Consider the following 60,003-nt stretch of genomic DNA (forward strand, 5'->3'; position numbering starts at 1 on the left):
TGCAATTTGGGTGTAAGCATTGCCCGGAGTCCCATTGAGGCTCTTAGGGAACTTTGATACACTCAAATTGGAGAAAGACTTTGAATCATTGGTCCTGCAGTTGGGTTTATCATGTAACTCAGAGAGGAAGTCGGAATCAGGCTTCCTCTAGTTGTATTTTTACTTTTTCTGATGTAGTTTCATTTATTCTGGTTCATAATAAGTTGTAATAAATACTTGGGGCTGGCTAGTGAAAAAGGGTGGGTGACTATGCATGCAAAAAGTAGAAATCATGCCTATAGGACTGTTCTAATTCTGCATATTCAACTACATATAGAAACCATGCCTATAGGCTTGTTCTAATTCAACCACATTTAGATACTATGTCTATAAGGCTTCTGCATATAGAAACCATGTCTATAGGTATTCTGGATTATGCATATAGAAATCATGTCTATAGGTCCATTCTGAATTCTGCATATTCAAACTCGTATAGAAACTATGCCTATAGGATTATTCTATCCTGCATCTAGATACCATGTTTATAGGTTTAAAACCAGTCTTCTGCATCTAGATACTATGTCTGTAAGGCTTCTGCATTTTTACACACCATCTGTAAGGTTTTTAAAAGCAGCAACGTATAGAAAGCATGCCTATGATTTGATTCACCTCACACGGTGTTAGACATTAAAACCAGTAGTATTGAATACTGTCAGTTGCGGAATCTGTAACCAACTAGTCTAGTTCCTGTCTCTTTTTTAATAATCTGATTCTATTGCTTAGCAGTTCAATAAGTATGCATGCAAACAGTTTGCTTCAAACCTTCTTGTTTCGTCTTCTAAATCCAGTAGACACCATGCCTATAGGATCTTTGTCCAACACTTAGGAAATCCTTAGAGCAATAATTGAAAACTGAATCTGCTTCTATTAATTATTACAACCAGCAGGCAGGCCTGATTCAGACTTCTTATCTGAGTTATGTAATAAAATAAAACTGCCTCAACAACCTCATATCCCTCGTCTTTAATTCTTTTAAATCAGACCTAAACAGTACGTGCAAGACATGCTATTTTACGTGTTTTGTTTTGAGGAGGTATACATGAGCCTCTGTTTGTTTATATGTTTCCCCAAACATGCATATGTGTTTTGTATGTCGCTTTAGAATTTTTACCTTTGAAACTCCAAATAAGCCCAGCATCCCTCCCTTTTAGGATTAGTAGTCCTAAGTGCCTCCGGGACTGATAGGAATGGGGCGAGTAATAGCATGCAATAAGTAATCGAGACCAATCCGTGCTTTAATACCTTAACAGGGTGGAAAGGGTAGATATGGATATGATGACCACGCGATAATGTCACGTGTAGCCCCTCTTTGAGGAGTGATTACCGGACATTGTGTGGGGTGATCCATATTTTTCATAAACTTAGGACCCCTTTTTCCTTTATTCTTTAGCATTTTTACTCCTTATTTTTTTTTTAAAATCAGCTTTTCTAATTGTTCTTTCAAAACTGGTTTACTTTCAAATCCATTCTATGTTGAAATCCCCTCTTATTTGAGACTTATTTGCTTATATGTTAATTGTACCCAAATTCACAATAATTGTCTGACCGGAAACCACACTAGTAGATTCTGAGGGGTGCCTAACACCTTCCCCTTGGAATAATTTCAAGCCCTTACCGAATCTCTGATTACTCAAATCAAATCCTCTTGGTGTCCTAATGCACCCTAATCATTAGGTGGCGACTCTTCAAATCAAACCCAATTTCCAAAAGGAATGAGTTGTCCCTCCAAAATGTCACAAACCCGATTCTGCAAGGAAAAAGGGGGCACGACAACATGGCGACTCCGCTGGGGAATTTTAGGCTTTTACCATTTCAGACTATTATTGTGAATTTATGCTTCTTTATGCGCAATTATTTGTTTATTTATTTTAAGCATTCAATTTTCTTTTCGATTGCAAAACTGACTTGTCTTTTTGTTTCTTTTCCTTTAATGCTTTCCTTAATTACCGCTTTAAATTATGGAACTGTTGTATTTATTGCTTTCTTAACGTGCAAATACGTGACGACCTTGTTTAATTGTTGCATAATGTTGCTTAATATCATATTCCACTTGTGCCAAGCAAAATACCATAGCAACTCTTATAATGAGTGGCTGCGCTCTTCCTATATTATTACCCCCTAAATCCGGAAAAGGCGTATTTGTGGTAAAACCAGTCGATCAATGGTGTAGTCGACGGTTCTGTGCCTTTCCCCCTTGAGTTGTCCGCTCAAGGGTACCAGTCTAAAACCCTATAGAAACCTTACTCTGTTTAACTGTGCATGCATCGTGGTCAAACCTAGCCGAGTCAGTTATGTTTTCCGCATAATGACTCTTTAAGATAGCCTTGTCCAAAGTCCACTGGGTTTCCCTAAAACCCAAACAGACACTATCATGTTCTGTGCATTTATTTCGAGAACTAAATACTTTAATGCCAATTATTGATATTTAAATAGTCAGGTCCGTTGAGGGGTAAGGGCCTAACCCTTTTGTCTTGCAGAAATATGAGGCACAAAGTCCCCAGATTTGGCATGGTCACCAACATCCATCCAAAATTGCTAAGCTGATGGGAAGATCTTCACTCCAGTGATCAGACTCTTGTCCGAAAATATCTGGGAAACCTACCTTCCCTCCTAGAAATCCAACCCAACAACAAGATCATAGAAGCTGCTACTCTGTTCTGGGATTGTGATAGGTCTGTGTTCCGCCTCGGGAACATTGAAATGACACCCTTGCTAGAAGAAATAGGAGGATTGGCTGGTATACCATGGGAAACTCCGGGTCTGTTAATGCATGAGAACCGCAAGGGCAGGGGTTTCCTCAAAATGATGGATCTGAAGAAGAATCCAGAACTGACATGTCTGAAGGAATCTTATATCCCCTTCGACTATTTGTATGAGAGGTATGGTCACAACAAGTCCTACCGTACCTATCCTGACGAATTTGCCATCACATCATTAGGGCATATTCACCGAAGGGCCTTTGTATTTATGTTTTGTTTCCTGGGTTTGATAGTGTTTCCAATGAAGAAAGCAAAGATCCATACCAGGCTGGCTATGGTAAATAAAACTCTGATGGAGAGCATTGGTGGGCAACCTTACAGCATTGTGCCCATGATTATTGCGGAGATATACCGAGCGTTGGAGAAGTGTCAACGAGGAGCTAAACACTTCGAGGGCTGCAATTTGCTACTCCAGCTCTGGCTCATAGGACATCTCCAAAGGGGTGAATACCGGCAAAAGATTCAGCGAAGGGACTGGGATGATCATATAACTTTCCATCATCCAAGGCGGATGAATTATATGCCCAACATGTTCTCCCAGCCAGAAGACGCCAAGGGATGATTAGAGCTGTTTGAAAACCTAATTGAGGATCAAATACAATGGATGTTCGAATGGTTCCCTACCAAGGAGTTTATCGCCCGATCTAATGCACCATTTCTGATATTGATCCGTTTGAGAGGAACCTACCCTTATGTCCCTCTCCGAGTTATGAGACAAGCTGGTAGGAAGCAGGTTATACCAAGGGTCAACAAGATGAGTCACTTTCGGGCTGACTTCCAAGCTGATGATAGTCCTTATAAGTGCCAAACTCAGCATATGTGCATTGCAAGATCATCATGGGAAGAGATACTATCGAGCCAGACAGATACCATATTGGTTGCGCTCCCTACTATTCAGGCTGGTTAGAATCTAATCACGATGGTCTGGGTCAGCCAGGACCTGCTAGGGGCCACAGGATCATAGATGAGAGGGCCAAGGCACAGGTTAAATACAATCAACAGCGCAAGAGGATCCGGGAATGTGAGAGTGAGCACTATGAGATACAAGAAGCCAACCAAAAGCTGATCTAGGAGTGGAAAGACATGGCTATCAGTGCCAGCAAACGATTGGGGTACTTGGAGCGGGGCATAGTAGAGATGGAAAGGAAATTTCTCAAAGAATCGAGGATTGCCAGAATGCTAAGGGAAATAAGGACGGACATCTAGGAAGAGCCTACCTATTGCTGGGACTTCGAGAGTTGGGAAAGCTGTTCGACGGAGCCAAAGATGCCGAGTCTGGGGAAGGTCCTCCTGGGACCAAATAGATAGGAGTTTTCTTTTGCTTTATGAAATATAATGAGGCCAACGACCACTAGTGATATCTTATTTCCTGTTATTTAGTGTCGATTTGAGATTCGTCTATTTTTAATCAATGAAATGAGGCATTTAGTATTCTAAGTTCTCCAAATCAACTTGTCGTTAGGCCTAGCTCGGGCATAAAGAGGTTCCCAAATATGACACGATTTACATTCTTGCACTATGTGTTTAAATATCGCAATATTTTCTTATAATCCTCACTAACTTGTTACCTTTTTGTTTTTACTTTTGGTTTATTTATTCCCCGCCCTAAAGGTTAGTTCGTGCACTCTGGCAACATCATCTTATTCCACGAGATCCAGGGGCCCTCCACCCACTCCTCCTCTTAGTCCAATAAAAACAAGATTAAAGGGAAGATGGAAGATTTGAACTACGCCTAACCTGATTCCCGTTTAAGAAGGGATATGTAGGCAGCCCTATGGGTTCAGTCACAATTCAACAAAATTTTCATTTCCCCCTGCGATTGGAAACTGGGGCAGAATTTTGAGGAGGACCCTCAAAATTCCGAAGTTGATTTCAGCCAATTATCGCTAGCAGTAGTCAGGAGCAACAACCCAATAAACTGGGGCAGAATTTTGAGGAGGACCCTCAAAATTCTGTAACAAGAAGGGTTACAATGTTTTGAACCACGTCGCAGTCGTTGGTTCATCTAAATAAAACTATTCTTAATTATGTATTTATTGTTATATTTTCTTGACTAAATCATGCATGTTTATTGCCAAAATTGCCTTGTTTAGCAATGCTACCCCCAATGATACGTACAGTATCACCAGATCACAGCCAAACAGGTCAAGCAGAGCCAGCGGGGATACAAACTAACATCTCCCTTTTACAAAACTCATGATTATTCTTTGGATGCAGGCACTTGAGTTGCAAAATCATCAAATGTACTATACACTCACGAGACTCACATTGCTCAAAAATACAACTCTCAAAACCGTTACACTTGCATACAGCTGCTATCCGCATGCAGTGTCCCCAGTGGACACAGTATCCCCAACAGTCGTAATATCGCAATCCGCTATCAGCTAAGAAAATTCTATTATCATTTTACCCTTTTACTTCTTGCATAAGGCTACCATTCTGCCTTCCGAGATTAAGCTTTGTCTCCTTCTGCATTCTTGCATTGCGTAAGGCTACCATTCTGCCTTCCGAGGTTAAGCTTTACCTCCACCTGTATTTTTCTGCATTGCATAAGGCTACTATTCTGTCTTTCGAGGTTAAGCTCTCCCTCCATCTGCATGGCTAAAAGACCGCCACCTCATTTACACTTGCATGGCTGAAAGATCGCCGTTTTATTGACACTGGCATGGCTGAAAGATCGCCGCTTTGTTTCCACTTGCATGGCTAAAAGATCGCCACTTTATTGACATTTGTATGGCTGAAAGATCGCCACCTCATTTACACTTGCATGGATGAAAGATCACCACCTCATTTACACTTTCATGGATGAAAGATAGCCGCTTTATTGACACTGGCATAGCTGAAAGAACGTCGCTTTGTTTCCACTTGCATGGCTGAAAGATCGCCACTTTATTGAAACTTGCATGGCTGAAAGATCGCCGCTTTATTTCCACTTGCATGGCTGAAAGACCGCCGCTTTATTTACATTTGCACGGCTGAAAGATTGCCACCTTACATTAGCATGGCTGAAAGATCGCCACCTCTTGCATTTGCATAGGCTGAAAGATCGCCAAAATACTGCATCTCATGCGCTGAAATATCACCAAATTATCCAATGCGTCATTGTTCGGAGGCACCATTTTCATAGCCCGAGTACGCCATGCCATGGACTGAGGACCACTTTTATCTTTTGCATATCATTATTCAAAGGCATCATAGTTCGGAGGCATCATTCTCATAGCCCGAGAGCATCATTTCATGGCCTGCGAATCCTTTATTATGCACTTCATAGCCCAAGACGTCATGGTCTAATGACGTCATCCTAACCGTCCAAAGACAACATTCTTGGTCCGACGGGAACTTGCATCATGTTTAATTTTTACGCACAATATATGCTTGTATTGCTTATTTGCAGGTAGACCGGTGAGCAACGACCATCTCAACAGGAGCGATCCCGCTCTAGTTCCCGCAGCCCTATCAGATTTCAACCATCCATCCCAACCTGAAAATTGCGTCCGTTCTTGAGAAATCTCCATCGGCATATTCCGCCGACGGATCCCGAACTACATACGACTTGATTCCTGTAGAACTAGGGATATGTAGGCAGCTCAAAAGCCAGATTACGGCCTAAGTCTCCTCGAACCATTTCGTTCGGTCAAAATTGGTCATCATATCTTTACCCGACAACTCTTTCATCCTTCCCGGATAAAGAGGGGCAGCTGTTGACACCCAATTTTTTTCTGTATATTTTTTATATGCAAAATACCTTCAAAATAGCATGTATATGCATATGTAAGTATGCCACAAGGTTTTAATATTTTTCTCTTAATTTTTAAGGATTTTTAAATCAATTTATTTTCCTATTTTAGCAAGAAAAAACGCAATAATTATTCCCAAAATTATCATTTGGTGATTCATTTATTGAAAATCAAAAATCAAACCTGTTCGGTGACTGCCTTTCTCCACGGAGGGTTTCTCCGAAACAAACGAGATTTCCTGCCCCTGTTTTAAATCAAAGAAAAATCTTATCAGTTTAAAAATGTGGTGGTTGGTTTGTGGCCTTGACTTTGAGGGCGGTTGCTCCTTCACTTCTCATGATAACTGATTTCCACTCGAGGACCTTGCTGGTTTATGGACTAACCACTTTCTCTGTCGTCCTTATCATAAAAATACCCCTTCTCCATTCAGACCCAATTCCCTTTATCTATTGCATTGCTCATGAACTGACATTTACCAACCTTTGTGTTTCATCGAAAATACCTTTGATCCATTCACCTAACACCCTCCATCTTGTTGCATTGTTCCTGAATTGATATGTACCAAACCTTTGTATTTCACATGAATCCCAAAGCACGTCAATTACCGTCCACTCAATGTGTATGTTGTTCTTTCCTGACTTAACCCACTGACGTTGGCCTTGAGGTCTATTGCTCCTTCACTTACCACGACAACTTTGATTTCTGCTTGGAAGACCTCGTTTGTCACTCGTTAAACACTTTTTTTGTTGATCTCATCACAAAGAATACCTTTGACCCGTTCACCCAACATCCTCTATCTGTTGTACTGTTCACGAGTTGAAATATACCAAACCTTTGTATTTCTCATGGATCCCAAAGCATGTTGATTGCTACCAACTCAGTGCGTTTGTTGTTCTTTCCTAACTTATGTCACTTTGATGTGCTGGCCAGATCCCATTTTGTGCAATTGGAAAGCTGCCGGCAAATTTTGAAGTCATTTCTCACTTGTTCTGACCAAACCGACTCAGAAAGAGGAAGTAAACAAGACAAAAGGAACAGAGTAAAGGACAAAGGAAAGAAATGATTCCTAATAAGAAAACTACAAAGTAGAAACCAATTAGATGTGGATACCAACTCTAATGACCATGACATGCACCTGTGGCCTATTCTGTTGAGCAAGTCTGATGTTCAACTCCTGTTACACCCCTAAACCGTGAAACTGGGCTTTAATGCTCCAATTATCCAATCTGATTCACAATCCTTATTCGACCTGTGGTGCCCGAAGGGTTTTCACCATCAAGCCTCTCACATTTTTTATTCTTTCTCTCCACTTACCATCGCCTTACGGTGCCCGCGAGGGTTTTCACCAATAAGACCCTCTCATTTTCATTGTTTTTCTGTTTGGACCAGAGTGTTGCCCCTGATATGAATTACCTCTCCTTGCTTGACTTGGCATCTCTCGAAAACTGATCGGAAGGTCTTTCTTTGGACCATAACGTGGGCTTTTGGATGGGGTTAGAAAGAAAGGGTATCAAAAGGCTCAAAACAACTCATCATGGGTTCAAAATTATAATTTTCAGAACCAGATTCCTTACAACAACCACAATTTCTACCCTAGTTTCTTGCTTGGGGACTTTTGGATTTTTATTTTGATGAGAGTGAACCGTGAGGCTGCCTACGTATCCTTAAAAGGAATCAGATCGAACGTAGTTCATGACATAGGAATTGCTCTATCGTTGTGATTTTCTTTTCTCTTTCTCTTTTCTTTTCTTTTCTTTCTTCCTTTTCTCTTTTTGTTGTTTTGTTGTTTTTTCTTTCTTCTTTTTCCTTTTTTTTTCTTCCCTTTTTTCTCTTCTTTTCTTTTTTTTCTTCATTTTTTCTCTCCCCTTTTGTTCTTTTCTTTTCTCCTTTTCCTTTACTTATCTTTCATGTTTGTGTTTCTGATCTTTGCTACTGATTCCGAAAGAGGGGTATGAAATAAAATAAATGAGGCTCAAAGGGGTAACGAAGGATAAAGTGTTTAGATAGCAGAACAAAATGTCTTCGTCATTCCAATCTCCAAAACATGGCAAGTACAAACAACACAATTAAACAAACCAAGAAAAACATTCGTAATATCTTTTGATTATGCCAGACTTGATGACCATATCCACACATTCGCCTTCTACATCTGTTACATACAAAGCCCCATTGGACAACACTTTCACTCTCATTACCATGAACGACCCCCTACAAATTTGGGGCAAACTTGACATTATTTTCACCTGATGCAGCATGATGCATTTCAATAGTGCATTTTTATGTTCTATCTGCCCCAGTTTCACGCAATTCGGGCTTGAAATGATCTCAAAATGCCTTCACTTATTTCCCTCTAATGTCCCTACACCTTCAATATTGTTTCGTTGCTTCGTGATTAAACTGACTTTTAAAACCAAGCTGAGAATTATGCGTGCATGTCATGTCACTAGAGTCAACAGGAAAAGAACTATAAAAAGAAAAGAGAACTAAACGAAAATGGCTAGAAATTACAAAAATGGAAAATTGCATTAGACAGATGGTGAAAGGGTTTGGACAACAAAACAAACAAACTAAACTAGGGTTACAACCTAGAACAAACCTAGACAACACTAGATGGGCTACTATGACTAAACAAACTAGGCAAAATAAAAAGATAGGAGGGTTTGAGTCACAAGACAACATCTGGATTACAACCCTGAAATAACCCGGACAACAGAAATGACAACAAAATAAACCACCAAAACTCTTCCCTGGCTAACCAAGAAAGGAGCGTCTTTCCAATTGCCAAGCTCGACATCTTAGCCACTGAATTCCGCATCAACATTACTAGGACCTTCACAAATTTCCATCACATTGTTCTTAACAAATTACTTTTGGGTTCCCTTTGCTGGCTCGTTCTTAAGATTAACCTCTGATAGCATTGAAAACTTTGCAGCACGTGGACCTTCGAGGATCTCAGAAGAATTTTCATATTCCTTTTCAAAACAAGTCATACTCACCATATGCGTCTTATTAAGAACAGGCGATGGACTTTGGCTAGTGTCTGCTGCATCTGGATTTTGCACGACAATGTCACCTGCATCAATAATCTTCTGAATTGCTTTCTTCAAATTCCAACACTTCTCTATGTCATGCCCCGGGGCATCTGAGCAATAGGCGCACCTTTGAGAAAAATCAAACTTCTTTGGAAGAGGGTTTGACATTTTTATATGAATCGGCTTCAACATGTCCAATTGCTTCAACTTTTGGAACAAACTGGCGTATGACACTCCGAATGGGGTGAAAGCCTATTATTTTTTCAGCAACCTCTCATTCTTAAATGCTTGATTGGTCCGGAAACCTGATCCAGGGGGTTTTCTGTAGGCTCGTGAGGGTAGATAGGCATTTTGTGGAGCTGGGTACTGGGAAAGTGATGTGCGACTTTGGGAGTTCTGTGGAGAGAAGTAGCATTGGGGAAGGTTATCTGGTGCACAAGGATATCCATGGGGATGATGTCGAGACTGGAAGTATTGATCGGTAAAGCCCATCGGATCATCTTTTCTATTTCTCTTTCTTCCACCCAAGCTTATTGGGATGTTCTGAATGTCTTTCGAATAACTCATGATTTTGCCTGACTTGATTCCCTCGTCTACTAGCTCCCCCATTTTTAACACATCATTGAAAGTCTTTCCCACGGCCGGGATCAAATGACTGAAGTAGGTGGGCCCTTGAGCTCGTAGGAAAAGCTCAACTATTTATTCTTCACCAATCGGGGTATTGACTCGAGCAGCCTGTTCCCTCTATCTGAGCCCAAACTCTCTAAAGCTTTCCTCTGGCTTCTTTTCCATTCTAGATAGGGAGGAACGGTCTAGGGTAACACCTGATTTGTATTGAAAGTATCGAACAAAATCTTGAGCCATGTCACCCAATGTAGACCACTTACCAACATCTTGACGATTATGCCATTCCAAAGCTGCCCCAGTCAGGCTCTCACTGAAATACGCTATCAACAAATCATCTTTCTTGCCAGCACTTCTCATTTCACTGCAATAATCCCTCAAATGGGCTACCGGATCTCCACACCCATCATACAAGTTAAACTTTGGCACTTTAAACCCCACAGGCAGACGAACGTCGGGGGACACAGACAGATCTTTGTAAGCCATGCTACCCTGATCTCCCATTCCTTGCTTGTTCTTTAAGGACTGTTTTATGCCTTTCAGCCTCCTAGGTATCCCATCTCGCCCTTTTCTTCCTGTGAACTTTTCATTTTCAACATGAGGCTCATCCCGCGGGCCCTGCTTGTATGAGTTGGGAACCTTGTGGCCAACCTCTAAGGGGTAATATTGGGCATCGTGAGCTTTGAGTGGGTGTTCATTGTTGGGGATGGTGGATAAGACAGGAGGGCAATTTTTGGGAAAGGTAATTGGAAGATGAGTGATGGAGCTACTAGAGTGGATGGGAAAGCCATGATAAGTGGGTGGATCTGGAGAGTATGGAGGATTATCTGGCACTGTGACCGGTGTTCGGGTAAGGGTAGCATTTAGGAAGTTAGGTGGTGCCTTCCCAGTCATTCAGGACTGATACATGTCCGTCATGTGTTGTCTTAGCATCTTTACCTCTTCAACCAACCCATTGTCCTGTTCGACCAATTGCTTTTGGGCACCTGTATCAACCAACTCAGTTTTGTTGTTGTCTGCCATTACCTTTTTGACTTTATGTTGTGGAGAGGAGTTACTACTTCGAGAACCACAAACCAACCACTTTTCTGCTATGAAGATATCAAAAGAACGAAATGGGGTCATCCCGTTAGCGTTAGGACATTTAACAACAAAAAATATCACATTGCGTGCAATGCACCTAGCAACAATTAATGGTTCTAGAATGACTTCGAGGGTCATAAGGTCATTTGGCATCATCCCAATTTCTCCATTTGAATCTTCTATTTTTTTTTTCTAACACTTCTTGGCTTGCTCATTTTCCTTCCTCTTCTCTTTTATTTTTTAACCATCACTCTTTTCCTTCTCTCATATCTCACATCCCACAATTTCACCTCTTTTTTTCCTTTTTTTTCTTCCTTTTTTTCTTTTACTAAAATGGTTCGATCGAACCCTATGTAGGTTGCTTACGTATCATGACGCCGCATGAATCAAATCTTTGCATAGTTCGGGAAGATCAGGAAAAAGGAAACAAACTGACGTTCTCTGTTTCTACCTTAATAACTCTGACGAGAAAAGGGAAAGAAACAAATCTCTTTTTTTGTTTTTTAAATTTTCTAGACTTAATGTTCTATAACCTATTCTAAACTCAAGCTTAACGTTCATATATATTTTTACGAAACGAGCAATGAAAAAAAATAAAACAAAATGCTTTTGGATTTCAATTTTGATTACCTAAAAAAGAAATTCTAATGATAAACAAAAGATAAAGTATTTTTTACTATGTACAATATCCTAAAGTTCTAATGAAAATAAAAGAATTCTTTTTATTTTCACTAATTTCCCAAAGAAACACCTCAAAAGAAAATCTTTTTGAATTTTGGAATTAACACCTTAAAGGAAGCTTTTAAAGAAGTACTAAAAGAAAATTCTCTTTTTTTTTGAATTTGGTCCTAATATACTAAAGGAAACATAAAAACAATTCATTTTAAGTCCTAGATATTAATTGCCTAAAGGAAAAACAACCTCAAATTTTTTCGTTTCTACAATTAGTATTCTAAAGAAAATTTATAACGAAATATAAAATACAACATCTTTTTTTTTCGGATTTTTGAGTTACAGCATATTTTTCAAATATAAAGCAGAAATATAATAATAAAAGGCTTGTCATTACTGTACAAAACTAGAAAGTAAAAGACGACATAAAATGAAGAACAGACTCAAAAACTTAAAAATAAAATAAATCTCCTCAAGCAACTCCTGACTGAGCGATCCTGACCGGATGGTCACGAGGTGTCTGTCATGTTCAAACTTCGGTAAATAAATCCACACCTGTATGAGAAAACTTTAAATCAACACTATGTGAGACAATAACACTCCCTACTGGACACATGGAAGACATGGTTGAGGCTATTTTTGCAAACTGACTTATTTGGCCAAAAGGTGGCTAGAAGTGCAAAATTTGGCTATGACCCCGCAAAGCCAAGAACCTAAGATTTACTAGGAAGACGGACCCTATGTGGGTTGCCTACGTATCCCGCCCCGAAAGACGAGAATCAGGTTTGCGTAGTTCGGGCAGATTGGATACGGGCGAGAATAATAATAAAAAAAAAAACTGACATATAGAAAACACATCTTTTCTCTTCTTTTTTTTCAAAAAATGATGAAACATATAAAATCTTTTGGGATTTTCTTTTCTTTTTTTTTTTGATTTTTTTTTTTGAAAAATGATAAAAAGTGCAAAATCTTTTTGAAGTTTCCATGCTCTTTTTTCTTAATAAAATGTAACAAAATATAATTGGGCCTACTCGCTTCATACTCACACTTCAGCCTCTCTTTTTTTCTCTTTTTTTTTCTATTTTATTTCATTCGCCCTCAATTATCATTGGTTCGCCAAATGACCCTTTTACCCTTGAAGAAATGCAACATGTAGCACATAGGATGCATCAAGATGGTCTGTTATTTTGGGTACACCTGTCCTAGACGGACCCAACCCCTGTGTTGAGTCCCCTAAGTCAAATGTACGTGATGCAGACAAACGTTCCCACTAGGGATCCGGCATGAGGCTGTGTTTTTCTAGGTTTAAAAACCTGGGTTTATTTGTTCTAGACTTGGCTTACCCGAGCGGACAGCTCGAGCCGAGGGGGGGAGGGGGAAGCGTACCGAGAATACAGAAGTTTCATCGGCTTTGCAACTTGTCCGAACCTCATTCTAAATTTGGGATATGACTCTAACAGAAAAGAAGTCATACGAAGTGCACACTTCTTCATGATTTAGAAGACTCAGAGAGAGGAGGGGTTTCGCAACAGTTTATATACAGTTCACGGAATATCAAAGCGGTAAAAGCAATCAATTAGAACATTAGGCCCAAATCATGTAACAAAATCAGATAATGGATAAAGCCAACTATAACAATTATTCTAAGCTCGAATTCTTGAACCCTGAACCAGAGATTTTGGGTTCGATCCCCAACAGAGTCGCCAGAGCTGTCACACCTCCTTTTTCTACCTACACCCCCGAGAAGAGAGTATAGAGGAGTTTTTCCACTTTAAGTGACAATGAAAACGGGATTTATTTATTTAAAGATTCAGAGTCGCCACTTGGGAGATTTATGGTGTCCCAAGTCACCGGTTGAATCCCGAATCGAGAAAAATACTAACTCTGTTTAACAGTCCGCGAACCAAAAATCTGAGTAAGAAATTCTGTTAACCCGGGAGAAGGTATTAGGCATTCCCAGGTTCCGTGGTTCTAGCACGGTCGCTCAACTTTTATATTCAGCTTAATTTCTGATTTTAAATAATTATGAACCTATGTGCAAATTTTAGCTATTAACCGCTTTTATTCCATTTGAAGTAGATTAAACGTCGTTTAAAACATATCTTTGGATCGCGCCACATGAAATGCACCCGCAACCCGGAACACATTTTATTCAACCTTGTTGGAAATTAGAGTCAGGTCACATGAAATGCACACCCGAGTCTCTTTAATCTAATTTGACGTAGTTTAGCCAACGAATAACAACCCAATCTCTGCACCGTGACAAAGTCATGTTCAGCTATTACCAATTCGAGTGACATGGAAGTAGATAACTATGCGAACAAACTCAAAACTGGAAATAATAACTGAATAGATCACAACATCAAATTGTCACATAGCCAATTAACATTCAGCTAGAATAAAAGGAGCAGAATCGAATGCAATGGCCATTAAGTCCAATGCATAAAAAAACAAAGAACGAATCTGATTTTAAAGAAACTATCCCTATGTCATCAAGCCATTACACTCAATTTGCTCAATTACAAAGAGGAATTATCAAACAAACAGAGTCAATTACATGTCTTTATTGGCTTTTTCCTCCTCCACAGAAAATACACGTTAGAAAGATCCCCATGTAGCACTTTAAACACACATAAAATAACAACTCAAGAAGCTCAATTACACAAAGTTAGAATCAGTATTTTGTCACTAGGAATTTCTAATTATCTGGACGTTCTTTCAATTATAAAGGAATTTCACAAAGTCAAAACCAAATAATGTACAATCTACTAAAATATCATATTCATGACATCAAGCTACTTTGGGCAACCAACAGAGATAACACATTTAATTTCAATATTCAAGCTATTTATAAGATCAAGCAGCACGATAAAAGAGATTAGAGGAACAGAGCAAGAGTTGGACCTCAAATGTACAGCAACAAATCGTTTGGATCTCGCGGACCACATACGAAGACCTCGACGAACAACCTCACCTCCGACAGTACCTTAATCGCGATTTCGAAACAGATTGAATGGGCGATATCTGTAATAAACCAAGCGAAGCTTGAAACCATATTCACGTGCCTCTCATGCTCACAAAAACTCGACGAGTTTGCTATTGTCCCTTTCCCGTTCTGTGCATGGATGTGGCTATGTGTAAGTGTTTTCCGGCGAGAGAGAGATGAGTGTCGTGTTTTTCGTGACAGCATGGAAGGGAGGAGACCGGCTACTGTCGTGCATGGCTGTTCATGGTGTAGGCTGGTCGTTTGTGACGTGAAGCTTCGCTGGAGATGGCAGCTTTACAGTGAACGGAGGTCCGGCGACGGCGACTGTTTGTTTGGTGTCTCTAATGGTTGCTTCGGATCTTCAAGATTGGGGTCCTCTAAGGTTTTCTTTGAGGAAGATGATGAAGCTTGGCTGATGGGGGTGTCGTTTGTGCGCGTAGGGGTCGTCAGAGGGGTGGGGTTGTTTTCCGTCAAGGCTGCACAGCCTTTGCGTTTTTTGTTTTTGGTTCTTCAGCCTTCTTTGTTATCCTCATGCGCAGCTTTTGCTGCTTTTCGTTCCAGCTTCTTAAACGAAGAAGCTTTCTTCGTTAGTGAAGAAAGAGATCCGATGGGGGGTCCTTTTTGGCGCAGCCTTTTCCTTTTTTTTCTTCCTTTTTGTCTGTTCTTTTTCTTCTTTTTATATTGTAGATTGTGGATTTTAGGTTAAGGAGTATGAGACTAGGAATTATGGGCTTGGCAATTGTGGGCTAGGTCTAAAATTAGGCTTTAAAAAATGGGTTGCTCGAGCCCAAGTTCTATTCTTTCGCTGCGAACGAGATTAAAAATACGGGCCCATTTATTAATTATTCCTACTATTCAAATAATTATTAAAATAAAACTAACCATTAAAACAAATATATTTTTGGTATTTTCAAAATCATATTAAAATAAAAATATGATACTATTGTTGTATATATTTTTTTTAAGATTTTTTTATTTTTAGATTAAAAATGACTACAAGACATTAATGAACCTATTTTTGTGATTTTTTATTTTCTTGTAATAAAATTAAAGTAAAAGAGTCAAAATTACTTAAAATATCTATATTATGCCTAAATTAAATATTTTACGCTAATATGTAAAAGATCTTGGGGAGGGTCAAAAATCACATGTCTACAATGGTAAAAATATTTTAAATTTTTTTTCCTATAGAATCAATAGCTACTTCATAAATTTTCCCACCCTCTGAAATATAAGCAAATAAATTTGCAAGATCTGCAAGATAAACTAAATAGTTCGAAATAGTAGGATAATATTGCCCAGAAAATTCATGAAATCTTTCTAAAAAATCTACAAGCATTTTAACATTAGCCCAATCCGCATTTGTAAGGTGTTCATCATCACTTACATGAGCACGAAATCAGCTCACTTTCTCCCAGTTAGGACCATCTATTCAGCTGAAGACTATGCGAGCATGTATATCAAGGAAATAGTTCGGCTACATGGAGTTCCGTTTTCTATTATATCTGACAGAGGTGCCCAATTTACAGCTAATTTCTGGAGGTCTTTTCAAGAAGGTTTGGGTACTCTTGTTAACCTTAGTACAACATGTCACACCTCCTTTTTCCGCGCCCGTGAGGACGCAGGGGGAGTTTTTTCCAATTAAAGGACAATCGAAACGGGATTGGTTTAATTATTTCAGAGTCGCCACTTGGGAGATTTAGGGTGTCCCAAGTCACCAATTTTAATCCCGAATCGAGGAAAAAATAATGACTCTATATTACAATCTGCGTACCAGAAATCCGGATAAGGAATTCTGTTAACCCGGGAGAAGGTGTTAGGCATTCCCGAATTCCGTGGTTCTAGCACGGTCACTCAGCTGTTATATTCGGCTTATTTTTATGATTTTTAAATACAATTATGAACCATGTGCAAATTTTATCTTTAAACCACTTTATTAATTATCATTATTAGGAATGTGAACGTCGCTTAAAACATGTCTTTGGATTGCGTCACATGAAATGCACCCACAATCCGGAACATATCTTACTTGACGTTTTGGGATTTGGATTTGGGTCGCATGAAATGCACACCCTAAGTCTTAAGAAAATAAATTATTAAACACGCGCCTAAAAAGACTATCGCGTTATTATTTTTGGAAAGGCCACGGAATTCACTAAGCGGCCCTCCTGAATTCTAAGTAATTTAAAACAAGTATTTACTGAGGGCCCCGCAATCTGTGTTTTTATTCGGCGAGGCTCATCTCATTCTTATTTTCAAAGGATATCCTATAGCAACTACGTTTCTTGTCGTGTTTGTCTCTATCAATCGAATGCAGTAGATAATCCTAATTAATTAATGCTTGCAAATTATTTTATGACAGAATTCGGAAATGCTAAAATCAGGAACAAGGCTGCGCGCACAGTCAGTCGAATAAGTAGTCATGGGCCCAAATTCGACCCATGCGTGATGGGCCAAACCTGGGCCACTGCTTGCTCGAAGCAGGCCGGCTAGGCCTGTTTTGGTCTGAACTCGACCTTTACGGGGTTGATATTGCAAGTTTGGTATTCTTTGTCTTAACAGGTGGTTTACTAGTTATATGAGACCATCAATCCGAAAAAGGAAGAACTTAATTCAGGATGTACAGTGTTCATACTTGGTATACATATCAACATATACTGCAAAGTAAACTAGAATCTGAAATGCAACATATCTCATTGAACATATTATCACCTATCAGCATACATATGTAAGCTACCATTTAGCTAACTTATATTAATATACATTAGGCATATAGGCTGCTTCGATTGTCAATACAAGAATGAAAATTATCATACAATACATGATATCTAATATAACAGTATATATATGAAAATCAACTTCAAGTCTTTTTCCTTTCTTTTGCATTCATGCTCAATGTTCTAATTACATTTGATAGTGCCTTGGTTGTGTACCTGATGTAGAGGAACAGAAGAAGAAGGAAAAGGGTCAGCTGAGTAGCACACAGCAAACAACAGCAATCAGCAGATTCACAGCAACAACACAGCAACAGACAACCAGCCAATAATGATGAAGCTCAGCAAAGAGTCGAACAACAAATGGACAATTCCAGTAACACAGAGTAGGAAATAACAGCCCAGAATGTTGAATGTAGCAGCAACAGAAATCCAATGACCACAAGAAAACTTGGCAAACGACAGAAAAAGCAAAGCCACGAAGACAACCTGATCAAACTGGATTCTTACACAGTTTCTTCTAGGCAATACTCCTTCACAATGTTCTGAAATTTATTCCTATTTTTTCCTTTTCCAGTTTTCTTACTCATAGACTCTCTCAAGACTCGAAAATCAACCCCCTTTTCTAACGGATGGTCTCCTCTTTTATAGCCTAACCTTAACACTTTACAGTCTGTTTTACAACTCAAAATTGCCCCCCCCCCATGTTGCTTTTCCACTCACTTGTTTTAAATAACCAAGCCCCCATGAAATCCCTGACAGCCCCTCTCTCTTTTTGGTTGTTAAAGTGTACTGATCACTTGTTTGTTTAAACAAAGTATGGGCAGTAGGAATATAATCTGACAGCACATGCTGTCCGATTATTTTAATTCCTTAAAGCGAACCATACACATGCTGCCCACAGTCCAAACCAAATGGCATTGTGTTTAAAAACCAAAATCTGAATCTGCCATTATAACCTTTCCCCTAGATGTTCTTTTAATTTAATTTGAACAAAATCAACAGGCAATACAATTCAGTTCCTAATGAGACTCAAATACGATCACAGCAGAAATAAGCAATATGAATCAAGTTGTTACCATTAATGATTGAAACTAATTGACGACATATATCGACTCGACTATATTAATCGTAACATATAACAATCAATCGTTCATATAAACAACACGTATAGAGTCCCGAATGACCTCAGATAAATTTGTTCAAACACTGGGAACTTATATGAATTAAACTCGCTTGACGATTAATCTAATTGATGAACACGTATATCACAGGGTATATTCAGAACACAAACAGAAGACAACTGGCCAAATAAAAGGCCTTTAACAGAGATGGAAGAAATCCGAATGAAAAATAACAAAATAACAAACAAACACAAAGAAATATGCTGACAACTTAATTAGAACCAAACAAAGAGAAAAGGAAACTTACTGAAAAAGTTTGAAATCAAACGGACTCAAATCAAACTCGACTTCGAACTTTTGAGGCCGAACAAACTTTAATCAGGGTGTTCTCACATGAGAACACCTTGATTAAGGTCTATTAGACCTCAAACCTATGTCCAAACCGGCCGGATTCCCCAAGTGCATGTGTTCTAAAGCCTGGATTTCCAGATCTGGATTTTTGGGAGTTGTGGGTAGATTCGGACCAAACCAAGTTTGGTTTGGTCACGAGGAAGGTCAGGGGAGTGTCTGGTATGAAGATGGGATGATTTGGCATAGATCCGGGTTCGACTCAAATCTCCAAATGAAGATTCGAGACGAACGAAAGTGATTCGAGGTTCGTGGTTAGTGGATTCGTGTTCAGGGTGGTTGGATGCTTTAGGGGTGTGAAGGGGGTGGTCACCGGCGTTCGTGCCGCCGGGTTTTGGTGGAAAGGAAACCAGGGCGGCGTTAGGGTTTGGGGGTTTCAGGGTTCGGGGAAGGAGATGACTGAAAGGGGGGTTCGGATAGGGGGTGCGGGGTAAAGGGTCAAGTTTATATATGGAAGGGGAAGAGAGACTGGAGCCGTTAGATCAAGTGATCTGAACGGCTTAGATCTATTGGTGGGTAACAGGACGGGGTCGTTTGGTATGGGAACGGGGTCGTTTTGGTTTAGGTGAGGGGTTGGGTTAAACCGGCTAAATAGGTCGGGTCATGAGGGAACCAGGGACCGTTGGATCAATGAGGTTGGACGGCTCAGATTCAACTTGCCTGAAACGGCGTCGTTGAGGTGAGTTGGACAACCTGATCTGGACCGTTCCTTTGAATCAGATCAACGGCTTCAAATGGGGACGCCGATACGACGTCGTTTGAGTCCGTGCCTGGGCAGGCTGGGTTTGGACCGGGTCAGATCGTTGGTTTGGGCCTGTTTTTGTCTTATTTTTGGGCCCAACTGATTTCAACTTCTTTTGTTTTTCAATTTAAAATAAAAATAAAAATAAAAATAATTAATAAAACAAATGAAATTAAAACAAATAACAATATGGCATTTCAACATAATTATCATACCAAGTAAGTTAAATCACAACCTAAAACGGACGATGCACGTATATTTATATTTTTTTTTTTTTGAATTTTCTCTTAACGCCACATATATTTTTTTGTATTTTTGTTTGATAAGGACTAGATGCAAAAATGGACAGACTCACAAACGACTAACAACACATGTCACGGAAAGATCGAAAAATTGTACAGCGAAATCATTTGTCACTATTTTTATTTTCTTTTGGAGCGATTGCTCGTAAAGCAAAAATCACGTGCTTACAGCTGCCCCTCTTTGCACGAAGACACGAAGGGTTTTCGCGCAAAGATAAGCGAGCGATTTTTGCCCGTCCGAATACTCCGTGTGAAGCATTTTTTGAAAAAGATTTGACCGAACCTTTGCTTCAGAGGTTTCCTACATATCCTGGGCTGAAACAGGAATCAGGTCAATGTAGTTCGGGAAATTTTGGTAGCTGGGCCTACCGTGTGACTGTAGTGTTTGCTGTTGTTGTGCGCTGTTGTATGCTGCTGTAGGATGCTACTGCTCAACCGATCTCCCTATTACATTGCTCTAAAAGGAAAACAAGAAGCTAAGTTAAACTGAGGATCCTGAAATTTCATCCATCTTCAACTTGTTCTTGTTGCCTTGCTTTCTTGTCGGCTAATGCTTTCCTCCGACGCCTTTATTTTGTGAACTTGGAGATGATGCTGGTCCTTCACCTTTTCTGAATGTCAGTTCTCATCACTTTGCTTGATTTGCTGGGGACACGGCTTTCTTCTTTGGATCTTCCAACGGTTTCTTCAGTGGTATGGCTTTTCATCAGAATTGTTATACTGGGCATGCTACAACGTTCCCAAACTACTTCTTTTGAGACGCGTTCCTTCTTCCCTTTGAATGTGCGCTTGCTTTTGCAGTTGTCTGCTTCTTGGTGCTGGGGATTTTATTGTTTCCCGTTTGGGGATCTCTGTTGTAACCTTCTGTCTTCAGGTGGGGTGACTGATTCCAAAATCTAGAGCTGAATGTATTCCCGCATTATACTGGTGGGCGACCTAGAACTTAAATGTATTCCCGCATTATACTGGTGGGCGACCTAGAACTTAAATGTATTCCCGCATTATACTGGTGGGCGACCTAGAACTTAAAAGTATTCCCGCATTATACTGGTGGGCGACCTAGAACTAAAAAGTATTCCCGCATTATACTGGTGGGCGACCTAGAACTTAAATGTATTCCCGCATTATACTGGTGGGCGACCTAGAACTTAAATATATTCCCGCATTATACTGGTGGGCGACCTAGAACTTAAATGTATTCCCGCATTATACTGGTGGGCGACCTAGAACTTAAATGTATTCCCGCATTATACTGGTGGGCGACCTAGAACTTAAATGTATTCCCGCATTATACTGGTGGGCGACCTAGAACTTAAATGTATTCCCGCATTATACTGGTGGGCGACCTAGAACTTAAATGTATTCCCGCATTATACTGGTGGGTGACCTAGAACTTAAAAGTATTCCCGCATTATACTGGTGGGCGACCTAGAACTTAAATGTATTCCCGCATTATACTGGTGGGCGACCTAGAACTTAAAAGTATTCCCGCATTATACTGGTGGGCGACCTAGAACTTAAATGTATTCCCGCATTATACTGGTGGGCGACCTAGAACTTAAAAGTATTCCTGCATTATACTGGTGGGCGACCTAGAACTTAAATGTATTCCCGCATTATACTGGTGGGCGACCTAGAACTTAAAAGTATTCCCGCATTATACTGGTGGGCGACCTAGAACTTAAATGTATTCCCGCATTATACTGGTGGGCGACCTAGAACTTAAAAGTATTCCCGCATTATACTGGTGGGCGACCTAGAACTTAAATGTATTCCCGCATTATACTGGTGGGCGACCTAGAACTTAAAAGTATTCCCGCATTATACTGGTGGGCGACCTAGAACTTAAATGTATTCCCGCATTATACTGGTGGGCGACCTAGAACTTAAATGTATTCCCGCATTATACTGGTGGGCGACCTAGAACTTAAAAGTATTCCCGCATTATACTGGTGGGCGACCTAGAACTTAAATGTATTCCCGCATTATACTGGTGGGCGACCTAGAACTTAAAAGTATTCCCGCATTATACTGGTGGGCGACCTAGAACTTAAATGTATTCCCGCATTATACTGGTGGGCGACCTAGAACTTAAATGTATTCCCGCATTATACTGGTGGGCGACCTAGAACTTAAATGTATTCCCGCATTATACTGGTGGGCGACCTAGAACTTAAATGTATTCCCGCATTATACTGGTGGGCGACCTAGAACTTAAAAGTATTCCCGCATTATACTGGTGGGCGACCTAGAACTTAAATGTATTCCCGCATTATACTGGTGGGCGACCTAGAACTTAAATGTATTCCCGCATTATACTGGTGGGCGACCTAGAACTTAAAAGTATTCCCGCATTATACTGGTGGGCGACCTAGAACTTAAATGTATTCCCGCATTATACTGGTGGGCGACCTAGAACTTAAATGTATTCCCGCATTATACTGGTGGGCGACCTAGAACTTAAAAGTATTCCCGCATTATACTGGTGGGCGACCTAGAACTTAAATGTATTCCCGCATTATACTGGTGGGCGACCTAGAACTTAAATGTATTCCCGCATTATACTGGTGGGCGACCTAGAACTTAAATGTATTCCCGCATTATACTGGTGGGCGACCTAGAACTTAAATGTATTCCCGCATTATACTGGTGGGCGACCTAGAACTTAAAAGTATTCCCGCATTATACTGGTGGGCGACCTAGAACTTAAAAGTATTCCCGCATTATACTGGTGGGCGACCTAGAACTTAAAAGTATTCCCGCATTATACTGGTGGACGACCTAGAACTTAAAAGTATTCCCGCATTATACTGGTGGGCGACCTAGAACTTAAATGTATTCCCGCATTATACTGGTGGGCGACCTAGAACTTAAAAGTATTCCCGCATTATACTGGTGGGCGACCTAGAACTTAAATGTATTCCCGCATTATACTGGTGGGCGACCTAGAACTTAAATGTATTCCCGCATTATACTGGTGGGCGACCTAGAACTTAAAAGTATTCTCGCATTATACTGGTGGGCGACCTAGAACTTAAATGTATTCCCGCATTATACTGGTGGGCGACCTAGAACTTAAAAGTATTCCCGCATTATACTGGTGGGCGACCTAGAACTTAAATGTATTCCCGTATTATACTGGTGGGCGACCTAGAACTTAAATGTATTCCCGCATTATACTGGTGGGCGACCTAGAACTTAAAAGTATTCCCGCATTATACTGGTGGGCGACCTAGAACTTAAATGTATTCCCGCATTATACTGGTGGGCGACCTAGAACTTAAATGTATTCCCGCATTATACTGGTGGACGACCTAGAACTTAAATGTATTCCCGCATTATACTGGTGGGCGACCTAGAACTTAAATGTATTCCCGCATTATACTGGTGGGCGACCTAGAACTTAAATGTATTCCCGCATTATACTGGTGGGCGACCTAGAACTTAAATGTATTCCCGCATTATACTGGTGGGCGACCTAGAACTTAAATGTATTAAAATTGCTTCCCCGTTCTTCCGAGAAAATTTTCGACAATCGGCAGAAAATTTTCTGCCCCGGTTTTTGGTGACTTCCGTGGCGTTGCATCTTGCTGCCCTCCTCAATCCTCTGTTCCCCTGCAACAGACAAATGGATTTGGTCAGTTTTAATCGTGGTGGTAGAGGGTGCCTTTTTGGCGAGCAATTTTCTCTCTTCCTCTTTTCTTGCTCTTGTCCCCATAATTGGTTGGCGGGCAAAGTTGCCTGTTGGGGGTCTCTAGCCTGCTGGGGATTGGTTTTCAATTTATCCCCTTCTCTGCTTTCTCTTTAAACACATGATGTGGGAGTCTGCTTCTAACTCCCGAAACCACTCCCTTTTGGAGCATACTTCTTCCAACATTTCCGAGCACAATCCCTGCATTGCCTGGGGCCGGCCTTTAAGACTGTTTGTATTATCCTGCATTGGATGAATTCCCCTTCGGTTTCTGGTAGTAAGCTTTGAAAAATCCTTTAAAGACACATTTTAGGAAAAGAAATAAAGATATGGAAAGGAGAAAATCTTTCTGAACCAATATTTTGTGGGAGGAGACAATCAAAAGAACTTATCTGGAGGACACAACTGGTCCCTGTGATCATGGCGTGCACCATGGATTCCGACCCAGTCTATTTGTGTCAATTGATTTGCCCGATGGTTTGACTTGCTGGGGATGATAAATGGATGTTCATCTTTTGCGAATGTGGTAGCTTTTGCTGCTCTATCTTGTCGCCTCATAGTGCCCTTCGAGGGGTTTTCACTAATGAGACTCTCTCTTTTCTCTCATCTCCTGGCGCCTTATGGTGCCTGTGAAGGTTTTCACCACTAAGACTCTCTCATTTCATATCCCTCATCTTACATCGCCTCTCGGTGCCTGTGAAGGTTTTCACCGATAAGACTCTCTCATTTTATTTCTTTCGAGGAATCGGGGCGTTGTAGATACGACCCTCTCTTCTGGAGATTTTTTTTTTTGACTATCAATTCATTCTCAGTCTCGCGATCCTCTTCTTTGCTGGGGATCAGTGCATTATTCTCGGTCTTATTTGCCGGACTTGGCATCTCTCGAACATTGATCGGGAGGTCTTTTGGATGTTGATGTTGGTTTTGGTGTGGGTTTGGAGAAAGGCTATAAAAATGAAAACAAATTTGAAGTGTGATGTGCTACAACTTTTGGAATCAAACCTTTGTTGGAACTTAAAACATAACCTCTGCCCCAGTTTTCTTGCTTGGGGAATTTATCTTTTATGCTTATGTTGAGCTATGTGCGTTGCGCACATTGTGCCTATTATGCACACTATGTACATTATGCATCCTATATTTGCTATGATGCATACTATGACCGAGCCGTGAGGCGCCTACGTATCCTCTTTGAGGAATCAGGTCAAACGTAGTTCCCACGGTTTTGTATTTCTTTATGATTTCATCTTCTTCTTTTTTTTTCTTTTCTTTTTCTTTTCTTTTCTTTTCTTTTCCATTAGTGATTCCAAAAGAGGGGCATGAAAGAATTTCTTAGGGCTCAAAGGGGGAAGCAAGGGTTAAAAGTGTTTGGATAGAAGAAAGAATTGCCTCCGTCATCTCATTATTCAACAAATGCCAAATACAAACAAATAAACCAAAAATTGCCATAATTTAAAGAAATTACGCATAATATCTCTTGACTGCATCTGAATTGATAGCCATGTCGACACATCTACCTTCGACATCTGTCAAACACAAAGCACCGTTGGACAATACTCTGGTCATGATATAAGGCCCTTGCCAATTTGGGGCGAATTTGCCTTTTGCCTCGACCTGATGTGGGAGGATCTTCTTTAATACCAACTGCCCTACTTCAAACTTCCTGGGGCGCACCTTCTTATTATACGCTCTTGCCATTCTCTTCTGGTACAGCTGACCATGGCATACTGCTGCCAATCTTTTCTCATCTATCAGGCTCAACTGTTCCAATCGAGCTTTTACCCATTCATCATCATCAATCCCGGCTTCAGCGACAATTCGGAGGGACGGAATTTCGACCTCCGCTGGTATCACGGCCTCAGTTCCATACACCAACAAATAAGGAGTTGTGCCTATGGAAGTCCGGACGGTAGTGCGGTACCCCAACAAAGCAAAGGGTAATTTCTCGTGCCATTGTCTGGACCCTTCCACCATTTTTCGCAGTATCTTTTTGATATTCTTATTGGCTGCTTCGACTGCTCCATTCGCCTTGGGACGATATGGGGTGGAATTGCGGTGTGTAATCTTGAATTGTTGGCACACCTCTCTCATCAGGTTGCTATTAAGATTCGCACCGTTATCCGTAATGATCACTTTTGGGATCCCAAATCTGCAGATGATATGGGAGTGAACAAAGTCCACCACCGCCTTCTTGGTTACTGATTTGAAGGTTTTAGCCTCAACCCATTTGGTGAAGTAATCAATGGTCACTAGAATGAACCTGTGACCGTTGGACGCTGCTGGCTCGATGGGCCCAATGACATCCATGCCCCATGCCACAAACGGCCAAGGTGCTGACATCGTATGTAACTCTGTTGGCGGAGAATGAATCAAATCTCCATGTATCTGGCACTGATGGCATTTCCTCACAAAAGTGATACAATCGCGTTCCATGGTGAGCCAATAACACCCTGTTCGAAGGATCTTTCTTGCCAATACATATCCGCTCATGTGCGGTCCGCAAACTCCAGCATGTACCTCTGCCATAACCGTCATTGCTTGACTGGCATCTATGCATCTCAACAATCCCAAATCCGGGGTTCTTTTGTACAATACTCCTCCACTGAGGAAGAAACCATTCGACAAACGCCGAAGAGCTCTTTTTTGGTCTCCAGAGGCATGTTCTGGATATATCCCCATTCTGAGGTATTCCTTGATATCATGAAACCAGGGTTCGCCATCTGCTTCTTCTTCTATGACATTGCAGTAGGCGTGCTGATCACGGACCTGGATGTGTAAAGGGTCAACATACATTTTGTCAGGGTGGTGCAACATTGATGCTAAGGTGGCTAAGGCATCCGCAACCTCATTGTGAACTCTAGGGATGTGCTTGAACTTCACCGATCGAAATTGCTTGCTCAGATCATGCAAGCATTGTCGGTATGGTACGAGTTTTAGATCTCGTGTTTCCCATTCTCCCTGAATTTGATGTATCAAGAGGTCCGAGTCTCCCAAGACCAAGACGTCTTGGACATCCATGTCAGCAGCCAAGCGCAGACCCAGAATGCAAGCCTCATATTCGGCCATATTGTTGGTGCAATAGAAGCGTAGTTGAGCCGTAACAGGATAATGCCGTCCTGTTTCAGAAATGAGTACTGCTCCTATTCCAACCCTTTTTGCGTTTGCAGCTCCATCGAAGAAAAGCTTCCAACCCGGTTCCTCGGGTAATTCCAACTCATTCGTATGCATCACCTCTTCGTCAGGAAAATACGTTCTTAAGGGCTCGTATTTTTCATCAACGGGATTCTCTGCCAAATGGTCTGCCAGCGCCTGGGCTTTCATGGCCGTCCTCGTCACATAGATGATATCAAACTCTGTGAGCAGAATTTGCCATTTTGCCAACCTCCCCGTGGGCATAGGTTTCTGAAAGATATACTTTAATGGGTCCAAGCGGGATATGAGATAAGTAGTATATGAAGACAGGTAGTGTTTCAACTTCTGAGCTACCCAAGTTAGGGCGCAGCACGTTTTCTCGAGTTGAGTGTACTTGACCTCATGTATTGTGAATTTCTTGCTAAGATAGTAGATGGCCTGCTCCTTCCTTCCTGTGTCATCATGTTGCCCCAGTACACAACCAAATGAATTTTCCAAGACCGTCAGGTAAAGGATTAGGGGCTTCCCGGGCTTAGGCGGGACCAATATGGGTGGATTAGACAGATACCCTTTGATTTGGTCGAAAGCCTCCTGACACTCTGTCGTCCAACCTACTGCAGCATCCTTTCTCAGTAGCCGAAATATGGGCTCACAAGTTGCTGTGAGTTGAGCGATGAACCTGCTGATGTAATTGAGTCTACCCAGCAAACTCATTACCTCTGTTTTGTTCCTTGGCGGTGGCAAGTCTCAGATGGATTCAATTTTGGATAGGTCTAACTCAATCCCCCGTCGACTGACGATGAATCCTAGCAACTTTCTTGATGGAACCCCGAATGCGCATTTGGCCGGGTTAAGCTTGATATCATACCTCCGGAGTCTTTGGAAAAATCTCCTTAGGTCTGCCACATGGTCCTCCTGACGCCAAGATTTGATGATCACATCATCGACGTACACCTCTATTTCTTTGTGTATCATGTCATGAAACACAGCAGTCATTGCTCGCATGTACGTTGCCCCGGCGTTCTTTAACCCGAACGGCATTACCCGATAGCAGTAGGTTCCCCATGGCGTAATAAACGCTGTCTTCTCAGCATCCTCTTCGTCCATTAGGATCTGATGATAACCCGCATAGCAATCCACAAAGGATCCGATCTCGCGCCCAGCGCAATTATCGATCAGGATATGAATGTTGGGTAACGGGAAATTGTCCTTGGGACTTGCTTTGTTGAGGTTGCGGTAGTCGACGCACACCCTGATTTTTCCATCCTTCTTTGGGACTGGTACCACATTGGCCAGCCACTCGGGATATCGAGTGACCCGAATGACCTTCGATTGCAACTGCTTGATCACTTCTTCTTTGATTTTTACACTCATTTCTGTTTTAAATTTCCTTAGTTTTTGCTTGACCGGAGGGTATGCCGGGTCAGTGGGTAGTTTGTGAACCACTAAATTGGTGCTCAATCCAGGCATATCATCATATGACCATGCAAAAACATCTTTGAATTCCCTGAGAGTTTCGATCAATTCTGTTTTGACATTCGGCTCAATGTGGATGCTAATTTTGGTCTCTTGGATGTCATCAGCGTCTCCTAGGTTCACAACCTCAGTGTCATTTAGGTTAGGCTTGGGTTTCTCTTCAAATTGGCACAGTTCTCGGTTTATTTCTTCGAAGGCTTCCCCTTCGTCACATTCGGATTCATTATCACAAACGACCTCTTGCAGCATTGAGTCAGATTCAAATTGATTTATTAGACTAGGTCGAAGATCCGATGTGCATGCCATGTCATTAGGACCAGTAAAAAGAGAACTGTTCAGAAAGAAAAAGAACAAAACAAGAAATTAAAATGGGACAAAAGAAAAGAACTTTATTAAATTTGCAGGATAAAAAGGGTTCACACTTTTACAAAACGAAAGTAAAATTTGGATTACACCCTTGAATAATCCGATCAATCAAATAAACAAACAAAACATTAATCAAAGCCTACTACCAAGACTCCCCTCGGACAGGAAGAGGAGTAACCGTCCAATTGTTGGTCTTGGCCTCAGGCCCCACAAATTTTATCTCTGCTCTGCTGGAACCCTCTCCAGCTTCCACCATACTGACATCCGCGAATAGTCTCTCAAAACTCTGATTCAGGTCTTCACTTATGCCGATCAAAGGTCCTCGAATCTTTGGGATCGCTGACCCCTTGGCACTAGCTTTAACAAAAGACCTTGAGAGGCATGGCATTGGTTTAGGCAGAGACCGGACCCTCTTTTTCATTTTTCGTGCTTGCTTCCTGTCTGCTGCGGTTGGTTTGAATCCCAACCCGAAAGTTTCCAGATTCTTAGGAAGGGAGACAGGTTGGACTATCCCTTGAAGTTCAACTCCCAGGCCTTTTCCCGACACAAACCCATTACCCAGCATTTCTGATATCATCATGACTGTTGCGGCAGCTACCCTAGGGTGCGGGATGATTTCTCCTTCAGAAATTTTGTTGGCCGACCCTGTATCGAGAATCTGGTAGACCCAGGGACCCTTGTCATCAGTGGTCTCTATGAAAGGCACAATGGTTCCGCCCATGGTGCATGTTGTATCCTCGCCGTGCAATACGACCTCTTGTCTTTCCCACTCGAACTTCACTGTCTGATGTAGGGTGGAAGGCACCGCTTTAGCTGCGTGAATCCAGGGTCGTCCTAACAGCAAGTTGTAAGATACCGTGGCGTCCAATACCTGGAATTCCATGGTAAATAGGACCGGGCCAATGGTTAGTTCAAGTACAACATCCCCCACAGTGGCTGTTCCGTTTCCGTCAAACCCTCGGACACAGATGCTATTCTCCCGGATTCTTCCACGGTCAATCTTTAACTGGTCCAGGGTGGATAATGGACAAATATTGGCGCTTGAGCCGTTATCCACCAATACTCGAGTTACTACCGAGTCTTCACATTTGACAGCTAGGTATAGAGCTTTGTTATGCTCCGTACCTTCCACCGGCAGGTCATCATCTGAGAATGTTACCCTGTTCACCTCGAAAATCTTGCTGGCAATGGTTTCCAGGTGGTTTACAGAAATCTCACTGGGTACATGGGCCTCGTTCAATATCTTTAACAGGGCCCGGCGATGTTCCTCGGAATGGAGGAGTAATGACAATAGTGAGATCTGGGCAGGTGTTTTTCTCAGCTGCTTAACCACAGAATAGTCTTGCACTTTCATCTTCCTCAGGAAGTCTTCAGCCTCTTCCTCTGACACTGGCTTCTTGGTTGCCACTGGGTTGGTTTTTCTTAACTCCACCGGAGCAAAACATCGACCTGATCGAGTCAGCCCTTGCGCTTCACAACTGACTTCTTCCACCTGTTTTCCTTGGTACGTCACCACTGCTTTTTCATATTTCCAGGGCACAGCCCTGCTGTCAAGCATAGGCAGTTGGACCACCGGCTTTATGGTCACCCGTTCTCTACATACCCCTTTCAACATGACTGCCGGTGTGGGCAGGATCCCTGGTATTACCAACTTGCTTGGCTCGGGTTTGCTTGCTACGACGGACGGGCTCTTCCCCCATATTACTACCGGCTTGACGCCTTCTTCCTGTGACTGTACATTTGTTCCTCCACTGGTTAAGACTTCTTTTGGGGCAGCCTGGATCATCATCACTGTTTGTGAGGGTTTTCTTAATTCTCCTCCCTCACACACCAACTCAATCATGTGAGTTTCGTGGTGCGCTGGCAGTGGGTTTTGGTTGATGTTAGGAGCCTCCGGTGTCTGGACCTCGATCTTATTGGTGTCAGTAAGATCCTGTATGGCATGCCTTAACTTCCAGCACTTCTCGGTGTCGTGCCCGAGCATCCCTGAACAGTATTCACAACTGATTGAACGATCCAAATTCTGAGGCGGGGGATTTGGTTCCCGAGTATGGACAGGACTAACCAAACCTAATTGCCGCAGCTTGTGGAACACAGCGGTGTAGGTTTCTCCCAGTTCGGTGAAGGTTCTTTGCTTCCGCAACCTGTCATTTCTGGCATCTGGATTTCCCCGGAAACCTGCCCCTGAAGGATTTCTATATGCCTTGGTGGAGGGCAAGTGTTTTGTGGTGGTGCATATATGTTCTGGGGAGCCGGTGCACGCCATTGTGGGCGAACCGGAGGCTGAGTGTATACCTGGGCTTGGTGTACGGAACAATGTGGTTCTCGAGGTGGATAGAAATTTTGTGGTGGGTTGTATGGGTAGTTTGACCTGTGAGGCCTGGGTTGGTTGTAGTGCGGCCTGCCAGCCCTGGACCAACTGCCTGCCTCGATCGTGGCAATCTCTTCTTTCTTTCTTCTTAACGCACCTCCCGTGCCGCTTTGAATAGCCTGGGTTGTGGCCTTAAGTGCCGAATAGTTTAAGATCTTGTCCGACCTCAAACCTTCTTCTATCATGACCCCTATTTTGACCACCTCGTTGAAAGATTTTCCAACCGTTGTCACCAAGTGACCAAAGTAGGTTGGATCCAATGTCTGCAAAAAGTAGTCTACCATATCTCCCTCTCTCATGGGAGGATCGACCCTAGCTGCTTGTTCTCTCCAGCGGAACCCGAACTCGCGAAAACTTTCCCCGGGTTTCTTCCCAGTTCTCAGTAACGTGAGACGGTCAGGAACTATCTCCAGATTGTACTGGAAATGACCTGCAAAAGCCTGCGCCAGGTCATCCCACGTGTACCACCTGCTGAAATCCTGCCTGGTATACCATTCCAGTGCAGATCCGCTCAGACTTTGGCCGAAATAAGCTATCAAAAGCTCATCCTTGCCTCCTGCCCCTCTCATTTTGCTACAGAATCCCCGCAAATGTGCCATGGGATCACCGTGCCCTTCATATAAATCAAACTTGGGCATCTTGAACCCAGCCGGGAGTTGGACATCTGGGAAAGGGCACAGATCTTTGTATGCCACGCTGACTTGATTGCCCAACCCGTGCAAGTTCCTGAAGGACTGCTCCAGGCTTTTGAACTTTCTTAACACTTCATCCTGTTCAGGGGCCTTAACCGGCTTCTCAACCTCTGCCGGTATTTCCAAATGGGGATTGTAAGCCTGTGGTTCCGATGCGTGGAATGTAGGCTCAGGGGGATAGTATTGTGTATCGTGAGCCTGAAACAATGGCTCACTGGTCGTTCGCTGCAAAGGGGCTGATGCAGGTCCCACAAAAATGGGAATATTGGGTGTTGGGAGAGGTTGATGGGGTGGTGGAGCTTGGGAATCATGAGGGCTTCTTTCTTGATGATAGAGGGGATTTGGGCGGCTTGTGGAAGGGCCAGAGTGAGGGTACTCCGGCACGTGTCCCACTGTCTCAGGGCTCTTTTGCGTTTTGGCCAGGGCTAGCTGCATTGCATGCATCTCTAGTCCCATCCTTTCAATCTTTTCCATTGCCTCTTTTAGCAACTGGCTCATCGGCCTTTCTTCCTCATTACTATTCTCTGAAGTAGTCATGCTTGTTGCTACCGGTCCTTTGGATCTGGTTTGGTATGAATGTGTTGCTAGAATTCTTTAACAACTAACTGTCTGATGTCAGACAACAACAAACTTTGTTAGTGTTTAGAGCTTAACAGATTTGATCATAACACATAGAGGATGCAATGCACCTAAGCAGTTAACCGTTTCTACATGCTTTGCTTCAATCCACATGCGTCATCCCGGTTTGTTCATTCGTCTCTTTAAAGTATTTTGCGAAACCCTGCGTTTTATTCTATTTACATTTTCTCTTTTTTTTATTTATTGAAAGCGGTCGAATCTTATGGGGATTGCCTACGTATCACGTCCCCGCGTGAATCAGACCAGGCGTAGTTCTGCCTTAAAGCAAAGACACACAGTAATTCTTCTGGAGTCACTTAATTTCATTATCAAAATTTGCTATTACACAGTACTTAAATAAAAATAGCAGAAGTACAGACTCCACGGTTTTAAACTTGGTTTGATGAAAAGAAAACAACATATGGAAAAACAACCAAAGCCAAATAAACAGGACTCGACCAAAACTAATTCTCCAATTTAAGGGCCCGTGAGGCATCATTCGGCCTTTCCGCGGCTCTAGGTGTAAGGTCTCTTTGCAGGTTCTTCAACTCGCTCATAATCCGGCGGACGCAGCCCATGATGGAAACAAGGAGGGTCTTCCGAGGTGTTTGCTCACATGCCAAGCATTTCATGTAGATGTAATGCCCTATTTCATCAATCCTTGCTCGGATGTCATCTCTTTCACTGAGCAACTGCCTGATTTGTTGGTTTTTTAATCCCAGTGCCTGAGCATCGTCAGCAATTCGATCCTGAAACAACCCCATTTGTCTTTCCATGCAGGCCATTGCATCATAGCACTGTCTTCTGTCGGCCTGGGCGTCTCGTGCTTGTTTGACGATCCGATCATGTAGAGTGGAGCTCGTTTCCCTTAATATTCTGACGCTCATTTCATAATCCCTTATGACCTGTTGCAAATGCTGCTTCCGGGCCATTGCGTACTTTGCCCCTCTGACCTTCATCCTTGTTATGCAAGCTCTTGATTGTTCTAATTCTTCTTGGCCTTGGATGACCTGATTTCTCAAACTTGCTATCAATCTTTCATCAGAGCGACGCTTCTGTCGGTCAACGTTACTCTTACTGGCTTGGCGAAGGCGGGCCTTCAAGGTTTGGTTTTCTTGGGCTAACTTGTTTCTTTCAGCCTGCTCCGAGGCGACTTGCACATTGTTCTCAAATACAAGCCTTTCAACTTGTTGCTTTAGCTTCCCGATTTCGACCCGGTAACCTTTCTCCCTTTTTAACCATCCCCATTGCTCTTGTGAATCATTGGTGAAGTGTTGGACGTGGGCCCTTTTAGCAGGTCTTTGCCGAGTCTGAAACCTTCTTTCGAATCAAGCATCGTACTTTGGGTCTACCTCACCTTTAGCTAGCTCTCGTACCATGGTTTTGGGCTCCAAGAATCTACATTCATGCCACAGTTTTCTAATCTTCCCCTCGGGGAATATGACTCCCGGGCTTAATTCCAAGGCATGCTTGCTCAGATTTTCATCATTAGGGACTACTTGAAACCTGCCCAGTTGTCGTAATACCCGATGAGGGGCATATGGCTGGATGCTGCGAAGCCCCATTAAGAGAACATGACATTCTTCAACCGACATGTAGATAACCTCAGTATCAGTCAACCAACCAAATGCCCATTCAATTTGGTCAGATGTTGTTGACCTTAACCGTGTAAACCATTCTTCGACACCTTCAGGAAATCTGGCGCCTGTCATGCGCTCCTTGAATCCGCTGATACAGTTCCTCTCGGTCAACCCGTGGTTCATGTATCCTACTCGGTGATGGAGGTGTTCCTGCATCCATAGCTGAAGTAACAGGTTGCAACCTTGGAAGAACTTGCCTCCTTCTCGGCATATAGTCAGAGCCCGGTAGATTTCGGACAAAATTAAAGGAACCACGGTACTATTGGTTCTTTTGATTGCCACGTCGGCCATCCCTACCAGACCTATCTCTATCTTTTTGTCCTTCCTTGGGCAGACCATGACTCCCAAGAATGCTGTGATAAAAGCCAAAGTACGTCTTGCTTCCCATTTGTTTCTGTTCCCGCCGTGAGTTAGCCCAAGGTTCGGTTCCTCGAAACTCTGCGGGGTCCCGTACCGCTGATACAAGAAATGGAGATCACAACACCCTCTCGACAAATCGTCATGTTGTACCTTCCGACTAATGCTTAGTAGATCTAGAAACGCATGCGGGGACACTGGCCTTGGCGAAAGCAAATATTGTCCTCTTAACTTCTCATTCAGTCCCGCATACCCGGCAACTTCCTCAAGTGTCGGTGAAAGTTCGAAATCAGCAAAACGGAATACATTGCAGGTGGGGTCCCAAAATGGTATTAGAGCTTCAAGAATATCTGTCCTCGGCTCAACACCCAACAAATTTACAAAACCTCCCAATATTCTTCCTATTACCCCTTTGCTATCGGCTTCCAAGTCATTCCACCACATGTGGAGTTGTAGAGGGACCTCGCTGAGGGCTGAGAATGGTTCATTTTGCTCTGTGTTCATCCTGCACACTTATTAGGGTGACCTTTTAGGTGAAAACAAAAACCTTTATTTTGCCTCTAACCAAAATCTTTGGACAAAAACAAAAAAAAAAATTATTTATATACATGTGTATACATATATACATATATGCTTTATGGTATATCTTTTTTGGTAAAAATGGAAAAAGAGTTGGACCCGACATTTATTAGGGTGTTATATATATATAATTTTTGTAAAATTTTCCCAACATTCAAAACCGGTCATCATGCATGTTTGAAGCAAATAAATGCACAAGCAGTGAGTAGGATGCATCAGGATGGCCCTTTTCTATTTCAGGTTGCTATTCCTAGACGGACCCAACCCCTGTGTTGAGTCCCCTAAGTCAAATGCACGTGATGCAAATAAACGCTCCTACTAGGGATCCGGCATGTGGCTTTGTTATACTAAGTTCAGAACCTGGGTGTTTGTTCTAGACCTGGCTTACCCGAGCGGACAGCTCGAGCCGAGGGGGGGCAGCGTACCGGGAATACAGAAGCTTCACCGGCTTAGCAACTTATCCGAACCTCGTTCTAAATTGGGATTTGACACTATACAGAAAAGAAGTCATACGAAGTATGCCCTTCTTCATGATTTAGAAGACTCAGAAAGTATAGGGGTTTCGGCACAGTTTATATACAGTTCAAATAATATCAAAGCGGTAAAAGCAGCATTTAACACATTAGGCTCAAACATGTAAAAATCAGATAATAGATAAAGCCAAATAATAACAATTATTTTAAGCTCAAATTCTTAACCCTGAACCAGTGGTTCTGGGTCCAAGTCCCCAGCAGAGTCGCCAGAGCTGTCACACCTCCTTTTTCCGCGCCCGGGAGGACGCAGGGGGAGTTTTTTCCAATTAAAGGACAATCGAAACGGGATTGGTTTAATTATTTCAGAGTCGCCACTTGGGAGATTTAGGGTGTCCCAAGTCACCAATTTTAATCCCGAATCGAGGAAAAAATAATGACTCTATATTACAATCTGCGTACCAGAAATCCGGATAAGGAATTCTGTTAACCCGGGAGAAGGTGTTAGGCATTCCCGAATTCCGTGGTTCTAGCACGGTCGCTCAGCTGTTATATTCGGCTTATTTTTCTGATTTTTAAATACAATTATGAACCATGTGCAAATTTTATCTTTAAACCACTTTATTAATTATCATTATTAGGAATGTGAACGTCGCTTAAAACATGTCTTTGGATTGCGTCACATGAAATGCACCCACAATCCGGAACATAACTTACTTGACGTTTTGGGATTTGGATTTGGGTCGCATGAAATGCACACCCTAAGTCTTAAGAAAATAAATTATTAAACACGCGCCTAAAAAGACTATCGCGTTATTATTTTTGGAAAGGCCACGGAATTCACTAAGCGGCCCTCCTGAATTCTAAGTAATTTAAAACAAGTATTTACTGAGGGCCCCGCAATCTGTGTTTTTATTCGGCGAGGCTCATCTCATTCTTATTTTCAAAGGATATCCTATAGCAACTACGTTTCTTGTCGTGTTTGTCTCTATCAATCGAATGCAGTAGATAATCCTAATTAATTAATGCTTGCAAATTATTTTATGACAGAATTCGGAAATGCTAAAATCAGGAACAAGGCTGCGCGCACAGTCAGTCGAATAAGTAGTCATGGGCCCAAATTCGACCCATGCGTGATGGGCCAAACCTGGGCCACTGCTTGCTCGAAGCAGGCCGGCTAGGCCTGTTTTGGTCTGAACTCGACCTTTACGGGGTTGATATTGCAAGTTTGGTATTCTTTGTCTTAACAGGTGGTTTACTAGTTATATGAGACCATCAATCCGAAAAAGGAAGAACTTAATTCAGGATGTACAGTGTTCATACTTGGTATACATATCAACATATACTGCAAAGTAAACTAGAATCTGAAATGCAACATATCTCATTGAACATATTATCACCTATCAGCATACATATGTAAGCTACCATTTAGCTAACTTATATTAATATACATTAGGCATATAGGCTGCTTCGATTGTCAATACAAGAATGAAAATTATCATACAATACATGATATCTAATATAACAGTATATATATGAAAATCAACTTCAAGTCTTTTTCCTTTCTTTTGCATTCATGCTCAATGTTCTAATTACATTTTATAGTGCCTTGGTTGTGTACCTGATGTAGAGGAACAGAAGAAGAAGGAAAAGGGTCAGCTGAGTAGCACACAGCAAACAACAGCAATCAGCAGATTCACAGCAACAACACAGCAACAGACAACCAGCCAATAATGATGAAGCTCAGCAAAGAGTCGAACAACAAATGGACAATTCCAGTAACACAGAGTAGGAAATAACAGCCCAGAATGTTGAATGTAGCAGCAACAGAAATCCAATGACCACAAGAAAACTTGGCAAATGACAGAAAAGGCAAAGCCACGAAGACAACCTGATCAAACTGGATTCTTACACAGTTTCTTCTAGGCAATACTCCTTCACAATGTTCTGAAATTTATTCCTATTTTTTCCTTTTCCAGTTTTCTTACTCATAGACTCTCTCAAGACTCGAAAATCAACCCCCTTTTCTAACGGATGGTCTCCTCTTTTATAGCCTAACCTTAACACTTTACAGTCTGTTTTACAACTCAAAATTGCCCCCCCCCCCCCATGTTGCTTTTCCACTCACTTGTTTTAAATAACCAAGCCCCCATGAAATCCCTGACAGCCCCTCTCTCTTTTTGGTTGTTAAAGTGTACTGATCACTTGTTTGTTTAAACAAAGTATGGGCAGTAGGAATATAATCTGACAACACATGCTGTCCGATTATTTTAATTCCTTAAAGCGAACCATACACATGCTGCCCACAGTCCAAACCAAATGGCATTGTGTTTAAAAACCAAAATCTGAATCTGCCATTATAACCTTTCCCCTAGATGTTCTTTTAATTTAATTTGAACAAAATCAACAGGCAATACAATTCAGTTCCTAATGAGACTCAAATACGATCACAGCAGAAATAAGCAATACGAATCAAGTTGTTACCATTAACGATTGAAACTAATTGACGACATATATCGACTCGACTATATTAATCGTAACATATAACAATCAATCGTTCATATAAACAACACGTATAGAGTCCCGAATGACCTCAGATAAATTTGTTCAAACACTGGGAACTTATATGAATTAAACTCGCTTGACGATTAATCTAATTGATGAACACGTATATCACAGGGTATATTCAGAACACAAACAGAAGACAATTGGCCAAATAAAAGGCCTTTAACAGAGATGGAAGAAATCCGAATGAAAAATAACAAAATAACAAACAAACACAAAGAAATATGCTGACAACTTAATTAGAACCAAACAAAGAGAAAAGGAAACTTACTGAAAAAGTTTGAAATCAAACGGACTCAAATCAAACTCGACTTCGAACTTTTGAGGCCGAACAAACTTTAATCAGGGTGTTCTCACATGAGAACACCTTGATTAAGGTCTATTAGACCTCAAACCTATGTCCAAACCGGCCGGATTCCCCAAGTGCATGTGTTCTAAAGCCTGGATTTCCAGATCTGGATTTTTGGGAGTTGTGGGTAGATTCGGACCAAACCAAGTTTGGTTTGGTCACGAGGAAGGTCAGGGGAGTGTCTGGTATGAAGATGGGATGATTTGGCATAGATCCGGGTTCAACTCAAATCTCCAAATGAAGATTCGAGACGAACGAAAGTGATTCGAGGTTCGTGGTTAGTGGATTCGTGTTCAGGGTGGTTGGATGCTTTAGGGGTGTGAAGGGGGTGGTCACCGGCGTTCGTGCCGCCGGGTTTTGGTGGAAAGGAAACCAGGGCGGCGTTAGGGTTTGGGGGTTTCAGGGTTCGGGGAAGGAGATGACTGAAAGGGGAGGGTTCGGATAGGGGGTGCGGGGTAAAGGGTCAAGTTTATATATGGAAGGGGAAGAGAGACTGGAGCCGTTAGATCAAGTGATCTGAACGGCTTAGATCTATTGGTGGGTAACAGGACGGGGTCGTTTGGTATGGGAACGGGGTCGTTTTGGTTTAGGTGAGGGGTTGGGTTAAACCGGCTAAATAGGTCGGGTCATGAGGGAACCAGGGACCGTTGGATCAATGAGGTTGGACGGCTCAGATTCAACTTGCCTGAAACGGCGTCGTTGAGGTGAGTTGGACAACCTGATCTGGACCGTTCCTTTGAATCAGATCAACGGCTTCAAATGGGGACGCCGATACGACGTCGTTTGAGTCCGTGCCTGGGCAGGCTGGGTTTGGACCGGGTCAGATCGTTGGTTTGGGCCTGTTTTTGTCTTATTTTTTGGGCCCAACTGATTTCAACTTCTTTTGTTTTCCAATTTAAAATAAAAATAAAAATAAAAATAATTAATAAAACAAATGAAATTAAAACAAATAACAATATGGCATTTCAACATAATTATCATACCAAGTAAGTTAAATCACAACCTAAAACGGACGATGCACGTATATTTATATTTTTTTTTTGAATTTTCTCTTAACGCCACATATATTTTTTTTGTATTTTTGTTTGATAAGGACTAGATGCAAAAATGGACAGACTCACAAACGACTAACAACACATGTCACGGAAAGATCGAAAAATTGTACAGCGAAATCATTTGTCACTATTTTTATTTTCTTTTGGAGCGATTGCTCGTAAAGAAAAAATCACGTGCTTACAACTATCACCCATAATTAAATGGTAAATATGACAAATACATCTAATATGAAAAATATTACTAAATGCAGGATTTAGTGTAGTGGTAAGAGATGCTACATCATTAGTGTTACTAGTAGTATTATTCATTGAAATTGGCATTATTTTATCACTAATGCAAAAATATCTACAAATATCTGTAACCGTGCTAGAAATAAACTGCCCTGTGTGAAGTGAATTAATTATTCTATAAGCAATAATGCGCTTTTGCATTATCCACTCTTCATCAATCTAATGACTTGTAACAGTAAGATAATCGCAATCATTATCATTTCTATCAATATCAGTAATAATAGCAACACGATAATTAATATGAGTAAAGAAATAACGCAAATATTGTTCATATTCATATTTATATTTATAAATATTGCTCTTTACGATTGTGAGAGGCCTTCCTTTATAAGTAGGATTAAAAAATCTTCTAATATAATGCACAAAGTGGGGATTAGACAAAAAATTGTAGGGTAAGCACATAACAGTAATCATTTTTGCCAATTCTTCCCTATCTTTTCTTGGGTCATAATATAAAATATCATCGGTAACAGTGTTAATTTCCGGTTGAAATTGATTTGACCCGGTACTAGGGTCAGGCTGACTAGTTGGACTTGACCCCCCAGCCGCAGCTTTCATTTGAAAATATTTAGCTTTATTTTTAGGGTGTATCATTATGTGTCTCCTCAAACTTCTCCCCCCCCCCCCCCGATCAACATAGTTAAAAGCTAACTCTTTGCCACAAGTTTTACACTTAGCTTTATTTTTTTTCTTATTTGAATAAAAAAATGGCCTAACAAGAGATGTTTCGGCCCGTTTAGAAGGTTGTCTAGAAAAAGTAGGGGTAGTAACAGGGGGTCAACCGGGGCATCATTTGGAATTAATTCGGTTAACTTCAACAACATGACTAGTGGGTGTATTATCATCCGATTGTGTTTCATCTAAATCTATTTCCTGCTCATCTTCTTCATCAATAGTTGGATTACCATAAAGAGAATTCATATATTCATGATCTAAGTTTTCACCACCTCCAACATTATGCACATATTGACTCTACGTAAATTGTAATAAAGTATTATCACTATTAAGAATAGGAGCAGGTGGAGGGCGGGTATGGGGTTTGGGTAGGGGAGGTCGGGGAATTAGAGGAGGAATAGTTTGCCACTAGATTCACCACTCTTGGGTTTTCCCTTATTTTTACTAAACATTTTTTTTAAGGAATAGGCCATCTTATTTATAATTATACAAAGTAATTAAATAAAACAAACAAAACTATAATATTAAAATTAAAGAGTTAGAACGAGTTTACCGAATTGACGAACAACTTGTTGAAATTAATTATCGTTGAAGACTTGAATACTTCAATTCACCAACTTTACAATTTCTTACACAAGTTGCAACAACGAAGTAACCTATTTTAGAAGAAAATTAGAGAGAGATTGATGATTTGGTGAAGAAAAATGAAAGAATTAGGGGGTATTTATAGTTGAAAATAAATAAAAAGTGTAATTATAAAAAGTTTAGGGGGTTAAATGACTATTTTATAAATAGCCAACGACTATTTTGGCAGCAATAACAGCTACATTTTAAATGGGCAACGGTCAGAAATTTAATTGAGAATTTTTATTTTATTTTTAAAATTAGTCGTTGGTAACCGGTTGAGACAGTTTGGGACCGGTTGAACCGACCCACTTAGGAGCCGGTCCCGGGCCCAAACGGTCCCGGGCCTAACGAGCCCCTACTATGAACCGGCCCACATGGGCCTGTATATCTCCTTTGTGTCGGGCTTAAACGGGTAGGACCGTTTAGGCCCACTACCCATATGGGCTCGCGGGCCTGGGCAGGTCCTGGGCCTAACCGGCCCACTTGCAACCCTTAGGGGTCATTTGGTTAGAATACGATTTATACCGGTATAAGTTATGTCGGTATAAGTTATATTGGGATAAGTTATGCTGTAATTAGTTATGCTGGAATTGTTATTTATTCATTGTTTGGTATGTTGTATTAAGAATGACAATTGCATAATTTCTAAAAAGAAGGTATAAGTTATACCGATGCTAATTATCCCACCTTCTATAAGGTATAAGTTATCCCAGTGTTAAAATTAACACCGGGATAACTTATATCTGGCTTGCTAACCAAACAGAATATTAAGGTGGTATTAAATTCTTATACTACCCTTATACCTCACACCAAACGACCCTTAATCTACTATAATAAATAAATGCCTAAATTTTCATTTTTTTTCCAGTCCTTTGCCATGCTGTACCCATTGCTTCTCTGGTTTTCACTTTTCACCAGGTTAAAAGGACTGTTTTAACCTCCTTTCCATATCTTTTTTTTAAAAAAAAAAAAAATTAAACAAAAGAATTCCTTCCCATATCTTCAAGATCATTCTTTGCTATCTACCTCGGAACCTCCGAATTCTAATATTTTCAAGTTCTTTTTTTTTTTTTTCGTTTTCTTTGCTGCTGCTATTAAATTACTTGGGGACTCGTTCTTCGTTTTTGGTATTTGAGGTACAGTAATATTTTTATGCTGAGAAATTATGAGCTAATTACCAAAATGTCTACATTGTGATTATATTTTATTTTCTTGATTTTATATTTCCATGTTTTGTATTGAATTTATCATTACTTTCTTGTACCATCTTTGTTTAATTAGTCCATGCAATCTTTTATTTTATGTTAAATGACTATTTGATGTTTTAGCTTCTGTGATAAGCAAGAAATGGTATTTGAAAAAAGAAAAGAAGAATAAATTTCTAATCTTTTTCAGTTGGCTATTCAATTGAAGGTTGTTTTTGCAACAACATTGTTCCTTAACAGTGACTGTAGTATTGATTTGATTAAGAATGAATGGAAAATTAGTTTTGAGCTTCTTTTTATCATTTTCATGATTTTAGTTCATGGACATGAACTGAAATGGGGAAATGAAGAATATATAAAATTAACCACAAGAAAAGTTAATTTATTTAATTACTCAATTTTCAAAGTGGAGGCAAAAGACACTAGGTTATTTCGTTCCATCAGTCTAAGCTTTGATGGGCAGAGTTATCCGGTACTTGTGAGTGGAATAGTCGAGGTGCGCAAGCTTGGCCAGACACCACCGTCATTAAAAAAGTTATTTTGGTTACTTTATTTAAGGGGCTAGCCTGACCTGTGAGTTCTTTTGTCAGCTGTTTTTGTAGTCCTAAGTAGCTATCAGGAATCTTGGTGTGATTTTCAGTTGATTTTTTATTTAGCTAACCGCGGAAAGATAGAAATCCATGGCAGCAAAAATTTTGTTAGTCTTGTATTTTCTCTTCGGTTTTCTGATTGGTTTGCTTGTTGTTGCTCCTTCCTTTTATCGTTCCTGAGCCGATGTTTTACTGAAAACAGCCTCTTTGTCTTCTTAAGGTTAGGGGTAAGGTTTGCGTACACACTGCCCTCCCCAGACCTCGCTTGTGGGATTACACTGGGTTTGTTGTTGTTGTTGTTTGCCTCTTTGAGCTGTTAGTCCTTTTAGGATTTCTGCTAAACTTTTATCAGTTTGGCTGCGCAATTACACTTGGCCACTTTTCTCTCTTATCTAATTGAAACATAAGGACTAGGTATGTGAGTTTTATCACCCTAAAGTTATGGGTTTCATGTCAACACATAGGTTTTCTAGTGGTTTATGTGGAACAGTGGAAGGACTTTTGGAATTGAAAGAAACACAAACTGCAGTCGAAACGTGGCTAAACATATTATGAAAATTATCCAAGATTTCATGATTTTGAAATGATATTCATCCTACATGCCGGTAACAAGGTTAACTAATGTAGACATACTCATTAATTAGGTTTTCTAATTTAGATTCAACCAACTAGGTCTAATTGCAACACAACCACTGATTGATTTAAAGATCGTCAATAGGAATATGATAGATAAGCTGTTAAAACCAACATTAATAAAACACTCTCTAGATTCAACTACTCACTTTCCAAGTTCTCTTGATTTGTTCTCATTTAAGGAAGAAGGTCAAGTTTTTCTGAGAGGAGCCCAGATGGTAAGAATATCAGTTCTATCGTGTTAGAGGGAGAATATGTTTCTGTGGAGTGCTGTGCTAAGTAACCAGTTTTCCAACAGCTCATTGGGTTTGCGATGAATACTAATCAGTTTTCGCAATGTAGTCAACTGCTGAACTTTTATCCTTTAGTTGCACAGACTCTTCACTTTCAGTGCCGCACCCGTCTTGACACGACATAGGTGTGGGTGCGGGATCCGTACGGGATCCGATCAACCGATTTTGGGTACTTTGACCAAAATTGAGCTGAGAAATTTGGGACAAATACAATGATTTTCGAGATCAAAACAAAAGCTAGGGTGAAATTTAAGAAAATAGAATACCTTGTATATTGAAAATTCTATGTTGGTCCTTTTCCTTTTATATCCTTCTCATATTCTCCTCTTGATCAATAGTTTCTCCTCCTCGGAATACCTTGTAGTTTGGCACATAATGTCTCATATTTTTATAACTCTATTTTTAGATATATCTTTATAACTTTATTTTTAGATACTTGAATTATGTTTAGCCGAATCTTAAAATTTAGATCATGAAGCATCCGACCTCTAGATCCGCACCCGTATCGGACACCCGCACCCGAGTCTGAGCAACTTAGTCCTGCAATATGCTTTATAATCCTGTCTTACAACGTATAGAAGAAATTGATGTCACCTATCTTTTTGCAGTGGATGAAATGGCAGCAGCATCAGCAACTACTTTCTCAGTTGGTTCAGCTACATCCTTTGGCTCTACAAAATCACAATCAAAGGCCTTTGTTGCGAAATACAATACCAGGAACTACCTTAGGAATTTCAGTGGCCTCAAGGCAGAGGCATTTGTACGATGTGAATCGGAGTCATCATTTTTGGGGAGGGAAAGTGCTGCAGCTCTTCGACAATCCATTCCTCCCAAGGCCCAAATAGAAAAGCAGAGATGCTTCAACCATGTTCAGCCTCAAGCATCTTATAAAGTGGCTATTCTGGGAGCTGCTGGTGGGATAGGCCAGTCTCTAGCACTGCTGATTAAGATGTCACCGCTAGTTTCATCATTGCACCTCTACGATATTGCAAATGTCAAGGGAGTTGCCGCAGATCTCAGACATTGCAACACTCCCGCACAGGTTTTTGACTTTACGGGAGCTTCTGAATTGGCCAATTGCTTGAAAGGTGTAGATGTAGTTGTCATACCAGCTGGCGTTCCCAGAAAGCCTGGTATGACAAGGGACGACTTGTTCAACATTAATGCCAATATTGTGAAAGGCTTAGTTGAGGCTGTTGCCGACAACTGCCCAGATGCCTTTATCCACGTTATCAGCAATCCAGTCAACTCCACAGTGCCGATTGCTGCTGAGATTCTTAAGCAAAAGGGTGTTTACGATCCTAAAAAACTCTTTGGTGTTACGACCCTAGACGTTGTCAGGGCAAACACATTCATCGCTCAGAAGAAAAACCTGAGACTCATAGATGTTGATGTCCCAGTGGTTGGTGGACATGCCGGGATAACAATTCTGCCTTTGCTGTCAAAGACAAAGCCGTCAACTACTTTTACTGACGAAGAAGTGCAGGAACTAACGGTGAGGATCCAAAATGCCAGGACAGAGGTTGTTGAGGCAAAGGCTGGAGCAGGATCTGCAACACTGTCAATGGCATATGCAGCGGCTAGATTTGTTGAGTCCTCTCTTCGTGCCATCCATGGTGATGCTGATGTTTACGAGTGTACTTATGTTGAATCTAACTTGACAGAACTTCCATTCTTTGCGTCGAGAGTTAAACTAGGAAGAAATGGCGTTGAGGCTTTGATTTCGTTTGATCTCAAAGGATTAACCGAGTATGAACAAAAAGCTTTGGAAGCTTTAAAGCCAGAGTTGAAAGCTAGCATTGAGAAGGGGATAGCTTATGCTAAAAAAGAAACAGTGACTGCTTAGAATGTTAGTACTATATATCATGAAGAATGACAAGATATTTTTAGATTGTTATAAGGGAAGATTCTCGGCATGACAGTTTTGTATGATTCAATTATTAGGTCCATTCTTTTTTTTTTTTTTTTTTTTTTGGGTCTGAACTAGTGTAAGCTGTGTTGTATTTGCTATGGAAGAATGCACCAGCATTCCCAGTTTTGTTGGGTTAATTCCTCGTCCATTTTATGATGTTGTTATATAGCTGTTTCAATGTATTGCCAAGAGCACCCGATGGCGTGGCCTAATGGTTAATGAAGTGGTTGAGAACTTAAGGTAGAGTATATAGGACTCTATATTAGTAATATAGGGTGTATATATCCTTAATAGGATATATTAGTAATGTTGGGATATGTTAGTAATGTTGAAATTAGTCATACTAAAATTAGTTATGTTGGGATTATTTTTTAACGACTATTTGATTTGGTGTTTTAAAAATAACATGTATTACATATTTTTTTTAAATTGTTTATTTAAAAAAATACCGTTCATATTCTTTAGCTTTGTATTTGGAAAAGGTTTTGAAATGTTAGTTCTATCTTTATACATGCTTATCCATGTATTAAGAATATGGTGGATAACAAGTATTAGTTGTAGAAAAATACCATCAAACAAGGATTAATGATATCAAAACTAATACATATATTACTTTCCCTAATGCATCTTATCAAACGACTTCTAAGTGATTTCTACAAAGTTACTGATACCTATTGGTGGTGCGAGATATCCCTGGAATTAATTCAGGTATGTTCAAGCTGTCCCGGACACGACGAATATAAAAAAAAATTATTGCCAAGAGGTAGGTTCATGACGTGAGATGTTATGCTCAAGCAAATCGGTACAAAAGGGTAAGTAATCAGGTTGGTCGACCACCTGATTCAGCGCAATCGTCAACCGTTAGATCTTTGAGGGTAGGCTCCACTATTTTCCCTCGTAACGGAGAGGAGTTCCTCTGTCACCCGTTTCGGCGGGAATGAGGACGATCGTTATGGCCTTCTGGGCTATGACCCGAAAATACCCTTGCTTCTGTAACCAAATGACAAATGTGACATTTTTTCTATTTATTCCTTCACTTCAGTTTATTTCAAAATACGTTAATAATTCACTTTTGGTTGTTTGGTACAAAAAATGTGATAACGTGCTTGATTATTTTATTCAATTTTGGCTAATTCAATTTTATCAAAAATAAAAAATAAAAAATTCCCGCTGCAATCTTATTTCCCACCCGTTGATCGATTATTATGTGATGATTTTCATAGCAGAAATATTTGTTTTACTATTTAAATTATTAACTTTGGTGTAAATTCTTTTGTATAATAATAGGACTATTTCTTATTTTCTTTTGCGAAATTAGCATGTTACAAAATTTATGAAAGTTAATGAGCTTAACTCCTCCATTCCAGTTAACCAGTTTTAGTTCGTTACAAGTGAAATGATTGATCTCAAGTTAATGTAACAAAGTTCTTTGTGGTATGCATTATATTGGTAAGTTATCGTAATTGTATTTGTATTTTTCTTTTGACTTTTTGAGTGAAAATAAAAGCAGAACCAGAATATTAACTAATTTAAGATCAATAGTTTGGTCTTCGATAGTTCGGCGAATAGTCAAATTTTTTGTATTTCTTCAGGACATCTCTGGAGACAAAATTAGAATTTACGACAATGATCTTGACGAAGAATCAGAATAATAAATAATAAGATAAAATAAATCAGCAAAAAATTGGTCACAAGCAAGACATTGGATTATTATTCACTTATGTTTTTGGATATAATTAATTGGAACACTTTCTATTAAAACACTCATTGTATAAATCCAACCCATAAGGTTAATTATGAAAATTTATATGTTCAATAGTTATTTATATTCAATATTTTATGGAAATTTAAAATATTTAAAGGTTTAACATCATTGAGATGTTAAGAAACCTAACAATGAAGTGAATAATAGGTAATTTAAGACGTTATCAAATATATTTTGTATTGAATTGTTATATATAATAGTTTTTTTGAATCATGTTATTTAAGTTATTTGTATTACAAGCTATATAATTATGATATTTTGTGCCGTTAAATGTTGCTCACTGATCACTTGATTTATTTCTTTTATTTTGATAAAATTATATTTTTGCCACATTGCATTAAGAAGCAAAATAGCAATTGTAAATTTGTTGAAACAAGTAAAACTTTAATTTGCTATTATTAGTTACTTTAATAATACTAGTACATATAATATTACTAAAGGTCTATCAGATATAAATTTTTTACCTTCGCAAGGTAGGAGTAAAGTCAGCGTGCACCCTTGTCACGATCCGAATTCCCCATCATCGGGAGTCGTGATGACGCCTACTGCCGGAGCTAGGCAAGCCAACCTTAACATACCTTTTCAACTAATTTTTAACAAGATAATAATAAAAACAAGAAATTCAAGCGGAAGCCTTAATTTAATATTTAATGAACAAAAATGCGGAAAAATTAACATCATCCTCTACCCAAGATTTAGTGTCACAATACTCACGGACTACTATAAGATACTACAAATAAGAGTTTGAAAGAAAATACATAAGGAGTCTGCTTCGATACAATGAAAACAAACAGAAATGAAATAGATGAGACTCAAGGCCCACGCACGCCAGCGAACTACCTAGGAGTCTCTGGACTGAAGGCACACTCCCAATCTACTGCTACTGCCGTCCGTAAACTACTCCCGAATCTGTGCACAAAAAGGGCACAGAAGTGTAGCATCAGCACAACCGACCCCATGTGCTGGTAAGTGTCTGGCCTAACCCCGGCGAGGTAGTGACGAGGCTAGACCGGACCTACCTAAAATAACCTGTACAGATATATGTGCAACAACGGAAAGATATACAGAATTTAAACAGATAATAGGGAGGGGACATGTTGTGGGGTGTAACAATTTAGATATAAGACCAACAAACAGAGAGATGGAAACTGAATAATTAGCATCTATGAAAGAGAGCAAGTGAATCAACAACTGCACGGCACCAACCTTCGTGCTTTTACTCTCAATTCTCACCAAAACTGTCAAATATAGTGCACGGCATCACCCTTCGTGCTTTTCCTCACATAACTCTCACATCAAGGCACGGAATGACCCTTCGTGCTCAAATAATTAGAGACATGGCACGGAAAGACCCTTCGTGCATAAATAATTAGAGACATGGCACGGAAAGACCCTTCGTGCATAATTATCAAAACATGGCACGGAAAGACCCTTCGTGCATAATCGCTCTTCCTCACCCAATCATCAGTCACAACCAATCGGGGAAGGGAATATACAACAAGATTAAACATCCCGGCAAGGGAGAACAAATCAACAATAAGTCCCGACAAGGGAAAAATACCACACTTCCTTCTTTAACTCATCTGCTTCTCAACTATCACTTCATAATTATATTAGCAAGTAATTAGCTCAACCGTTTCACATCTTTCGAATTTAAAAGCAACTACGACTCACGGTCATGCTAGACTCCGGTGCATAGATAACCGTCACCATGCCTATACACTGTACTCCACAGTTAACACGTAGCAAATAACATCCAAATCCTAATCCCTCAAGCCAAAGTTAGAACAGACACTTACCTCGAATGCTCCAAACTCAACTCATGCTTCTAGTATAGCTTTAACTCTTGATTCTACCACCAATCCGCTCGAATCTAGTCATAAGTTACTTAATCACATTAATAATTACTAAATGAATCATCCCCAATGCATGAAAATAGATTTTTCAAGGTTTTTCCCAAAAGGTCAAAAATACCCACGGACCCACGTGGTCGAAACTCGAGGTTCGGACCAAAACCCGGTTACCTATTCCCCCATGAATCCAAATATATGATTTGTTTTTAAATCGGACCCCAAATTGAGGTCCAACTTCTCAATTTGTAGAAAACCTAGGTTCTACCCAAAACACCCAATTTTCCCCATGAAAATCTTTGATTTGAAGTTGAAATTATGTTAAAAGATGTTAAGGGATAAAAAAATTAAGTTAGAAATCACTTACCAATCGTTTTGGAGAAGAAAAGTTGTTTGGAAAATCGCCTCTTAGGTTTTGGATTTTTGAAAAGTGAAAAATGACTGAGATTTCCGAACTTGTATACCTCTTTGAGGACCTAGCGCAGACCGCACAAAAATGTGTTGCGTCCGCGCCGAATGGGAGAAATATTGGGGCTTCTCTGAACCCTTCCAGCGCGGACCGCACTGTTTTGGTGCGCGGCCGCGCTGGTTGACCTGAAACCCTAGCCCTCAGACTCAGCCACGCGGACCGCACAAAAATGCATCGCGGCCGCGCGGCTCCAGCGCGGACCGCGCAGCTCCAGCGCGGACCGCGCGGCTCCAGCGCGGACCGCGCGGTAATGGTCGCGGCCGTGCTGGTGTCTGCAACACCTGAACCTGCATTTTCTTAAGTCCAAGACCTCCCGGGCCCCATTCAAAACTCACCCGAGCCCTCGGGGCTCCAAACCAAACATGCACACAACCTTAAAAATATCTTACAGACTTACTCGTGCGATCAAATCGCCAAAATAACATCATATACATAGGATCAAGCCTCAAACACATGATTTTCTTTCTTTAACTTTCATAACTCAAAATCTCCATTTTTAGTCCGAAACACATCATATGACGTCCGTTTTTAGCCAAATTTTACAGATAGTGCTTAACACATATTTATGACTTGTACCGGGCGTCGGAGCCAAAATACGAGCCCGATACCTATATTTTCTAACTCCTTTTCATTTCAAATTTTCATATCAAATTTCAGAAAAACAATTTCTTTCAAAAATTCATTTCTTGGGCTTGGGACCTCAGAATTTGATTCCGGGCACATGCTCAAGTCCCATATTTTTCTACGGACCCTCCGGGACCGTCGAATCATAGGTCCGGGTCCGTTTACCCAAAATGTTGACCGAAGTCAACATTATGCATATTAATACCAAAATTCATCAAATATTTCACATAATTCACATATTCTAACATAAAAACTTTCCGGCTACGCGCCCGAACTACGCACGCCAATCGAGGCAACTAAAAGCGAGGTTTTCAAGGCCTCGAAAGCGTGGAACAAGGAAGAACTACGGTGATGACCCTTCGGGTCGTCACATTCTCCACCTCTGAAACAACCATTCGTCCTCGAACGGACAAAAGAAAGAAGTACTTGAGTCGGGAAATAATTGAGGATAACGGCTCCGCATATCGGACTCGGACTCCCAAGTCGATGCCTCAGGAGGCTGACCTCTCCACTGAACACGCACCGAAGGAAAACTCTTCGACCTCAACTGTCGAACCTGCCGGTCTAGAATAGCCACCGGCTCCTCCTCATATGACAGATCCTTGTCCAATTGGACAGTGCTGAAATCTAACACGTGCGATGGATCTCCGCGATACTTCCGGAGCATAGATACATGAAACACGGGATGCACAGCTGACAAGCTAGGTGGCAAGGCAAGTCTATAAGCCACCTCTCCCACACGATCAAGAATCTCAAATGGACCGATGAACCTGGGGCTGAGCTTGCCCTTCTTCCCAAATCTCATCACGCCCTTCATAGGCGATACACGGAGCAATACCCGCTCACAAACCATGAAGGCAACATCCCTGACCTTGCGGTCTGCGTAACTCTTCTGTCTGGACTGAGCTGTACGAAGTCTATCCTGAATAATCCTGACCTTGTCCAAGGCTTCCTGAACCAGATCCGTACCCAATAATCGAGCCTCTCCCGGCTCAAACCATCCAACTGGAGACCGACATCGCCTACCATACAACGCCTCATACGGAGCCATCTGAATGCTGGACTGGTAGCTGTTGTTGTAGGCGAACTCTGCTAAAGGCAAAAACTGGTCCCACGAGCCTCCAAAATCAATGACACAGGCTCGGAGCATGTCCTCAAGAATCTGAATAGTCCTCTCGGACTGACCGTCCGTCTGGGGATGAAATGTTGTACTCAACTCAACCTGGGTGCCCAACTCTCGCTGAACCGCTCTCCAGAAATGCGAGGTAAACTGCGTACCCCGATCCGAAATGATAGATAGCGGCACCCCATGAAGGCGAACAATCTCCCTGATATAAATCTCGGCTAACCTTTTGGACGAATAAGTGGTTGCAAAAGGAACAAAATGCGCTGACTTGGTCAGCCTATCAACAATGACCCAAACTGCATCAAACTTTTTCCGAGTCATCGGAAGTCCAGTAACGAAATCCGTCGTAATCCTCTCCCACTTCCACTCGGGAAGTGCAATCCTCTGAAATAGACCACCAGGTCTTTGATGCTCGTACTTAACCTGCTGACAATTCAAACACCGAGACACATGCACAACGATGTCTTTCTTCATTTTACGCCACCAATAGTGCTGCCTCAGATCCTGATACATCTTCGCGGCACCCGGGTGAATAGAATACCGAGAACTGTGGGCCTCCGCTAAGATCAACTCTCGAATCCCATCAACATTGGGCACACAAACTCGCCCCTGCAATCTCAATACACCATCATCATCTAAGGTTACTTTATTGGCACCTCCACGCTGCACCGTGTCTCTCAAGACACACAAATAGGGATCCTCAAACTGCCGCTCGCGGATACGCTCTAATAGTGAGGAACGAGCAACCGTGCAAGCTAACACTCTGCTAGGCTCAGAAATATCCAACCTCACAAGATGATTGGCCAATGCCTGAACATCCAAAGCAAGTGATCTCTGGCTGACTGGAATATAAGCGAGACTACCCATGCTGGCGGACTTCCTGCTCAATGCATCGGCCACACATTGGCCTTCCCCGGGTGGTATAAGATAGTAACATCATAATCCTTTAGCAACTCTAACCACCTCCTCTGCCTCAAATTCAACTCTTTCTGCTTGAACAGATACTGAAGACTCTTATGATCAGTGTAAACCTCATACGTCACGCCATATAAGTAATGCCTCCAGATCTTCAAGGCATGAACAATGGCTGCCAACTCGAGATCATGAACCGGATAATTCTTCTCATGGATCTTCAACTGCCTCGAAGCATAGGCAATGACTTTGCCTTCCTACATCAACACTGCACCAAGCCCAATACGAGACGCATCACAATAGACCGTATATGGCCCTGAACCTGTGGGCAAAACCAATACCGGTGCCGTAGTCAGAGCCGTCTTGAGCTTCTGAAAGCTCGCCTCACACTCGTTCGACCACCTGAACTGGACACCCTTCTGGGTCAATCTGGTCATAGGGGCTGCAATGGATGAAAACCCCTCCACGAACCGACGGTAGTAACCTGCTAACCCCAGGAAACTTCGAATATCCGTAGCTGAAGCTGGTCGAGGCCAGTTCTGGACTGCCTCTATCTTCTTCGGGTCTGCCTGAATACCTGTTGCTGATACGACATGACCCAGGAATGCGACTGAACTCAACCAAAACTCGCACTTTGAGAACTTAGCATACAACTGACTATCCTTTAGGGTCTGAAGGACCACTCTGAGGTGCTGCTCATGCTCCTCCTGACTGCGGGAGTATATAAGAATATCGTCAATGAAGACTATCACGAACAAGTCCAAATAAGGTCTGAACACTCGGTTCATCAACTCTATGAACGCTGCTGGGGCATTAGTCAATCCGAATGACATGACCAAAAACTCATAGTGCCTATACCGAGTGCGAAATGCTGTCTTAGGGACATCAGACGCCCTGATCCTCAGCTGGTGGTAGCCAGATCTCAAATCTATCTTTGAAAACACCCTCGCACCCTGAAGCTGGTCGAACAAATCGTCAATCCGCGGCAGTGGATACTTGTTCTTTATCGTCACCTTGTTCAACTGCCGGTAATCAATGCACATCCTCATCGACCCATCCTTTTTCTTCACGAACAACACTGGTGCACCCCAAGGTGATACACTGGGTCTAATGAAACCCTTATCAAGCAAGTCCTGAAGCTGCTCTTTTAACTCTTTCAACTCTGGCGGGGCCATGCGATATGGCGGAATGGAAATAGGCTGAGTGCCCGAAGCCAGATCAATACATAAATCAATATCCCTGTCAGGCGGCATACCCGACAGGTCTGAAGGGAAAACCTTGGGGAACTCCCGAACAATAGGAACAAAGTTAATTGATGGAACCTCTGCGCTAGAGTCGCGAACATATGCTAGATATGCTAGACACCCCTTCTCGACCATACGTCGAGCCTTGACATACGAAATAACACTGCGGGTGGCATGGCCTGGGGTCCCTCTCCACTCAAGTTGGGGCAAATCTGGCAAGGCCAAGGTCATGGTCTTGGCGTGACACAGAATAGCATGATACGGGGACAACCAGTCCATCCCCAATATAGCGTCAAAGTCCACCATATCTAAAAGCAATAAGTCGACACGGGTCTCAAGACCATCAAATACCACCACACATGAACGATGCACTCGGTCGACCACTATAGATTCACCAACTGGTGTGGACACATATACAGGAATACCCAAAGCCTCACTAGGCATGATCAAATAGGGTGCAAAATAGGACGACACATAAGAATACGTAGATCCCGGGTCAAATAACACAGAAGCACCCGTACCAAAGACCAGAATAGTACCTGTAATCACAACATCTGATGACTCGGCCTCTGGCCTGGCCGGCAAAGCATAACAATGGGCTGACCCCCACCTCCCTAAACTGTGTCTCTGGGGCGATCGGCTGCTGGCTGACCCCTGCCTCTGGCGGTCTGAGCTCCACCTCTACGGTCTCTCCCTCTACCCCTATGATCCCTACCCCCGCCTCTAGCTGGCTGGGCGGCCTGTGGATCACCTACTGCCTGAATCGTAGGGCGAGGACCCTGCTGCTAAGAACTACTCAAGGCTCGGGGGCAAAACCTGACAATGTGACTCGGGTCACCACAACTATAACATGCCCTCGGCTGCTGGGACTGCTGGCCCTGTCGACCTGTATATCCTCCCCTGAAGCTCTGAAGTGGCGGTGCACTGATGGGGTCTAGTGGTGCGCTGAAGGTCTGCTGACCTGAATAATACTGCTGAGGACCACCACCGCCTGGAGACCTGAAGTGCCGACTGGAAGGGCCTCTGAGAGTGGCCTCTGTAATATGAATCTCTACATCCAGATGAGGTACCACTAAATCTACCGGAGTAACGGGGCCTCTTATCAGACCCATGACCACCTCCTTGAGCAAGTGCCACTCTATCCGGCGGGCACCATCTGCCGCCTCCTGAAATGAAATCTCACCACCGGCACTCATGGCCATCTGAACACGGATCGGCTGGGCCAACCCATCAACAAACCTCCGCACCCTCTCTCTCTCGGTGGAGAGTATCACAATGGCATGACGAGAGAGATCAATGAACCGGGTCTCATACTGGGTGACCGTCATAGGACCCTACTGGAGACGCTCAAACTGCCTGCGAAGAGCATCTCGCTGAGTAACTGGACGGAACTTCCCCAGAAATAACTCTGAAAACTGATCCTAGGTCAATGATGGCGACCCTGCTAGCCTGGCTAAAGAGAAATCCCTCCACCAAGTTTTGGCGGATCCTGCCAGGCGAAAAGTGGCGAAGTCGACCCCATTGGTCTCTACAATGCCCATAGTCCGTAGAACCTCATGACAGCTGAATATGAAATCCTGAGCATCCTCTGAAGGGGTGCCACTATATGTGGATGTGAAGAGCTTGGTGAAACAATCAAGCCTCTACAAAGCATCCGCGGACATAGCCTAACCATCGCTGGACTGAGCCGTAATACCTGGCTGGGCTGCCACAGCTGGCTGAACTACCACGGCTGGCTGAATTGCTGGAACCTGAGCCTGAGGAGCTACCGGCTCTGGAGTACGAGTATCGGGAGTCTGAACTCCTCCCCCATCCTGAGATGTGGCTGGAGCTATGGGAAGTAAACCCGCTCTAGAAATGCACTCCATAAAGCCTACCAGTCAGACCAAAGTGTCCTGAAGCACTGGAGTGGCTATGAAACCCTCTGGGACCTGAGCTGGGCCCACTGGAACAGTTGGGGCCGGAACCTCCTCCTCAAAATTGACCTGAGGCTTCGTTGCTGGAAATGCTGCTCGGGGCTGAGCTCTACCCCGGCCTCGGCCTATGGCACGGCCTCGCCCTCGCCCTCTGCCCCTAATAGGGGCTGCTGCTGGGGGCTCAGGCTGTTGCACGGTAGAAGAGGAAGCACGTGTCCTAACAGTGGAAAGAACATAGTGGAAAGACAATCAGTACTTGAGAAACAGAATCGCACGACAAGAATGAACAAGGTGAAGTTTTCCTATCTCAGTAGACTTTGCGGGATAAATACAGACGTCTCCGTACCGATCCCTCAGACTCTACTGAGCTTGTCCGTGAGTTGTGAGACCTAAGTAACCTAGTGCTCTGATACCAACTTGTCACGATCCGAATTCCCCACCATCGGGAGTCGTGATGGCGCCTACTGTCGGAGCTAGGCAAGCCAACCTTAACATATCTTTTCAACTAATTTTTAACAAGATAATAATAAAAACAACAAATTCAAGCGGAAGCCTTAATTTAATATTTAATGAACGAAAATGCGGAAAAATTAACATCATCCTCTACCCAAGATTTAGTGTCACAATACTCACGGACTACTATAAGATACTACAAATAAGAGTTTGAAAGAAAATACATAAGGAGTCTGCTTCGATACAATGAAAACAAACAGAAATGAAATAGATGAGACTCAGGGCCCACGCACGCCAGCGAACTACCTAGGAGTCTCTGGACTGAAGGCACGCTCCCAATCTACTGCTACTGCCGTCCGTAAACTACTCCCGAATCTGTGCACAAAAAGGGAAAAGAAGTGTAGCATCAACACAACCGACCCCATGTGCTGGTAAGTGCCTGGCCTAACCCCGGCGAGGTAGTGACGAGGCTAGACCGGACCTACCTCAAATAACCTATACAGATATATGTGCAACAACGGAAAGATATACAGAATTTAAACAGATAATAGGGAGGGGACATGCTGTGGGGTGTAACAATTTAGATATAAGACCAACGAACAGAGAGATGGAAACTGAATAATTAGCATCTATGAAAGAGAGCAAGTGAATCAACAACTGCACGGCACCAACCTTCGTGCTTTTACTCTCAATTCTCACCAAAACTGTCAAATATAGTGCACGGCATCACCCTTCGTGCTTTTCCTCACATAACTCTCACATCAAGGCACGGAATGACCCTTCGTGCTCAAATAATTAGAGACATGGCACGGAAAGACCCTTCGTGCATAAATAATTAGAGACATGGCACGGAAAGACCCTTCGTGCATAATTATCAAAACATGGCACGGAAAGACCCTTCGTGCATAATCGCTCTTCCTCACCCAATCATCAGTCACAACCAATCGGGGAAGGGAATATACAACAAGATTAACATCTCGGCAAGGGAGAACAAATCAACAATAAGTCCCGGCAAGGGAAAAATACCACACTTCCTTCTTTAACTCATCTGCTTCTCAACTATCACTTCATAATTATATTAGCAAGTAATTAGCTCAACTGTTTCACATCTTTCGAATTTAAAAGCAACTATGACTTACGGTCATGCTAGACTCCGGTGCATAGATAACCGTCACCATACCTATATATCATACTCCACAGTTAACACGTAGCAAATAACATTCAAATCCTAATCCCTCAAGCCAAAGTTAGAACAGACACTTACCTCGAATGCTCCAAACTCAACTCACGCTTCTAGTATAGCTTTACCTCTTGATTCCACCACCAATCCACTCGAATCTAGTCATAAGTAACTTAATCACATTAATAATTACTAAATGAATCATCCTCAATGCATGAAAATAGATTTTTTATGGTTTTTCCCAAAAGGTCAAAAATACCCCCGGACCCACGTGGTCGAAACTCGAGGTTCAGACCAAAACCCGGTTACCCATTCCCCCATGAATCCAAATATATGATTTGTTTTTAAATCGGACCCCAAATTGAGGTCCAACTTCTCAATTTGTAGAAAACCTAGGTTCTACCCAAAACACCCAATTTTCCCCATGAAAATCTTTGATTTGAAGTTGAAATTATGTTAAAAGATGTTAAGGGATAAAGAAATTAAGTTAGAAATCACTTACCAATCGTTTTGGAGAAGAAAAGTTGTTTGGAAAATCGCCTCTTAGGTTTTGGGTTTTTGAAAAGTGAAAAATGACTGAGATTTCCGAACTTGTATACCTCTCTAAGGACCTGGCGCGGACCGCACAAAAATGTGTTGCGACCGCGCCGAGTGGGAGAAATATTGGGGCTTCTCTGAACCCTTCCAGCGCGGACCGCACTGTTTTGGTGCGCGGCGGCGCTGGTTGACCTGAAACCCTAGCCCTCAGACTCAGCCACGCGGACCGCACAAAAATGCATCGCGGCTCCAGCGCGTAAATGACCGCGGCCGCGCTGGTGTCTGCTGTCGCACCTCCTTTTCACCGCGCCCGCGAGGGTGCAAGGGAGTTTTCTCCAATTGAAGGACAGTCGAAACGGGATTTGTTTATTTGTTTTAGAGTCGCCACTTGGGAATTTTAAGGCGTCCCAAGTCACCAATTATAATCCCTGAATCGAGGAGAATATGACTCTGTTTATTATTCTGCGAACCAGAAATTCTGAGTAAGGAATTCTGTTAATTCGGAAGAAGGTGTTAGGCATTTCCGAATTCCGTGGTTCTAGCACGGTCGCTTAACTGTTTTTATTATTGGCTTAATTATCTTGATTTTTATTAAATACTTTTATTTACATGATTTTTCTACCGCTTTTACTTATTGTGGTTAAGAACCCTTCTTTGAATCGAATTACGCGTACGTATATTCGTGTTATAAATTTAAAAATGCGGAATTGTGTCACGCGTACGTGTACACAATAACTTCGGATAATATATTTATTGAGCAATCATTTTTCGAAATTGTGTCGAATCAAGAATATTTGTTTTTCTGAATAGTGAACCGTACATTTCGGTTTTTTTTTTTTTTTTATGAAATTGATTTAACGCCTTTGGGAAAAATCCTTTTATTAAACATTCGTTCGAAATTGCGCGTACGCATAATCCGAATTTTTTGCTTTTAAAAATATAATCAGGGTATGCGAACGTATCCCTAATCGCGCGACATATTTGTAATGATATTATGGAATTTCCACATATAACATGTTTATCCAAGACTATTCAAGTTCAAAGAACAGAATAAAAACATGATTAATACTATTTTTAAACATATATGACATATATATATATATATATATATTTTTAAACATATATGACATATATATATATATATATATGCCAAAGAATAAATTGCATATGAAACTGAAAATAAATGATTCATAAAGGAAGGAAATATTTTCCGAGAATTTTCATTATTTATTTAATGCAAATTCTACTTCTAATTATCATTGATATGAAGTGTGGCAATTTATGCTTATACATCTTTTTTCATTCTTATATGCTTGCTTTTAATCTAATAGGCCTAATTACTTGGTTAATTTATTTTAAGAAGGTAGATAGGCATTCGAGTTTATAAGAAAGGAATTATTATACAAGCCAATTCAATAAAATTACCTTATATGCAACTTAGTTATATGTTGTAAACCTTCATAATATTTTAAACATCGTAACAAGCTATACCATGTCACCTTTCACCAAAGTTTATACACACATCTATTATCTTATCGACATCATCATCTTAACCTTATGTAACAAAAAATATCACTACTATAGTTATCTTGGCCCTTCTACATCACTTCTTTACTTAACCAACAACAAAATTTAAATAATGATCAACATTCATACCATATTCCCTACTTTGACAATTTAATATGATTAAACTAATGAGATAATGAGCTAATGTTATTACAAATATTTATACGAACTTTCAAAGTAAGACAATTAGCTCATAGCTATCAAATTGAATTCACTACTAATTAACTAACATAAAATAAAAAAACGAAATTTAAATTGATGAATTTGGACAGATAAAAACAAAATTTCAATTCAATCTTCATTTATCCACCATATTGAATCTCTTTCCAACATAGAATTTAAAAGGATATATATATACCTGAAAATGAAGGTAGAAGAAGTAAGTTTCAGCAGTTGCAGCAGTAACAAAAACAGCGAAATACCAGTATTCCCTCAAATTTGAGCAATAAGAGGATCCGAAGAAAACAGATACACAGTACAGCTATTTTTAAAACTGGATACTTCAAGTATTAATTGAATCAATGGAACCCAGTAAGGTTGAACAAATTCAATAAA

General features: G+C 41.4%; 1 protein-coding gene across 1 annotated transcript; it reads left to right on the forward strand.

The window, feature by feature from the left end:
- Positions 1-42,122: 42,122 nt before the first annotated feature.
- Positions 42,123-45,988, forward strand: LOC107791360 (malate dehydrogenase, chloroplastic-like). Its single transcript, XM_016613407.2, has 2 exons — positions 42,123-42,309; positions 44,503-45,988. Exon 2 carries the CDS (start codon positions 44,511-44,513, stop codon positions 45,738-45,740), a length of 1,230 nt encoding a protein of 409 aa, XP_016468893.1. The 5' UTR covers positions 42,123-42,309; positions 44,503-44,510; the 3' UTR covers positions 45,741-45,988.
- Positions 45,989-60,003: the final 14,015 nt, after the last annotated feature.

The sequence above is a fragment of the Nicotiana tabacum genome, chromosome 7 (assembly GCF_000715075.1).
Source record: "Nicotiana tabacum cultivar K326 chromosome 7, ASM71507v2, whole genome shotgun sequence".
NCBI classification, from domain to species: domain Eukaryota; kingdom Viridiplantae; phylum Streptophyta; class Magnoliopsida; order Solanales; family Solanaceae; genus Nicotiana; species Nicotiana tabacum.

Coding starts and splice junctions, on each gene's coding strand:
- LOC107791360 (XM_016613407.2), top strand. CDS start 44,511: ATGGCAGCAGCATCAGCAACTACTTTCTCAGTTGGTTCAGCTACATCC.